The sequence below is a fragment of the Sciurus vulgaris genome, assembly GCF_902686455.1.
Source record: "Sciurus vulgaris genome assembly, chromosome: 6".
Taxonomy (NCBI): Eukaryota; Metazoa; Chordata; class Mammalia; order Rodentia; family Sciuridae; genus Sciurus; species Sciurus vulgaris.
In genome coordinates, this window is record NC_136466.1 from 22,123,040 (window position 1) to 22,195,128 (window position 72,089).

Genomic DNA, 72,089 nt, shown 5'->3' on the forward strand with positions numbered 1-72,089 from the left:
TCTACAGAAACGAAAAGTATTATAAAGGAATATTATAAACAACCTTAAATCAACAATTTGACAACTAAGATGAGACAGGCAAATTTGAAGACAGAAATGATAAAGTGGATTAATGGAGAAATATAAAATCAGAATAGATCTATGTGAAGTAAAGGTACTAATATTTAATTAAGTTATTTAAAAACTCTTTCTACAAAGGAAAATATAGGTCTAGAAGACTTCCCTGGTAAAGTCTATTAACATTTAAGAAATTAACAATATCAATCCAACAAGTCTTTTTAAAAGTAGAATGGGACATGTTATGTTCTTGCTCATTTTATGTTGATGCCAAAAGACTTAGACAAAGTTATAAGAAACTACAGATAAGTACCTTTCATAAATATAAATGCTAAAATTCTTTCAGTGAATAGAGAAAACAGGGAAGGGAAGAGGGGACAAAAAGAAGTACTGGAGAACAAGACTGACTGAATTATGTTATATGCATGTATGAATATGGCATATTCAGTAATATATAAAATGAATTAACGTATAATAATTTATAACCAAGTGGGTTATTTCCCCCCAGGATTTTAGGTTAGTTTATCATCTGAATAGTAATATAATTCATTTACTTACTAATAGCATAAAGCAGGAGTCAGCAAATTATGACTCAGACTAAATAATTAGGCATGGCTTTTGTAAAGTTTTATTGGAATACTGCCATGCCTATTCATTTACAGGTTGTCTATGATTGTTTTCATCCTACAAATGTAGAGTTGATTGGTTGCAACAGAGATCATATAATTTAATTCACAGAGTAAAGAATATTTAGTATACAGCCCTTTAGGAAAATTTTTGCTGACCCCTAGAACAAAGGAGAAAGCTATATTATCATCCTAGTAGATGTAAAAGAAGAATTTGATAAAATCAAGCAACACTTCATGAAAAAGCTCCCAATAAAGCAGGAATAGGAGGAAACTTCCTTAACCTGATGAAAGGCAACTACTCAGACCTACAACTAATAACAAGCTTAAAGGTGAATGACTGAATACTTTCTCCCTAAAACTGGGTACAAAGCAAGGATGTCTACTTTCATCAATTTTGCTTAATATTAGACTGGAGGTTCCAGCTAGTGTAATAAGGCAAGAAAATAATAACACAAAAGTCAATATATCCTAGCAATTCAGGAGGCTGAGGCAGGAGGATTGCAAAGTTTAAGGCCAGCCTCAACAATTCAGTGAGACCCTGTCTCAAAATTAAAAATAAAAAAGGCTGGGAATGTAGCTCAGTGGTAAAGTGCCCCTGGGTTCAATCCCCAATACCCAGTCCCCCTAATCAATATAAAATAAACAAGAAATGAAATTAAGAAAGCAATTACATTTGTAAAAGCATTCAAAAGAATTAAGAATTAAAGAATATATTTAATGAAAGTAAGTGTACAAATGTACACCAAAAATTACCAAACATTGTCAAAAAATTAAAGAACTACATAAATGGAGACATGATCCACTTTTGCAAATCAGGAAAGTCAATATTTTTCAGATGACAGCTTCCCTGAAATTGGTCCACAGAGTTAATGCAATTCCTATCTAAACACCAGATTTTTCTAAATTGATAAAATAATCCTAAAGTTTACATTTTAAATCTTAAGGACTGAGAAAAGCCAATGTAATCTGAAAAAGAACAAAGTTTAAGGACTTACATAACCTAATTTCAAAATTTACCACAAAGCTACAGTAATAAAGACTTGTGATACTAGAATAAAGATAGGCATATAGAATGAAGGGACAGAACAGAGTTCAGAAATAAATCCATGCATATGTTGTCAACCCATTTTCAGCAACTTAGATTTGAATATAAACTACAATATTGCAGAAAATCAAAAGTAATTTGATTTATTTGCCTCTCTTGTCAGCCTTTGCTTATGCCCACACCTGATTCTTTCATTTAAACTTCAGTTGGGTGGTTCTCAAAGTGCCACAGGGACTGACCCTTTCAGAGAGTTTGCTAGGTTAAGACTATCTGCATAATAGTGCTAAGACAGTATTTGTTATTTTGTCTTCATTATTTCATGAGTGTACAGTGAAGTCTTCCAAAGCCTAAATGATCTATGATGTGAATCACAGCAGAATGAATGTGGAAGATGTGAGAATCCAGCTATTTTTAGGTCATACATAGATCCACAATGCTATTCTGTGGAAAACATTGGACTTTTCCCCTCATGAAAATGTGTCATGTTAATATGCAATGGGTTTATTATTGATATTTTTAAAGACCTACTAACTTTAATAATTTTTTGCTTTTATTTATAATACAGTACATATTGACAGATAAAACCCACTCAAATAAAAAGCATTTGGGATCTTCGATAGTTTGTATGGGTGTAAAATATTCCTGAGATTAAAAAGTTCAAGGACCACTGCCTTTGTCTGCTTTCAGGTGTTAAGAACTTCTTTTCACCACATTTAACAGGGTTATAAAGAGAATTGGAGTTGGTCTTCTTTGAGAAATATCATGGTTGCAAAAATCATCTACATCAAAATAAATCTGTAGCTTTTAGTTGAGAAATGTAACAATGTTAATGCAGGATTTCTCTTTTCCTTGATGTTTAATGGAAACACAAACACAATCCTAAGAGGAGGCATAAACATGGAAATGACCTGAAATAGTGACCAGCATAATAGGAAGCCCTTAATAAAGGTAGTACTTATTCATTCATCAAGTATTTATTGAATACTTACTGTATGCCAGGCTCAATGGTAATCACTGAGGATTCAGTGCTGCACCAAAGACGAGCACTTCCGCCCTGAAGGAGGTTTATAGTCAAGTGGGGAAGGCAGCAGAGTCACATAAAGAAACATATAATTACCAATTGTGATAAGCCCTTTAAAGGAAGTGATGGAGGTATGAGTACATAAAGGAGATCCGACCTGATTTTCAGTCAGACAAGCTTTCTGGGAAGAAGTGCCAGTCGAATCGCCATTTGAAAAATGAGCAGCAGTTAAGGATAACCTAGGGAGGAACAGCATCCCAGGTATGTGAAAAGGACCTGTGGTAGGAAGGAATGATAAGGGGGCTGAGCGAGGACGAGGCCGAAGCACCCCGAGTCGGAGTGATGAACAGTTAACAGGAGGGGGAGCCCAAGCCATTTGGACACGTCAAAGGTTTTGCCAAGGATTTTGGACCTTTGTATAGCATGGCCAGTAGGAAGCCACGGATAGGAAAATGGAATGGGAAAATGGTGCGATCGACCAGATTTGTATTTTTTAAAAAATTCTGGCAGCTGAAACGGGATGAGAGTGAAAAGCAAGACTATTTATAGGACTACGGAAGGATCCAGGTGAAAGACGATGGAAGCTTGGAACAGGGTCACGGCGATGGAGCCCCAAAGAAGTGGATGACTTTGGTGTGAATTCGGGAAATAGGGCCCGGAGGCCCTGGCAATTTCAAGTTTCACGGCACAGTGACCACAGTAAACTGAACACCATCCCCAAGCTTTCGACAAATGGGGTTACTGAGAAGTTAGAAATCCCCCCACACCTCCTCGATGACAATCCGTGACAGTCCAGAGGCCCCAGGATGTTCAGGGTCGTCCTTGCAAAGCGCAGGCACAAGGCCTGGTTCCCAGCTCACTAGGAGGCTCCCGACCTTATCCCTGGAGGTCGGGGGCTTGGAACCGCTCCGTCTCCAGGGCAACGCCATTGTCGGTGCTCCGGGCGGGGGAGGGGTAACTAGGGACAACGGCCCGGAAGAGAACTCCGGAAGAGAGGGAGAGTCAGAGGGGAAAATGGGGAACACGTGCTGCTGCTCCGGCTATCTCGGGTGATTCGAGGCTTCGGCACGAGGCGCGAGTGAAGGGCGGGCGGAGCCGGAGAACGTGCCTGCGATTGGCGTGCCGGGCGCGGCGGGGCGCTTCCGATTGGACGAGGCTGGGACGGAGGCTGCATTTTGAACCGCGTAGGGTTCTGGGTAGCAAAGGCCTTGGAAGGGTCTTAACCGAAAGGGGGAGGGGGAAGGTCGCCAACAAACGGCTGAGCTCACAATCCCGGCCGGACCCAGGCCGGGCGTCCCCCTCCCCCCCATGGAGAGAGCCAGGCCGGAGCCGCCGCCGCAGCCGCGCCAACTGCCACGGGCGACCCCACCGCGCCGGTTGCGCCCCGCTCCGCCCCCGCTGCCGGTCGAGGGCAGTGCCTTCCGGGCGGCGGCCGCCGAGCCTCCTCCGTCGCCGCCGGCCCCGTGCGGGGCCGCCATTGCGACGGTGGCCTCGTCGTGCGGAGAGGCCCCGGCGTCGGGCGTCCCGTCCACCGCACGGCGGCTGCTTCAGGTGAAGCCGGAGCAGGTGTTGCTGCTGCCGCCGGGGCCTATACTGCCTCAGGCCCAGGACGAGGGCGCCGCCGTCTCGCCCGCGCAGGCGCGGCTGCTGCAGCTGAGGTCCGAGCTGCTGCTGTTGCCTCCGCCTCCCGCGTCCGAGGGCGCCCCCTGCAGGCCCGAGCTGCGCCCGGTGCAGCCGCGGGCGCTGCAGGTCAAGGCGGAGAAGCAGGAGCTGGGGCCCGCCTTGGACCCGTCGACCGGCCCTCGGAGGGCGGTCGAGGCGGGCCCTAGAGCCTGCAGGGCGGCCAAGGTGGAAGGCCCTGGGCCGGCCCTCGACAGCCGCCGAGGGGACGAGAAGAAGGGCAAGCTGGAGGCAGAGGAGGTCATGAGGGATGCGGCGAAAGGCAGGGAAGGCAAAAGCCTGGCGGCTGTCGGAGAAGGAGTCATCAAAACCGAGGAGCCGGAGAGACTCTCCGAGGACTGCAGGCTGGGCGCGGAGCCCCCCTCCAATGGCCTGGGCCATGGCAGCAAGGAGGTCATCCTGGCCCAGCCGTCCAGCGCTTTTGGGCCGCACCAGCCAGACCTCAGGATCCCTTTGACTCTCCACACCGTCCCTCCGGGGGCCCGGATCCAATTTCAGGGACCTCCACCTTCTGAGCTGATAAGGTTGACCAAGGTTCCCCTGACACCAGTGCCTATTAAAATGCAATCCTTACTGGAGCCTTCTGTAAAAATTGAAACCAAAGATGTCCCGCTCACCGTGCTGCCCTCAGACGCAGGTATTAGACGGCAGGGGAGTCTGGTTTTCAAACCTTCGCCTATGTTGCCCCATAGCAGACATGTCAGCAGTTCAGAAGCCTAAACTAGAAAAATAAAATCACGGAACTGATTCTTAGGCTGCACAGGTATCACTTCTGATTGACTTGTATGTATACCGGTAAAATACACTTAGCACGTTCGAGAGACCCACAGTCTTAAAGAATGTTTTAAGGACCCGTAAGCAATGAGGTTTAGCTAATTTTTGTACACCAAACTAGAAATAGTCTTGCTAGACAGTTTATATGCTACAAAAAACATTAACTATATCCTATTATAGTAGGTCATTACTCTGTGTAAGAAATAGAAGAAACAGTGATGTTTAATGAAAAAATAGTTATAATTAAACAGTAAAGTTTATCCCCACTCTGGAGGTTATTTTCTTTAAAAATGAACAGTAAACAGTTTTCTAGGAGAAAATGATAAATGATTAAATGTCACTTCTAAAAGCTTTTAGTACACTCCTATATTGTGTTTTTAAACACTTTTATTTATTTTTACTTTTGTTTTCCTAATTTCTCCTACTCACTTTATCTGCTTGCTTTTATCATCCCCAGTTTTTAGACTTTGCTTTCGTTATCTAAAGGAAATAATAGAGTAGTTGTCTTTACACTAACATTTTATCCTGTACATACTTTAATAAGAATTTTATAAATCAAGTAACCCTACAATAAAAAAAACAATATAGGAAGCTTACAGACAGTATTTTTATGAACTATGTAGAAATGTGAATTTAGCCACTTTTCTTTATTTCAACAAGCTGTGACTCTTGAAAGTCACTTTTATTATTTTTTTCTTATTTATCTTGTAGAACATGGTTTGCTTTAACAGGAACTTCACCATCACAGTGAAATACAATTAATATAGTATTATAATTACTTTTGCTTCAAAGGACATTACAGCACCCTGTAAATGAGTTCCTTTAAACAAATGTCTACTTAATGTTAGACTTATAGTCATGAATAAGTCATGGTTTCTCTCCTGGCTAATGATGGACTGTTTTTAGTGGGAAGTAAACAAAATGTTAATTATTGTTAGAGCTCTTAATAAAGCTCAAAGGAGTAATAAATCAGCAATTTACTGTGTCTTCAACATTATTATTTCCTGAAAAGAGTCCTTCTAAGCTATAGTTTAGAATTCTGAGTTCAGGGATTATAAGGCATTCTTTGTATTGAAGTGTATAATTTCTTCAGTTACTTAAAAAATAAGTTTAGATGAAGGTACACATCTGAAGGTTGTATGTGTGTCACATTAATTTAGTCTCTTAATTTTTGTCATGTAGGAATACCAGATACACCCTTCAGTAAGGACAGAAATGGTCACGTGAAGCGACCCATGAATGCATTTATGGTTTGGGCAAGGATCCACCGGCCAGCACTAGCCAAAGCTAACCCAGCGGCCAACAATGCAGAAATCAGTGTCCAGCTCGGGTTAGAGTGGAACAAACTTAGTGAAGAACAAAAGAAACCTTATTATGATGAAGCACAAAAGATTAAAGAAAAGCACAGAGAGGAATTTCCTGGTAATCAAATGAAATAAACAGTCTTTAACTTATTTTAAATTTATTTAGTTACAGGCTAAGTTAGGTTGAGATTGAAGGACAAAAGTGTGTAATTTTTTCCTAACCTGATAATGTGCAAGAAAGAGAATAATGACCATTATAGCAATGATTGAAATACAAAGCATAAATTTTCTTAAATAGAAATGGGGGACTATCTGACTGGCCTCATACTTGCCAACTGATGCAAACTAGAGGACATACAGTTTCACAGTAGTTTTGATTAAATTTAGACAGAAACATATAGATATGGGTATAAATTTAATGACAGTAAATTTCTAGATTTCTAGGGTATACTGGGCATATTAAAATCATGGCAACAGAAATAAATGTGCAGTGTTCACTTAAAAGATAATGAAAAAAGTAAGGACTAATACCATGTTATATTTTAACATGTGTTTGTTAGAACATAGTCCTGTCTTTGATTGACACATTTATTCCCTTCATGTTATAATTTTAAATGAATCTGATTCTTTCCCAGTAGCAAGGATGCTGAGATTAAGCTTGGGAAAATACACAGTATGTGGCTAACATAACTACATGGTGTGTGAAAGAATTACTTTTTTCCTGAAACATGAACAGAGAAGTCTTAGGAGGGAAGAGCAGAGGTAGTAACTACAGAGAAACAGGGATTCTTCTGGTTATGCAGTAGCTACAACTGCCCTAATGTTACTCTTCTGACTTTGGAAGGAAATTGAGTTGTTTATTATGGTTTTGGAGATTGCTAAGTCTAGGAGAGTGAATCTTCCTGAACTAGGCATAAAAATAGTGACTAGTTCTTAGTGACTATTATATTGTAAGATATAGACAATTTTATCTTATGGAAAGGGAGGAAACAGAAGGAGATGAATAAAGTCTTATGGAGGCCTTGCTTTATAAGTAGAGGAATGCTTTTGGGATTTAAACTAGATGACTTTGAGGTACATTCTGCTACAGATTCAATGTGTTAAGGGATATAAGACTTTTGACCCTCCTTTCAGCTATGGGTTACAAAATTGACAACTAGTTAGGAGCTGTATGGATATGTAGGTTAACTTGCCCAGCAAAGGAGTCATTCACCCAAATATTATCATAGAACTTGGAAAAATGCTTTTAAAAACTTTGAATTATATTACATTTTTAGAATGAAAAGAATTATTTTTAAAGGCTAAGTAGAGTCTGTTCATTTATATTAAAAACAGTCTATCTTCTTCTATAGGTTGGGTTTATCAACCTCGTCCTGGGAAGCGAAAACGCTTTCCTCTAAGTGTTTCCAATGTATTTTCTGGTACCACACAGAATATTATCTCTACAAATCCTACAACAATTTATCCTTATCGCTCACCTACCTACTCTGTGGTAATTCCCAGCCTACAGAACACCATCACTCATCCAGTTGGTGAGTTGGTTTTATTGTAGATTACTACTTTTAAAATAGCCGCATGAAAATTTTACCTCAAGTTGAAATTTTGTTTCTGAGAGGTTTAGATATTAGGCTCAGAATTTAGAACAATAATATTAAGGGGGTGGGGATCAAAGAACATTAAATAGGAGAAGGAGAAATTTCAGAAGCCCTCAAAATACTTGGTTTGCCAGAGTAGCAAATTCATGTGTAAAACCTCACCTTTTAAGCAAGTCAGAATGAGCCCCTGAATTAGTCAGATAATGCAGAAATGGCTGAGGTAATTCAGTAGGAAGTAGGAGTGTCTTTTTACTCTCAGCATAAAAGAATGTCTCACTAATGAGGCATCCTGTCCTGGAACTTAGTAATGACACTGATCTGTTAAAAACCTCTCTCTTGATGCTCTGGAAAAGCAATGGAAGTTATTCATTTTCTACCAAATATTTGTTTGGGTTATTCTCTCTCTCCAAATTTCTTCTCTATTATCAGTTACTTTTTTAAAATTTGTGGTATTGGGGATTGAACGCAGGAGTACTCTACTACTGAGCTATTCCCCAGTCCTTTTTTCTTTATTTTGAGACAAGGTCTCACTGAGTTGCTGAGACCTTCCTTGAACTTTCCATCCTCCTGCCTCAGACTCCTGAGTAGTTGGGATTACGGTTGTGTATCACTGTGCCTGGCTCAGAGGTTCTTTATAACATGTCTGTCTACTGATTGTAGGAACTCAAAATTGAGAACCTTGTACCTTGTTATTGGGCTATCCATCATTGGTTTGTTTTTCCTGCACCTATTTTAACCATCTCTTAGGAAGAGCTTTGTCCATTGACTATTGCTGTCACTTGTCATAAAACTACTGAAGACAAATTTCCTTGTTTACCTCTTCCTGATCTCATAGGCTACCCCTATGAGATGAGAGGAATAGCTATCTTGGAAATTGACTTCTTATAATTTTAAGCATTTTCAGTGTTTCTTTTACTGTATCATTTTAGCAGTCAGTAACAACAAAGCCATATCCAAGATGTCTACACCAAAGAAAAAGATTCAGAAAGCTGATCTCATAACCTTTTTCCCTTCCCAGTATAGTCAGGCATTCTTACCCTTTACTGTTTGGTACTATTGCCTTTAATCTTATATTTTAAAATAGGCTTGTTTATGTCTTTTCTACTTTGTTTCCATGCTATTTTTTTCTTTTTGTGATATTGGGGATTGAATTTGGGTGGTCTACAACTGTCCCAGGCATTCATCTATTTATTTATTTACTTTATTGGTGCATTATAATTATATGTAATATTGGGATTTATTGTCAAGTATTCTTACATGCATTAACATGATTTGGTCTTACCCTTTGCTCTTCCCTCCCTCTGGTCCCCTTTTTCTACTGGCTCCTTTCTGTTTTCATGGGATCTTCCCCTTCTTTTTCCCTTTCTTCTCTCTATAGTTTCCACAAGTGAGAGAAATTATATGATCCTTAACTTTCTGAGTCTCACTTATTTCACTTCCAGTCCTTTATTTTTTATTTTTGAGGACTTGCCACCTTCCTGCCTCAGCCTCTTATGTAGCTGGGATTATAGAAACCTGTCACTATGCCCAGTGTGCTACGTTATTTGTGATTTCTGTTTTCATAATACGTGTTTCTGCATTTTATTCCTCTTTTCTGACACTTCAGTTAGATCTCTTGCATCCACTGTTAAATATACTGTATGCTTTCTAAGAAACAGATTTATCAATATTCTTATTTGAAGTAGTAGGAATTTATAATATACTATCTTAATTTTATTCCATACAAAGATATGGGGTGGCTAGAAACTGGAAGGTTTTCTTCTAATGTTGATAGAGTTCTTGCACCTTTGATGTTGTATTTAAGTATGGCAGACAGAATTATAGGAAGCAATTTATAGTCATACACAATAATAACCAAACACAAGGTAATGATTTTTTTAACAATAGCCTTTGTTTCAGTAACTATTCCTTTCTTGGATCTCAAATAACAATTAGAGAACTTTATTTTATAATCATAATTGGAGAATTATTTTCCCAGATATCATCTTAATAATAAATGATTAAATTTTTCTGCTACAATGCTATCTAATCATACAGATTTTAAACATGTTATCTGAAGGTTATTCTCATCAGGATGTTATATTACTTAGAGAAGTTAGTATCACTTGCAGATTTGGAATACTTGCATTGTATATTTCATATTCTAAGTAATTTATAAAACTGATAATAATGAATTATAGCACAGATCTCCTGAGGAATCAATTTTAATCTCTTGTTATCTGCAGATGTTAATTTTTATACCTTTTTTGTTGTTTCTTTCAACTACTTTTATATTCTAAACATAAAGTCATGGTAATTTTATTATTCAAGCATATTTGTTTTAATACTATGAAAGAGAGATGTCAAGGTAGTGAAATGTGACTTTTCTCTTACAGAAACAACTTATTCTCTTTTTTTTTTTCTAGCAAGTTTTGCATTCTAACATGATACTGTATAGATTTGATCAGCTTTCAGGTATAAAAATAGATTCACCAAGCTAGAGTACTCAGGTTACCATTTCCAATAGCTAAAAATTATGTTGACTTTTCCAAAAATGCTCTTGTAAGAGGCCATTTGTATTTATTTTATCTAATATTTTCTCAATTTTGCCTTTGAATTTCACTATAATTCTCAGGTGAATGCTACCTTAAGATCTATTTTTATTCATTCTGTCCATTTGGATTAAAACATTATGTGAATTTACCATCTTACTGTAGTTCATCTAATATTCTTGAACTATCTGCTGTAAAAGTTAATTAGAATTCAGAAATCTTTGAAAGGTCTTCAGTAAGAAGGAGTTTATGGAGTCTCTCTGTTGTCTTTTGTATTACAATGACTAAATGAGTCCACTGATTTTCTTCTTCCTGTTTAAAGTATTTAGAAAATCACTTAGTATTGACTTGGAGGTCTCTCAGACTTGGTTACTTCAGTTTTCCTTAATTCTGCCTTTTATTTGCATATAACTTAATTTAGATTTATTTGTTTTGCCCATTTGGACAAACTTTTAATTGGTTTACTTTGATTTTGGCCAGTTAGCCATAGAAGATTTTTGGGGAGCACATATTTTTTTTCTTCTGTGTTTTTAGCATTTATTATATAAAATAACATCCACTTTTCTTTAACCTTTCATTTTAGTTATCCTTATCAACTTTATTATCATATTAGATATTGGGGTTCCAAAAGGAAATAATCCCAGAGTGGATTTTGTTTTGTCTTTTCTCATTACTGAGGAATTTAAATTTAGAAATGCTAAGATTGTACTGCATGATATTTAACACACTGAATTCATTAGCTGTCTAGGGTCTTTCTCTAATATTGACTCTCAGTCAAGCTTATTTCATTTTATTGTGTATTCTACTGCCTATTCTAATAAGCAATAATTTGTGCAGATCTTCCTAGCATATTTTTATCCCATTAAGCTATTCAATCTATTTGAAAACTGGAAGTATAATTTGATATTCTCCCTATTTTGGCAATTTTTGCTATCTCAGATGTCTTCTGAATAAATTCTAAAACCATATTTGTTTGCCTGCCTACCTGCCCATTGTGCTGCCTTATATTTTTTACGTACTTATTGTAGGTCTGTGCTGTGGACAAAATATAAAGATGATTTTATAGTTTCTGGTATCAGAGTGTTCATAATGTAGTTGTGGAAAAGGTAGATGCAAATAAAACTAATTTTACTATATCTTTGATATAATCTATAGTTCTCATCTGGTATTATTTTTATATCCAATGCATTATTTACTCTGCCTCTCACATTTAATGCCATATTCCAAGATCATCTTCAGTTTTTAATATCTGAAGGTGCTTATAGCATGATAGTCCAGAATTCTCTTTAGGTGTATTTTTTCAGGTGTCTTTGATGCTAGTTATGCCAGCATCTTCATTTTATATTAGTATTAGTGTTCAAATTTAGTTAAAGGTTTTGGAACTTCTGTAGAAACTATATTTTAGCATGCCTTTTAAATGTCACTTTGCACATGTATGAATTTTCTGATTATATTATTTATTATTTCATTTGTCAAGCCTGAAATTGTTTTTCTGTACAAAATCTTAACTAATTGACATTTTCCTTTTTTAGAATTCATAATTTTCTCTAAATTTTTAATTTAGAAGTCTACTACATTTAATTTTTTCATAGTAAATACATGGCATTTTTAGTTTACCTACTTCTTGCTTAAACAAAACACAAAAGAAAACAAATTTTTATGATTCTGATGCTGTTATGATTATATTGTGGTATAATTATATTCTGATTCATTTTTTTAAAAAGATGGTTTACTTGTTGAGGTCTTAAGGTCCATTCCAGAAAAGTGTTACATCCATAAGAAATTCAAGTATGGCTAAAAATATTCCTTGAAAAGTGATGTAATTGTTATAAATTTTCTTGAAAAGGCAAGGAAGGAGGAATCACATAGTTCAAAGCAAAGTCTTTTTTATTTGATACCAGGGACTGAACTCCGGCAGGGTTTAACCACTGAGCCACATCCCCAGCCATTTTTATATTTTATTTAGAGACAGTTTTTCACTGAGCTGCTTAGGGTCTTGCTAAATTACTGAGGCTGGCTTATGAACTCTCAATCCTCCTGCCTCAGCCTTCCAAGCCACTGGGATTACAGGCATGCACCACCTGCAAAGTCGTCTTTTTGCTACTTATTACCTTTGTCTTTTCCTAAGTTCTACTTTTCTTAGCATTGTCTTAACTACTCTCCATCTGTCTCTCCCCAACTACCTACCAGTTCTCTTCTCCTTATTATCTCTTGTAAGGAATGGTCTGTGGCAGTTTCTGGCATGCTCTGCTGCTTCCATACAACAAAAACCTGGTTGCACCTTTTTTTCATTGAGCACGTGCAGTAGTTTCTTCCTCTTTGGAAGTGGGTGGTAAACGATCTGCAGGAATTGTCTACAATTACAATTTTTTTTTGTTTTTTCTTTTGTCCTTACACTATATTACAGATCTAAAATTCTGCTCTTCATTCAATCATTAGATCATGCTAGCTGCATTAACACCTAAAATAAAATAGTTTAGATACAAAGCTTATTTTTTTTATCCATGTAAAGTCCAAAAAGAGTTTTTTTTGGTTGGTAGATGGCTCTCTTCCAAAATGTAATTTATAGACTTAGGTTGATCCTGCTCTGTGGTTCTCCCATCTTTTAATATATGGCATCCGAGGCCTCTGTACTGGTGTGCCTGGACCTGCAGAAGGGAAAAGAGCATGGAGGATCATGGGTGAGAGTCTTTTATGGGCCAGTCCCAGAAGAGATGGACATTGCTTCTGTTTGTATTCTACTGGTTGGCCTTTATCTACATGGCCACTCCTAACTGCAAGGGAGGCTGGCAAATATAACCTAACTCTGTGCTAGGAGAAGAGAAAACAAGGGACTGATTAGTTTCTGACTGATTAGTTTCTACCATATGTTATCTACAGTTCAAGGTCTGCCTTTTTCACAAACCTTCCTTGTCCACAGACAATTTTATCAGTGGTCACTCGATGTTATGGTCTTTACCCTCCTGTTTTGCAACCATATTTTTTATTTTTTATTTTTTTGGTACCCATGATTGACCCTGGGGCAATTAACCAGTGAGATTCTTCCCAGCTCTTTTTATTTTTTATTTTGAGACAGGGTCTGGCCAGGTTGCTTATAGCCTCACTAAGTTTCTGAGGCTGACTCTGAACTTGTAATCCTCCAGTCTCAACCTCCCTGTTGCTGGGATTAAAGGCATGCACGACCACACACTACTTGAATTTTGACAGAATCTATGCTTTCATATAACTATATTTACCTAATTTATGACCTTAGAGTAAAAAAGTGCCTGGAACATCTTAGTTGCTTAATGAATACTTGAATTGAATGAATGCATGATTATCATGGCATGTCTCATTTTCATCTCCTTTTATAGAAATATCTTTGGTAAAGAATGCATCCCTCCCTTCCTCAGTGACTGAAACTTTTATTAATAGTTCTGTACAGCTCTTATAATTTACTTTTCATTTGCTTAGAAAGACCATATTTCTTTACCAAAAACGAAGAGCTTCTTGTACTGGGTATAGGAAAAAGAAATCTGCACCAGAGGTAGATTTAGGGTGGTAAATGTTTTTGAGTACAAAAATAATCCAATTTATAAAATTTCGAGAGATTTTGCAAGTTAGTCTGACTTTATAGGAGGTTTAGATTTCCTTAAACCAGCATAGAGGCAGAAGTAATGTCAGCTGTAGGCTGATTTGTTAGTTTGTTCTTTCATCTATTCCAACCTTTATTTTTTTATTGACCAGATTCTGGGGCTATAAACATGAATAAAACAGTTCCCACTCTCAAGTGCCCAGCTTGGTGATTGTGACAGACATGAAAATATTTACATTATTTTGTGGTAGTGATAGATTTACAAGGCTTGGAGGGCACATGAAGGAGGGGATTGTGCTTGACAAATCAGGAAAGGCCTGACTAGGACTTATGCCTCACAGGTGAGAAGGCTAATCCATGTTACTTCATCAACTGAGCATCAGAACAGCTTTATTTACACCTTATTGCTACTTCATTGGGTCAGACGCCATCCTGAAACAGATGCACGTGTCCCTTCATTCCCTATTTCCAGGATGAGGAGAGGCATCATCTGTATTAACCGAAAGAAAGAAGGGTGATCTTACCTGGATATGGTTGCAAGGCCATCTGTAATTCTTTTGACCTTTGACAGAGCCATTTCTAACTGCAGTCTGTTCTTGAATGACACCTCTTTTTTTCTTTCTAATGCAGACAGCTAGCTGCACTGGAATAAATTGAATATTACTTTATTGCTATGACTTCTATCAGTGTTTCATTAGGAAAGTTTACTTATATTTAGGCCACATATGTCATTTGGAATACAGGGCAACTCAATCAGCATCCTGTCTTCAGGAACAGAAAGATAAAACACAAAATTGGCTCACCTGACTTTAAAGATTGTGCCTAATCCCCATCATGTCCTGCTATAAATAGCTTTCCTTTAACATCCATCACAAATGGTTCATCTATAATGTTTTCTTTCATTTGGAAATTTCCTTGTGGATTCATGTTGACTGCAATAGAGTGAAACAATTTTGTTGATCTCTTTTTTTTCAACAAAATGGACATTTATAATTTAGTTTAATATACATAAATATATAAAATAAAAGAAAAAATGACCCATACTGTTAATTTGAAACTCCATTGATATTAAAAATAAAATTAATATATTTAGATTTATAAAAATTCACATAATATCCAATCAAAGTCTAACTTTTCCTACTGTTCAACTGCCCTGTCCCCTTTCCTGGATGATCATTCCTTAAAGGTAGTTATTGTCAATAGTTAAATTACTTGCTAGAAAAAATTATATATGCACACCAGCATTTGTATATATTCCTTCTTCCAACTTATGAATCAGTAGTCTTATTCATTTATTTATTCATACAAAACAATTTGTTGGGGCTTAATCTGTGCCCACCAGAACTCTGCCTCAGTAGTGCAGTAATCAACAAAATAGAAAAGATTTCTCGTCTCATGGGACTTAGAGTTTGTTTGGGAAAGAGAGATTTTCTAAAAATGTTAATAAACAAATCATGATGTCTTCAGTTCATTCAAAATGCTATAAATGAAATACAGTGATTTGGTATGATACTGTTTTACTGGAAAAGGAGAAACATGCCATGACCCAATTAATGCTTGACCTATGCTCTTTTTATTTCTAAAGGTGAAGCCCCACCTGCCATCCAACTGCCCACACCTGCAGTCCAGCGCCCAAGCCCCATCACACTTTTCCAACCAAGTGTCTCCAGTACTGCCCAGGTGGCTGTTCAGGCTCCAAGTCTGCCGCTCCGCCCAGCACTCCCACCTCAGCGCTTTGCTGGGCCTTCCCAAACTGACACTCATCGGCTGCCTTCCGGAGCCAATCGCTCTGTGAAGAGACCCACTCCCGTCTCTCTGGAGAGCACCAGCAGAATTCCAACTAGTGCAAGTACAGCCCATGCCAGATTTGCAACCTCAACCATCCAGCCTTCCAAGGAGTATTCCAGCGTTTCCACTTGTCCCAGAGGTGCTCCAATCCCCCAGGCTCCTCCCCTTCCACACTCACACGTCTACCAGCCTCCTCCCCTTGGCCATCCAGCCACACTGTTTGGGACACCACCACGATTCTCTTTCCATCACCCTTACTTCCTTCCTGGACCTCACTACTTCCCATCAAGGTAAATGAACAGTTTTTTTTTTTTTTTTCTTTCACTTAAAAATATAGTTAATGAATTTTACTTCTGAAGACATATCTTTTTGGTTAAAAAGAACTCAATTCTGCTTGGAATCTAATTTAGAAATCACATTAGGAGCCAAGAAATTAGCATAAATGGATGAAGGGGGGCAGTTGAGGATTGGGGGAGCTAGAAAGAGTGCACCTGCCTTGCCTAACAGAGTAGCTCTTACTTAGCCCTTTCCAGGTCTTTTCACACGAAAATATAGGTTCCAATATTGTCAGATGATTTTTTTTCCCCCGTAAGAAACAACTGTAAGGACCTTAAGCTCGTTTAGTCAAAGCCCCTTACTGTATGCTTCTCAGACTTTAATGTGTACATAAATTATGGGGCATCTTGTTAAAATGCCAATCCTGATGTGATAGATCTGGGATATAGTAGGGTCCTGCTGAAGCATAGTATGTGTGACATTGTGTTTATTTATTTATTTATTTACTTATTTATTTACTGTGGTATTGGGGGTTGAACCCAGGAGCATTCCATCATTGAGCCATATCTCCAGCCCTTTTTATTTTTAGACTTGATTTTGAGACAGGATCTCATTAAGTTACTGAGGCTGACCTTGAACTTGCAGTCCTCCTACCTCAGTCTCCAAAGTAGCTGAGCATTATGGGCATGTGCATTGCACCCAGTGATACTCTGCATTTTTAATAAGTTCCCAAATGATGCCAGTTCTGCTGGTTTTTTAATCACATTTTGAATAGCAAGGTATAGAGGAAGACTTTCTAAGAAAGTTTAAATGACTAGATTAAAGTTATATTTCTTCTTAGTGTCCTTTTAATCAAATCAGAAAATTTCCCTTGTAAATTAACAAGGAAGGAATTGACTTTCATATGGAAGTGTCTAGGGAAAGCAAATTTATAACTTTCCATTTGGGAGTAATAGAATTTAACTCCCTTGAAAGTATTCTGATAGACTGGTAACAACCTCTGAGTTTTGGGGTTTTTTTTGTTTGTTTCTTTTGTTTTGTTTGTTTTTGTACTGGGGATTGAACTCAGGGGTGCTTGACCACTGAGCCACATCCCTAGCCCTGTTTTGTATTTTTATTTAGAGACAGGATCTCACTGAGTTGCTACTTTCTGTTTTTTTAATTACTGTTATATGTATAGACAGAGCTTTTTTAAAAAATCAGGGATTGAACCCAGGGGTGCTTAACCACTAAACCACATCCCCAGTCCTTTTTATTTTTTATTTTGAGACAGTCTCACTAAGTTGCTTAGGGTCTTGCTAAGTTGCTGAGGCTAGCTTTGAAATTGTGATTCACCTGCCTCAGCCTCCCCAGCTGCTGGGATTACAGGCATGTGCCACCATGCCCGATCAGAGATGGGTTTTATTGAGATTGGAGTGTTAGACATTTAACATCAATCATATATTGTTAATTAGAAAGCAAAGCTACTCCCAACTTGGGTATACCCACTACTCAAAAGAAACAACTTTTGGGGATATATTATATTGCTTCAATTCATAATAGGATTACTTGCTTTCAAATACTTAGCTTAGGACTGGAAGAAAGTGGAACAAAGGGGATTAAAACAAGAGAAAGGAGATTTTGCTATCTGAGGTTTGCTTTTTATTCCTTGTGTATGCTCTTTTCATCTTTTAGCAACTTTCAGGAGTATTTTAGTTTAAGGGATCAAGCCTCAAGAGACTACTAAAGCAGGGGTTGATAATCTTCTCTTTCTACTATCTGCCAGGATCTGGGATTTTATAGGACTTTTGGAGAATTTTATAAAATGTTTCCTAGAGGGGATTGGGGGCAGTTTATATCTCTGGGGTTTGATTCCCATAATTGCAAAACAAAACAAAACAAAAACAGAAACAGAAGAAAAAGAGAAATTATTTTAAATGTTTCCTAGATATAGGAAAAGTATTAAGGACATAATGGAATTTAACAAATGAGTATATTTGGGGATACTTGGCCTTAGTTAGAACCTTGAGGGATCATAACTCAAGTTGAAGAAATTTTATTTATTACATAATTTGTTTTATAAAACAGAAAAGTCTTGGGTGATTTATTCACAGGAAAGTAGAAAAAGAATCAGAAAGTGCTACAGTCTCACTCTAGCTGCTATTGTTTTTTGTTTGCTTGTATTTTTCTTCTTCTTTGTGTTTTGAGAGATAGACTTTTTGTGTAATTCTCACAACAATCTTGTGACTTGGACATAACACCTCAATTTATCTAATAAATAAATCGATCATATGTCAAATAGCTTTCCAAAACAGAAGGCTAGTCTTATAAATTATTACTTATAATACTTTCTGACTTTCATTTGTACGTGTCTGATGATAATTTTCACCAGGAAATGGATAATCTAATTTTTTATGCTTGCCTAGCTAGTATATTTCAGTAAAATAGAGTACGAGTAAATGACAAAATTGATTCTGTTTTTCTCTTTTCTGAATTGACAATGAAGTCTTCTATAAATTATATTTATTTCACAATCTATGTGTGGAATTATTCAACTATTTGAATACTATAATTATAATGGATATTTGAGACATAGTTACAAACATTTTGGGTGTATGTTTATTTTATATATTATTTAATATTTTTTGCCGAACAGGCCATTTGTCCCTTTGTGTATCTAGGATAAAAATCAAGTAGGTTAGGTGCTTTAATCAAGAAGTCATTTGGAAAACAGATGAACTCACAGAAGGAGGTGATCCCTCTCTGAGGGCTAGCATCTTCCTGGTTAAATCTTAACCATCTTCATTTTGTGCTTTTTGAAACCCTCTTTTTTTGTGTACTACATTGATTCCATAGACTAGTTCTTCTTTCTCTCTACCCCTCCTTTTTCCTCCTCTTGCAGCACATTATTATATTCTTTTTATATTTTTATGTCTCTCTTTCATATTCCAAGAGAGACATGTAGAATTCTTATTCTGTTGATCATTGAGTAAAAAAAAGTGCTTCAAACATATTGCAATTAGAGATATCAAAAAGGTATGAAAGACAAATGGGGAGTTATTAACTTGAAATATATAGAAAATATACTCAGATATGTACATATGGTGGAGAAGGTGAGTCCAAAGAATTCCTGGACTTGTAGGAATAGATAGCATCCTAATTGTTAAATTTTAGGCAAAAGAAATGCAGGTTAAAAACAGTTCTCTTTAAGCTTTGCTTAGGTCAAAGACTCATCTAAGAATCTAATTGAAATTTTGGACTCTCCCTATAATAATCGACATATACATCCATGTACAAACTTTTACCTGAAACTTTACAGGAGGGGGAAATTTGTGGTCCCCAAATATGGTTGATTTAGCCTACAATTCCTTCTGTTGTACTTACCTAGGAATCAACATTGAATTTAAATATAAACAATTTGATGCCTAGGTAAACCCAGCAGAAAGGAAAATAAATCCCTATGAGCCAAAGTGACCAACAAGCTGAAACTATTTATAGTGGTCCTAAAGATGTTTTCAAATTCAGAATTGATCTCAGTTGTTTTAAACTTGAATTTTACTACTTGAGTAAGAAGAGGTGCAGTATTGAATCTGTTCAAGGTAGAGTCTAGTACTAAAACTTATTTGTAAGCCAGAACCCTGGAAGGGCTTTTCAGCCTTGATAAAGGAAATAGAATAGTTTTATTGCTGATTCAGATAGAGTACAAAGATAAACTTGATTTTACCCAGGGATCTATGTGATTTTCATTAGAAATCAAAACCCCATGGTGCCTTTCACACTGGTTGAGAATCTAAAATCACCCTATCTACTTGATACAGAAATGTCTAAGTTGAGAAATTATCATACAAACTAGATCTGGGCTGGCAATTACCTGGACAGTTGCTTTAGAAGAACACTTGCATCATTCAGGCCATTTGAACTTTCAAAGGGGGAAAATTGTCAGAACATTGTGAAAGGATTCATTATTTGTAGATCTTATGAATAGGAAGATTACTAGCCCAAGAATTTGAGATAATTGAAAACCAGAAACAAAATCAATATGTCAAATCATTAAAGAAGACTTCGGTTCCAGCTGAAATGTAGAAATATGAATTGGATTCACTTCTCTCTAAAACAACTAAAAGCTACACAAAATGTGTGAAGATGCAAACATCAGGAAATGAAGGGAAATGACTCCCTTGGATCAAGCCCTAGAGAGAGGGAGGGAATCATTATCCAGAGTTGTCACCATATATTAATCAAAATTTGTAGTTTTCTTTTCTTCCTTTTGTACTGGAGATTGAATCCAGGGACACTCTACCTCTGAGCTACATGGCCCCACCTTTTTTCAGTTTTTGAGACAGTGTCTAAGTTACCCAAGCAGACCTCGAACTTGTGATCTCTTGCTTCAGCTTCCTGAGTCACACACTTGGCAAAAAAGATACATTTCAGTAAAAAATTGAGACATACAAAGAAACAAGAAAATGTGACCCATTTAAAGTGTTGGGGGAGGCGACAGAAACTTTTTGGGTGGGTTCAGTATTGAATTTGACAAAGACTTCAAGACCATTATAAATATGTTCAAATAGCTAATGGGACTCATGCTAAATGGCAAAGGAAATGATGATGATGTTTCAACAAATAGAGAATATTTACAAGGACATAGCGATTGTAAAAAAGAAGCCAATAGAAATTCTGGAGTTGATCTGAACAGAAACGAAAATGAAAAATCCAATAGAGAGGGGCTTAAGAGTAGAATTCAACTGGTAGAATTAAATTTGAAAGTAGTCTAATAGGTATTGTGCAAACTAAAGAACACAGCAAAAAAAAAAAAAAAAAAAAAAAAAAAAAAAAAAAAAGACTGAAGAAAAATTAGCAGAGCCTCAAAACCACTTCAGAATGGAGTCACTATTAAACACACTAATGTATGCATAATAGGAGTAACTGAAAGAAAGAAGTATAGAAAAAAAGGCTGAAAACTTTCTAAATTTGTTGAAAAACAGTCTACATATTCAAGAAGCTTATTGAACTCTAAGTAGGTAAATGCAAAGAGGTTATACCTAAACACATCACAGTGAAATGCTGAAAAACAAAGACAAGGGAAATCTTAAAACCAGCAAGAGAAAGCAATCATTACAAGTTGGGCCCAATGGCACAGTTCTGTAATTACAGTATCTCAGAAGGCTGAGACAGGAAGATTGAAAGTTTGAAGACAACCCCCAAAGCAGAAAGACCCTGTCTCAAAATAGAAAAATAAAAAGTGCTGGGATGTAGCTCTGTGATAATGTGTCCTTGCGTTCAATCCCTAGTGCTCGAACATACACACACACACACACACACACACACACACACACACATACACAAATCATCATATACAAAGTAACCCCAATAAAATTAACAACTCACTACAATGGAGGTCAAAATCCATTTCCTTTTTTTTTTGTTTTTGTTTTTTTTTTTGCGGTGCTGGGGATCGAACAAACCCCAGGCCTTGTGCTTGCAAGGCAAGCACTCTACTGACTGAGCTCTCTCCCCAGCCCTCAAAATCCATTTTCAAAGTGTGGGAAAAGACCTTCCCTCCAAGAATCTTATATTCACTGAAGCTATCTTTCAAAAATGAAGAAAAAATAAAGACATTCTCAGTTCATCAAAAATGGAGATAAACCTTTGCTATTAAATTTGCATTTCAAGAAGTATGAAAGGAAGTTCTTTAGACTGAAACCAAGTGACAGCTAATGGTACCTGGAATCCAAACAAGAAAACAAAAAATACCAGTAAATTAATCATGTAATTAGAAAAAAATTGTATAAATATATATTTTTTCCTCTGGCTTTCAATTGATTTTAAAAGTAATTACACAAAACAACATGTAATGATTGTTGTAGGGAATAATAATAATAACAATTCTGTTGAGAATAACAGAACAAAATAATAAATAGAATCAAAGTTGTTTTGGAGTAAAGACATAATGCCATAACTTGAAACCTTAGAAAAAAGGAAGAGAACCAGAATGGTAAATAAGAAGATTAATATGCATACTCTATAAGTATATACTCCTTGTATTTTCTGTTTATTTAATGGACATACAATTATATAAATAATTATAATAACATATTGTTGGGTTTGTGACATATATAGATGTGTTTTGTGTAACAGTAATAGTACATAAAGTGGGGAAGGAGGCATACAACATACAGAAGCAACACTTCTATATTTTAATGGAATTATTAGCATACATCCAAATTGCTAAGTTCAGAAAGATATGACAAGTCATAGAGCCAACTTCTAAGAAAACAACTAAAAATCATAGTGAAAACAATTGTTAAAGGAACTAAAATGTTACACTAGAAAGTATTCACTTAAAGCAAAAGAAAATAGTAAGAAATCAATAGAAGAACAAAAGGAAACCATGAGATACATAGAAAACAAAAAAATTAAAATGGCAGATATGGACCTAACTACAGGGGCTGTGAATATAGCTCAGTGGTAGAGCATGCCCATGTGCAAGGTCCCAGCACCATACATACACAAAATCTTAAATCAACTATATCAATAATTATCATTAATTGGTTAAAGGTAGATATTGTCATCTTGGATTAAAAAAATCAAAACCCAATTATATGCTCTCTGTAGGAGACATTCTTTAGATTCAAACTCTTTCAAAAAACAGAAGAGGAGAAAACACTTTCTAATTCATTCTGCAAGATCAGTAATGTCCTGGTAACAAAACCAGACACAACAAGAAGAAATTATAGGCCAATATTTCTTAGGAATATGGACACAAATATCCTCAAAAAATAGCAAACTGAATTCAACAGCATATTCAAAAATCATATGTCACAACCAACTTAGATTTATCTCAGTACTACAGGATTGGCTTAACATCTGTATATCAATTATTGTATTATATCACATCAATAGAATCACATGATCTTCTGAATAGATGCAGAATAAGCATTTGACATGAAGTGTTCTAACAAAATAAAAATAAAGGAAAATTTGACAAAGAACATCTACAAAAAAGCCAGAGCTAACATATTTAGTGGTGAAGGACTGAATACTTTCTAAGATCAGGACAAGACAAAGTTGTCTGTTTCTGTCACTTCTATCCAACATTTTATTAGAGGTTTAGTCCAGGACAATTTAGACTTGAAAAATAAATAAAAGGCATATAGATTATAAAAGAAGAAATTTTAAAAATCTCTGTTTTCAGATGATATGACCTGATATAAAATCTTAAGGAATTCACCAAAAAACCTATTATTTTATTAAAAAGCATTAAGTTTATAATGCCAATATACAAAATCAATTGCATTTCTACATACTAGTAATGAAAAAACAGAAAATGAAGTTGAGAAAGCAATTCCTTTTATAATAGCATCAAAAAGAGAATGGAAAAAATCCTAGAAGTGAATTTAGCAGAAATGTGAAACTTATACTCTGAAAATTACAAAACTCTGCTGAGAAAGTATGTCATTGAGAATTGTAGAATAAGGTAAATTCCAACAATCTCTTTCCAACAAAGTAACAAGCTGGTAAAAACAAAATTAACTTTTTTTGAACTCTGGAATTTAACCCAGAACAGAACTAGAGAAATGCTTAATGAAGGATAGAGCTTTTACATTTTGACAAGAGGGAGTTCTGGCATTTTTATTTATCTACCTACAGTTCTCTACTTTCCAGTTCAGCAAAAGCAAAAGGGGACAGTGGCCCAATTTCCACATGTAGCTTGTTGCTACAAGGTAACAGACCTTGTTCTCAAAGAACTTTGGTTATGCATTTTGATCTATCAGTCTGCTCTTTGAGGTGTGGCTTAGGGGCTTGCCTTTTGTTTTACCATACCCACTCAAAATTCTCTCAGAGTTGGAGTTGTCTCCCAGGGTGATGGTAGAAAACATTTAAAGGTATTAATTACCTGCTTCTGCCCAGAGCAAGGGACAACAGACAGAACAAGTAGCAGACAGATAAAAAACTTATAACAGACTGGGAAAGGAGGTACATGGGAGAGTAAGAGCTTTGTGAAGCACCCACATATACTAGGAAATCCAAAATGCCCCACACATGTCCAGAACTAGATAGATGCCCAGAGATCATCTGAAAAAGACCTTGAAATTTCACCTCTAACTGATCATTAGGCTCTGTTTAAGCAGGAAGTGAAGGCTAAGTCAGAGTTGAAAGGAGTGTCTGAACTTGGATATAATCTCCAAAGATCAAGGGGAATATTTATGCTTTGATTTTGTGTCTAGGTAATAAAGGAAATCTCTGTCATATCACCAAATGACCACTAAGCTAATAGAACAAACATTTCAATGACCATGCTTCATAAAAAATACATGTTTTACAAAAGTAGTTTTAAAAAGTCACCAACTATTTACCACCCCCAAACAAACAGCAACACCAAATTCTGGGTGGGGGGAAATTTTGTTTCTAAAAGCATCACATTCAGTATTCATAATATAAATATTAACATATGGATATACTATTAAAATGTCCAGTTTAAAAAAATCAGAAGATATAAAAGGAGAGTATGACATTCAGAGGAAAAAAAATAACAGCAGTCATCCCTCAGAAAATCAAATTCGGACTTACTTAAATCAACAGCCTTAAATATGCTCCATGGACAAAGAACTAAAAAGGGGGAAGGAGGTGGGGAAAGAAAGGGGAAATAACTTGGGAATGATAGTGGCCAAATTATATTATATTGATATATGGTGTGTATGTGTATCTGTAACAACAAATCTCACCATTATGTAAAACTATATTGTACCAATAGTAAAATGAGAAAAAAAAAAGAAAGAACTAAAGAAAGCAAAGAGAACAATGTTTCACCAAACAGAATATGAATGAAGAGGTGAAAATAAAATGGAATCAGATACAAATTAAAATAACTGAAATGAAAAATTCATTAGGACTGTGTACAGTTCAATAGTAGAGCACTTGCCTAGCATGTGTGAGGTCCTGGGTTCCATCCCCAGCACTACCCATAAAAAAAAAGTATTCATTAGAAGGTTTCAGAAGCATATTTGAGAAGGCAGAAGAAAGAATCGGTGAACCTAAATATAGGTCAATGAAAATATTTATTCTGAGAAATAGGAAAAAAAATAAAAAAAGTAAATATAACATAAGGTACCTTTAGGATATTATTAAGTGTACCAAAAGAAGAGGAAGGTACTGAAAGAATGTTGGAAGAAATGATGGCCAAAAACTTCTCCAAATTTGAAGAAAGATGTGAATCTTCATGTTATGTGGGATATGAGATGTCCCCCCAAATCTTCTGTTTTAATGCGGAAATATTCAGAGCTGAAACCATTGAATTGAGAGAGCTATAACCTAATCAAACCCATTGTAGTTTGAATGGATTACCAGGGTGATCACTGTAGGCAGGGGAGGTGTTGCTGGGGGAGGTGGGACACTGGGGGCATGCTCTGGAGGAATTCATTTAATCTGTAGCTTCTTCTCCTTTCCTCTTTACTTCTTTACTTCTGCCATGAGGTGAGCAGCATTTTTGCCGTGATGTTCTCCCTCACCTTAGGCCCAAGCAGTGATGTTGGTCCACCATAGACCAAATTTCTAAAATTGAGCCAAAATAAACTTTCCCTCCTTTAAGTTGTCCATGTGAGGAATTTTGGTCATAGCTACAAAAAGCTAACTAACACACTACATATGCAAGAAGTTCAATGAACACAAAATAGAATAATCTTCAAAATCCATACTGAGATACATATAATCAAACTACCAAAAGACAGATATAAAAAGAGAATTTGAAAGCAACAAGACAGAAGTGTCTCATCACGTACAGGGAATCCTCAATAAGGCCAGTAGTCAAATTCTCTTTAGAAACCATGGAAGCCAGAAAGTAATGAAGGAGAAAAAATCAGACAATGCCTTAGTCTGGTTTGTACAGTTATAACAGAGTACCCAAGACTGGGTAATTTATGAAGGACAGAATATTACCTCAGTTTCAGTGACTGGGAGGAACCCGATCATGATGCCAGCACCTGGTGAGGGCCTTCTTGCTGTGTCCTTACATTTTGTAAGGAAAAAGGGCAAGAAGAACCAACTCCTTCCATCAAGTCCCTTTATGAGGGCCCCTAATCCCATTCATGGGGGTGGGGGGGGGCAGGGAGAAGCCCATTTATGGCTTCCATTAATCACTTCCTGAAGGCCTCACTTCTTTTTTTTTTTTTAAACTTAATTCCTTTTATTTTCACAAATCTCTACATTCTTTTTTTTTTTATTGTAAACAAATGGGATACATGTTGTTTCTGTTTGTACGTGGCGTAAGGGCATACCATTTGTGTAATCATAAATTTACATAGGGTAATGTTTGATTCATTCTGTTATTTTTTCCCTTCCCCCCACCCCTCCCACCCCTCTTTTCCCTCTATACAGTCCTTCCTTCCTCCATTCTTGCTCCCCTCCCTAACCCTAACTCTAACCCTAACACTAACCCCTCCCACCCCCCATTATGTGTCATCATCCACTTATTAGTGATATCAGTCGTCCTTTGGTTTTTTGAGATTGGCTTATCTCACTTAGCATGATATTCTCCAATTTCATCCATTTGCCTGCAAATGCCATAATTTATCATTCTTTATGGCTGAGTAATATTCCATTGTATATATATATACCACAGTTTCTTTATCCATTCATCAATTGAAGGACATCTAGGTTGGTTCCACAATCTGGCTATTGTGAATTGAGCAGCTATGAACATTGATGTGGCTGTATCTCTGTAGTATGCTGATTTTAAGTCCTTTGGGTATAGGCCAAGGAGTGGGAGAGCTGGGTCAAATGGTGGTTCCATTCCAAGTTTTCTAAGGAATCTCCACACTGCTTTCCAGAGTGGCTGCACTAATTTGCAGCCCCACCAGCAATGTATGAGTGTACCTTTCTCCCCACATCCTCGCCAACACCTGTTGTTGCTCGTATTCTTGATAATCGCCATTCTAATTGGGGTGAGATGGAAACTTAGGGTGGTTTTGATTTGCATTTATCTTATTACTAGAGATGTTGAACATTTTTCCATATGTTTGTTGATTGCTTGTAGATCTTCTTCTGTGAAGTGTCTATCCATTTCCTTAGCCCATTTGTCAATTGGATTATTTGCATTCTTGGTGTAGAGTTTTTTGAGTTCTTTATAGATTCTGGAGGTTAGTGCTCTATCTGAAGTATGATTGGCAAAGATTTTCTCCCACTCTGTAGGCTCTTTCTTCGCATTGCTGATAGTTTCCTTTGCTGAGAGAAAGCTTTTTAGTTTGAATCTATCCCAGTTATTGATTCTTGCTTTCATTTCTTGTGCTATGGGAGTCCTGTTGAGGAAGTCTGGTCCTAAGCTGACGTGTTGAAGATCTGGACCTACTTTTTCTTCTATAATCTGCAGGGTCTCTGGTCTGATTCTGAGGTCCTTAATCCATTTTGAGTTTAGTTTTGTGCATGGTGAGAAATATGGGTTTAGTTTCATTCTGTTGCATATGGATTTCCAATTCTCCCAGCACCATTTATTGAAGAGGCTATCTTTTCTCCATTGCATATTTTTGGCTCCTTTGTCTAGTATGAGAAAATTGTATTTATTTGGGTTTGTGTCGTGTCCTCTATTCTGTACCATTGATCTACCTTTCTATTTTGGTGCCAATACCATGCCGTTTTTGTTACTATTGCTTTGTAGTAGAGTTGAAGATCTGGTATTGCGATACCCCCTGCTTCACTCTTTCTGCTAAGGATTGCTTTAGCTATTCTGGGTTTCTTATTCTTCCAGATGAATTTCATAATTGCTTGCTCTATTTCTGTAAGGTACATCATTGGGATTTTAATTGGAATTGCATTGAATCTGTATAGCACTTTTGGTAGTATGGCCAAGAACATGGGAGATCTTTCCATCTTCTAAGGTTTTAATTTCTTTCTTTAGTGTTCTGTAGTTCTCATTGTAGAGGTCTTTCACCTCTTTTGTGAGATTGATTCCCAAGTATTTTATTTTTTTCGAGGCTATTGTGAATGGGGTAGTTTTCCTAATTATTCTTTCCAAAGATTCATCACTTATGTATAAAAATGCATTAGATTTATGTGCATTGATCTTATATCCCACTACTTTACTGAATTCACTTATGAGTTCTAAAAGTTTTCTGTTGGAATTTCCTGGTTCCTCTAAGTATATAATCATATCATCAGCAAATAGGGATAGTTTGAGTTCTTCTTTTCCTATCCGTATCCCTTTAATTTCTTTGGTCTGTCTAATTGCTCTGGCTAGAGTTTCAAGGACGATATTGAATAGAAGTGGTGAAAGAGGGCATCCCTGCCGTGTTCCAGTTTTTAGGGGGAATGCTTTCAGTTTTTCACCATTTAGAATGATATTGGCCATGGGCTTAGCATAGATGGCCTTTATAATGTTAAGGAATGTTCCCACTATCCCTATTTTTTCTAGTGTTTTGAGCATGAAGGGGTGCTGTATTTTATCAAATGCTTTTTCTGCATCTATTGAAATAATCATGGCCTCACTTCTTAATACTACTCTATTGGCAATACCTGAATTTGGAAAGGAAGACATTCAAACCATGGCAACTAAGAATTCTATAACAAAACTGTGTTCAAAAATGAGGAAGAAACTAAGATAGTCCTGGATAAAAGTTGGGAAAGTTTGCTACTAGTAGACCTGCCCTATAATACTTTGAGGTAGAGTCTTGTGATGTTGCCCTGAACTCACAGTTGTCCTACAGCAGTCTCCTTCATTACCTTGTCTAGCTCCTACAATAAATCCTAAAAGGGAGTACTTTTGGTTGGCATGATATGACTTTAGAAAGTGTATAAAAACCATATAAAGAAATAGAGAACACTGGTAAAGATCTTATAGAGGCAGATGTAAATGACATTATTATTGTATTTTTGGTTAATAATGCTTTATTTGCCAAATTTTTAAAAGGACAATGTATAAAATAATTATTAGAAATTTGTGTTAATGGACACAAAATGTTTAAAGAAGTAATTAATGAGAATAACAATATACGGGGGTAGAGCTATTTATGAGCAGAGATTTTGTATGCTACTAAAGGTAAGTTAGTGTCAATTACAATTAGATTTTTATAAATTTAAGATGTTAATTATAATCTCTATGGTAACCATTAAGAAAATAATTTAAAATATATGAAAAGGAAATGATGGAATCAAAATGGTATATGATAAAAGTTCATTAAACAAAAAATAAGGCAATAATAGAGGAATTAAGGAATAAGACATAAGATATGTAGAAAACAAATAATAAAACATCAGAGTAAGACTTTCCTTATCAGTAATCACTATAAATATAAGTGAATTAAAATCAATTAAAAGACAGAGATTGGCAGAATGGACAAAAAATTTCAAGCTATATTTTGTTTGCAAGAGGCTAGTTTTGAAATAGGTGGTTATACAAATAGGTAGAAAGTGAAATAATTGCAAAAGATATTCCATGTAAATAGTAACTGCTGCAGTTTGGCTCTTGAAGGTCCTGAAGAGCCTGTGTGTTGAAGACTTGGAATCCAACCTGTAGTGCTCTTAGGAGATGGTCCAGTCTATAGGAGGTGAGACCTAGTGCAAGAAAGTTGTGGTTGGGATCATGCCCCTTTAAGAGGATATTAGGATATTAGCTTCTACCTGTCCTTGATTTTTGGCTGCTATGAGGTGAACAGGCTTTCTCCTCCATCTGCCACACAACACAAACTCTTAACTGTGATGTATTGTGCCATTACAGACCAATAGCAACAGGGCCCATCAACCATGAACTGAAACCTCTGAAATGACAGGCTAAAATAAACCTTTCCTCTTTGTAAGTTTATTTATCTCAGGTGTTTGTACAGCAATGGAAAGCTGACTCACACAATAACTGAAAGAGAGCTAAGGTGTCTATAATAATATCAGACAAAATAGACTAAGTAAAAAATTATTACAAGAAACAAGGACTGTTATGATTATGATATGAGGTGTCTCCCCAAAGCTCCTGAGTTAACACAAGAATATTCAGAGGTGAAATGATTAGATTATGAGAACTATTACCTAATCAGTACATACTAATTTGAATGAACTAATTGAGTGATAACTGTAGGCAGGTGGGATGTGGGCTGGAGGAGGTAGGTCTCTGGAGGCATGCTCAGGAAGGATTAATCTTCTCTACAGGCCCTTCCCCTTCCACTCTGTCTGCTTCCTGGCTGCCATAATGTGAACAGTTTCCCTCCCCCATGCCCTTTTGCCATGCTGTTCTGCCTTGCCTTAGGCTCAGAGCAGCGGTGTTGGCCCACCATGGACTGAACCTCTGAAACTGTGAACCAAAATAAACTTTCCCTCCTCTAAATATTAGGTGTTTTGCTCCTGGCAATGAGAAGTTGACTAACACAAGGATGTTGCATATTGGTAAAAGCATAAAAATATTTAGAAAATAAAGCAATCATGTGTGTATGCAACAACAGGATCCCAAAATATAAGAAGCAAAAATGACAGAATGGACGAGAGAAATAGGCAGTATTACAAGACTTCCATATTCCACTTTAATAGACAGGTGATCCAGAGTCCATCCAATAATGGAGACCAATAAGGAAATAAAGGACTGAACAACACTGTAAACTGTAGGCCTAAGATACACACACACACACACACAAACACCCATTCTACCCAGCAACCGTACACAGTCTTCCCACATGCGCATGGAACATTCTAAAGTAGATCCGCTTTAGATTGCAAAAATGTCTCAATAAATTTTAAAAAACTGAAATCATATAAGGTGTCTTCTCTAACTACAATGGAATGGTATTAAAAATCAATAACAAAAGGAAAACTGAAAAAAATCACAAATATGTGGAAATTAACACTCTTTTAAAAAACCAATCTGTCAAAGAAGACATTATAAAAGAAATAAGAAAAATACTTTGAGCCACGTGTGATAACTCAAACCTGTACTTCCAACAACTCAGAAAGCTGAGTCAGGAAGATTATGTGTTTGAGCCAGTCTCTGTAACTTAGTAAGACCCTGTCTCAAAAATAAAAAATAAAAAATAAAAAGGACTGGAGAATTTATTTAGTTCATTGGTAAAGCACCTGTGTTCAATCCCTAGAAACACACACACACACACACACACCAAAAAAAAAAAAAAAAAAAAAAAAAAAAAAGGAAGAAAAAGAAAAAAGACAAATACTTTGAGATGAAGGAAAATGAAAATACAACATGCCAAAACATATGGGATTCAGTATTGAAAGCAGTGTTCAGATTTAAATTTATAAACTTAATGGTCTATACTTAAAAAGAAAAATCTCAAATCAAAAATTCAACTCTACATTTTAAGAACTATAAAAATAAGAGCAAACAATAGCTAAAGTATAAGAGAAAAATAGAGATCAAAGTACATATAAATGAAATAGTAGAAAATCAATAAAATTGAAAAACTTGTAGCTACACTAAGAAAACATACAAGACACAAATCAGTAAAATCAGAAATGAAATTGAGGATATTACCACCATCCTTACAGAATTAACAATGATCATTAGAGAAATACTATGCATGATTGTACTCTAAAAATTAGATAACCTGGATGAAATGGAAAAATTCCTAGAAATACACAAATTACCAAAACTGACTCAAGAAGCAAGAAAATTCTGAACAGAACAATCAATAATTTAGACCCTCCCCCCCAAAATAAAAGCTGTGAACCAGATAGGGTCACAGGTGAATTCTACCAAACACTGAAAGAGGTATTAACACCAGACCTTCTCAAACTCTTCTACAAAATAGGAGAGAAGGGAATAAATACTTCTAAGGTCATGTTATCCTGTTACCAAAGGCAGATGTCGAGGGAAAACAAAACTACATAAACTTTATGAATGTAGGTACAAAATATATTCAGTAAAATAGTAGCAGCCAGTTACAGTGACATACACCTATATCCTAGCCTCTTGAGAGCCTGAGGCAGGAGGACCAAAAGTTCAAGGCCAACCTCAGCATTTAGTGAGACACTGGAAGTTCAAGCCAGATCAATTAGGCAGGAAACAAAAATAATAAAAAGATTCCAAAATGAAAAGTAAGTAAAACTACCTCTATTCTCATTTGACATAATCCTATATGTAGAAAATCTTAAGTATTCACAAAAAAGACATTATAGTTAATAAATAAATGAAATTGTTTCAGGGAATAATAACAATACAAAAAATCAGTTATATTTTTATACACTACCAATGAACAATTTCTAAGTGGAAATTAGGAAAGCAATTTCATTTATAATAGCATCAAAAGGAATGAAATAGGAATAAATTTAATCAAGGAGATACAAGAATTATAAACTGAAAACTGCAAAATATCACTAAAGGAAATTAGAGAAGATGTAAATAAATCAAAAGACATCTGTTTATGGATTGGAAGATTTAATATTGCAATAGTTCCCAAAGCAATTTACAGAATCCCAATTTTTTTCCAGAAATGGAAAATATGATTCTAAAATTAATGTGAAATTGCAACTGATCTTAAATAGCCAAAACAATCTTGAAAAGAACAAAGCTTTGAAAGGCTCACAATTCCTGATCTCAAAACTTACTGTAAAACAATATCAAAATAGTGTGGTACAAGAGAATGAGAAGATAAACCACACACGGGGTTAAAATATTTGCAAAACACATATCTGATAAAGAACTTATTCAAAATGAGCAAAAAACTCTTAAGATTCAACAATAAGAAAACAAGCAGCTTAATTTAAAAATGAGCAAAAGACCTGAATAGATATCTCACTAAAGAAACTATTTTGATGGAAACGAGAAACATCACGTCTTTAGGGAATCGCAAGTTAAAACAGCAAGATACTACTACACACGTATTAGAATGGCCAAGTACAAAACATCGATGACACCAAATGCTGGGTGAGTATATGGAGCATCAGGATCTCTCATTCATTGATGGTGGAAATGCAAAATGATACAGCTAGCTCGGAAGACAGGTTGGCAGTTTTTTACAAAACTAAACATGATCCAATAATCATGTTGCTTGGTATTTACTCAAAGGAATTGAATTTTATGTCCACTCAAAAACCTGCAGATGAATATTTACAGAGACTTTATTCATAATTTCTAAAATTGGAAGCGATCAAGAATGTCCTTCAGTAGGTGAATGGACAAACTGTGGGACATCCAAACAATGAGTATTACTCAGTGCTAGGAAGAAATGAAGTATTAAGCCATGAAAAGATATGGAGGAACCTTAAATGTATCTTACTAAGAGAAAAAAGCCAAGATGAAAAGACTATATACTGTAGGATTGCAACTATGTTACCTTCTGGTAACATGGACATGGTAGAAAAATTGCCAGGGTTCCATGTGAGGGAGGGTTGCATCTAAGCCCAGATTTTCAAGCCAGTGAAACTTTTCTGTATGACACTTTAATGGTAGATTCATGTCATTATACGTTTGTTAAAACCTATAGAATTTACACCACCAAGAGTGAGCCCTAATATAAACTGTGGACGTTGGGTGATAATGATGTGTCAATGAAAGTTCATCAGTTATAATAAATGTACCATTCTGGTATGGTATATGCTGATAGAGAGGATGTTGTCCATGGGGAATGGATGATATGAGAGATCACTATACTTCTGCTCAATTTTGTTATGCACCTAACATTTCTCCAAGAGATAAAGTTTATTTTTAAAAAACTTATACCATATTTAAAAAAAAAAAAAAACCTATGGTACTGGCATGGGGATAGATATGTTTAGATCAGTCGAATAGGATTGAGAGGTCTATAAATAAATACATGTCTGTGGTCAATTGATTTTAAACAGGGGTGCCAAGACCATTAATGAGGGAAGAATAATCTCTTCAACAACTGGATATCCACATGCAAGAGAATGACGTTGGATTCTTATTGCACACTTCATACAAAAATTAAATGAATTGAAAGAAACTTTGTGACTCTGGGTTTGAGAATGGTTTTTTAGATATTACGTTAGAAACAAAAGCAACATACTGCTTTCCAGAGTGGTTGCACTAATTTGCAGTCCCACCATCAATGTATGAGTGTACCTCTTCCCCACATCCTTGCCAACACCTATTGTTGCTTGTATTCTTGATCATTGCCATTCTGACTGGAGTGAGATATTTTTTGTTTTTGATTTGCATTTCTCTAATTACTAGAGATGTTGAACATTTTTAAATATATTTGTTGATGTATTGTATATCTTCTGTGAAGTGTCTGCTCAGCTCCTCAGCCCATTTGTTGACTAGCTTACTTGTTTTTTTGGTGTTAAGTTTTTTGAGTCCTTTATATATCCTGGAGATTAGTGCTCTATCTGATGTGTGTGTGGTAAAGATTTTCTCCCACTTTGTAGGCTCTTCATGTTATTGATTGTTTCCTTTTCTGAGAAGAAGCTTTTTAGTTTGAATCTATCCCATTTGTTGATTCTTGATTTTATTTATTTATTTTTTTTTTGCTTTTTTTTTATTGTAAACAAATGGGATACATGTTGTTTCTCTGTTTGTACGTGGCGTAAGGGCATACCATTTGTGTAATCATAAATTTACATAGGGTAATGTTTGATTCATTCTGTTATTTTTTCCCTTCCCCCCACCCCTCCCACCCCTCTTTTCCCTCTATACAGTCCTTCCTTCCTCCATTCTTGCTCCCCTCCCTAACCCTAACCCTAACACTAACCCCTCCCACCCCCCATTATGTGTCATCATCCACTTATTAGTGATATCAGTCGTCCTTTGGTTTTTTGAGATTGGCTTATCTCACTTAGCATGATATTCTCCAATTTCATCCATTTGCCTGCAAATGCCATAATTTATCATTCTTTATGGCTGAGTAATATTCCATTGTATATATATACCACAGTTTCTTTATCCATTCATCAATTGAAGGACATCTAGGTTGGTTCCACAATCTGGCTATTGTGAATTGAGCAGCTATGAACATTGATGTGGCTGTATCTCTGTAGTATGCTGATTTTAAGTCCTTTGGGTATAGACCAAGGAGTGGGAGAGCTGGGTCAAATGGTGGTTCCATTCCAAGTTTTCTAAGGAATCTCCACACTGCTTTCCAGAGTGGCTGCACTAATTTGCAGCCCCACCAGCAATGTATGAGTGTACCTTTCTCCCCACATCCTCGCCAACACCTGTTGTTGCTCGTATTCTTGATAATCGCCATTCTAATTGGGGTGAGATGGAAACTTAGGGTGGTTTTGATTTGCATTTATCTTATTACTAGAGATGTTGAACATTTTTCCATATGTTTGTTGATTGCTTGTAGATCTTCTTCTGTGAAGTGTCTATCCATTTCCTTAGCCCATTTGTCAATTGGATTATTTGCATTCTTGGTGTAGAGTTTTTTGAGTTCTTTATAGATTATGGAGATTAGTGCTCTATCTGAAGTATGATTGGCAAAGATTTTCTCCCACTCTGTAGGCTCTTTCTTCGCATTGCTGATAGTTTCCTTTGCTGAGAGAAAGCTTTTTAGTTTGAATCTATCCCAGTGGTTGATTCTAGCTTTTATTTCTTGTGCTATGGGAGTCCTGTTAAGGAAGTCTGGTCCTAGACCAACAAGGTGAAGATTTGGACCTACTTTTTCTTCTATAATCTGCAGGGTCTCTGGTCTGATTCCGAGGTCCTTAATCCATTTTGAGTTTAGTTTCGTGCATGGTGAGAGATATGGGTTTAGTTTCATTCTGTTGCATATGGATTTCCAATTCTCCCAGCACCATTTGTTGAAGAGGCTATCTTTTCTCCATTGCATATTTTTGGCTCCTTTGTCTAGTATGAGAACATTGTATTTATTTGGGTTTGTGTCGTGTCCTCTATTCTGTACCATTGATCTACCTTTCTATTTTGGTACCAATACCATGCCGTTTTTGTTACTATTGCTTTGTAGTAGAGTTGAAGATCTGGTATTGCAATACCCCCTGTTTCACTCTTCCTGCTAAGGATTGCTTTAGCTATTCTGGGTTTTTTATTCTTCCAGATGAATTTCATAATTGCTTGCTCTATTTCTGTAAGGTACATCATTGAGATTTTAATTGGAACTGCATTGAATTTGTATAGCACTTTAGGTAGTATGGCCATTTTGACAATATTAATTCTTCCTATCCAAGAACATGGAAGATCTTTCCATCTTCTAAGGTGTTCTTTAATTTCTTTCTTTAGTGTTGTATAGTTCTCATTGTAGAGGTCTTTCACCTCTTTTGTGCTTCATGCTCAAAACACTAGAAAAAATAGGGATAGTGGGAACATTCCTTAACATTGTAAAGGCCATTTATTCTAAGCCCATGGCTAATATCATTCTAAATGGTGAAAAACTGAAAGCATTCCCCCTAAAAACTGGAACAAGGCAGGGATGCCCTCTTTCACCACTTCTATTCAACATCATTCTTGATTTTATTTCTTGTGCTTTAGGAGTCTTGTTGAGGAAGTCTGGTCCTAAGCCAATGTGATGAAGATTTGGGCCTGCTTTTTCTTCTATTAGGCACAGGGTCTCTGATCTAATTCCTAAGTCCTTGATCCACTTTGAGTTTTGTGCAGAGTGAGAGATAAGGATTTACTTTTATCGTGCTGCATATGGATCTCCAGTTTTCCCAGCACTATTTGTTGAATAGGCTATCTTTTCTCCATTGTATGTTTTTGGCACTTTTGTCTAGAATGAGATAACTGAATTTGTGTGGGTTTGTGTCTGTATCTTCTATTCTGTACCATTTGTCTGTTTTGGTACCAATATCATGCTGTTTTTGTTACTGTAGTTCTGTAGTGTAGTTTAAGGTCTGGTATTGTGATGCCTCCTGCTTTACTCTTCTTGCTAATGATTGCTTTGACTATTCTAGGTCTCTTATTTTTCCAAATGAATTTCATAATTGCTTTCTCTATTTCCATGAGGAAAGACATGGGGATTTTAATTGAAATTGCATTGAATCTGTATAACACATTTGGTAGTATGGCCATTTTGACAATATTAATTCTGTCTATCCAAGAACATGGGAGATCTTTTCATCTTCTAAGGTCTTCTTTAAGGAACCACCATTTGGCCCAGCTATCCCACTCTTCAGGCTATACCCAAAAGACTTAAAATCTGCATACTACAGTGATACAGCCACATCAATGTTTATAGCAGCTTAATTCATAATAGTTGAGCTATGGAACCAACCTAGATGCCCTTCAATAGATGAATGGATCAATAAACTGGCATATATACACAAAGGAGAATAAAATTATGTCATTTGCAGGTAAATGGATGGAGTTGGAGAATATCATGCTAAGTGAAATGAGCCAATCCCAAAAAACCAAAGTCCAAATGTTTTCTTTGATATGTGAATGCGGATCCATAATGCGGGGAGGGGTGAATGAAGGAACTTTGGATTGGGCAGAGGAGAGGGAAGGGCATAGGGGGTGGGAAAGATGGTGGAATGAGATTGATACTATAAACGTAAGTACTTGTGATTGTGTGAATGGTATGAACATCATGTACAACCAGAGAAATGAATAGTTGTGCTCCATTTGTGTACAAGGGATCAAAAGGCATTCTGCTGTCATGTATAACAAAATTAGAACAAATGAAAAATTTTAAAAAGAGATGGGGCTGTAGCTCAGTGGTATAGCACCCCTGGGTTCAATCCCCAGTACCCCTCACTAGAGAAAAAAATAGACCTCCTTCCAAACCAGAATTAAAACTCCTTAAAGGCAAAAACAAAAACAAAACAAAACAAAAGAAAAAAACAAACAAACCACAAGCAACAAAAGAAAAATAGATAACTGGACTGGACTTTTTCAAAATTAAAAACATTTTTGCATCAAAAGAGACTATCAGAATGTAAATAGATAACCTAAAGAATAAAAATATTTGCAAATCATGCATGATAAGGAACTTTTATCCAGAATATACAAAGAACTCACAACCATATAAAAAGACTGAAAAAAAAAGGGCAGAAAATCTGAATAGACATTTCTTCAGAGAAGCTATCCTTATGACCAAAAAGTCCTTGTAAAGATGTGCAGTGGCCCCAGTGGCTCAGAAGGCTGAGACAGGAGGATTGCAAGTTCAAAGCCAGCCTCAACCACTTAGCAAGACCCTGTCTGTAAATAAAATATAAAACAGGCTGGGGATGTGGCTCAGGGGTTAAGTGTCCCTGTGTTCAATCCTTGGTACCAAAACAAAAAAGATTTTCAGTGGGAGTCATTAGGGAAGAGCAAATCAAAAGCACAATGATTTACCACTTCACACCATTAGTATGGCTGGAATTTTTAAAATAATAGCATTTGGGATGAGTATGTGGAGAATTAAAATGCACATATATTGCTGGTGGGGATGAAAAATGGTGTAGACATTTTAAAAAATGGCAGTTTCTCAAAAATAGCAGGGATTCTACATCTAGGTATATACCAAAGAGAACTGCACACTCAAACACTTGTTATTATGGAAACCATCTGCCAGCCACGGTAAGGCACAGTAGAGTGGTTTTCTCCAGGGCAGTAAGCACAGAGATTGAATCCTTAAGAGAATGTAGCTAAAGAAAGGAAGAAACTCTTGTCTCCTTCAGTAACAGAGGGAAAGCTTGCTTTCAATTCCTTGTGAATAGTATGTTTTATTTTATTTATCAGCTTTTATAAAACAGAGAGAATAGTAATCCAACAAATCTCCATGTACCCATCACCTAGCTTCAACAACTAACATTTTCTCTTTTCTTGTTTCTCCTATTTCCCATGACTTTTTTTGGAAAGAAGAGATCTTAAATATTTTAAAGCAAATCACGTACATATAATTTTGTCTGCAAATACATCAATACAGGTTGAAATTCCTAATTCCAAAATCCATAATGCTCCAAAATCCAAAACCTCATGTATCTTATCAGTGCTCAGAAAGTTTCAGATTTTGGAGCATTTCAGATTTCAGGTTTTAGAATTAGAGATGCTCAGTTGGCATTGTTTCTGTAAATATAACAAAATTTAAAAAACTCTGAAATCAGAAACATTTCTGGTCTCAAGCATTTTGGATAAAAGGTTTTCAAGCTGCCTGTCTCATCCTCTAGTGACCACTATTCCATTCCATTCTTCTACAAGATCAACTTTTTAGTTTCCACAAATGAGTTGAGAGCATTTGATATTTGTCTTTGTATGTCTGGTTTATTTTGGTCAACATAATGACCTCCAGTTCCTGCAAATAATGGGATTTCATTCTTTTTATGGTTGAATAATATTCTGTTATGTAGATATATGATATATTCTTTATCGATTCATCCACTGGAGGCATCTGGGTCAACTCTTTATTTTGCCTATTGTGAATACTACTGCAATAAATATGGGAGTGAGAGTATAATGATTGGATATATATACCCACTAGTGGAGTTGCTAGATCATATGGTATTTCTAGTTTTAGTTTTTTGAAGAATCTCCGTACTGTTTTCCATAATGATAGAACTAATTTATATTACCACCAACAGTGTATAGAATCCTTGCCAGAATTTGTTATTTTTTGTCTTTTTGATGGTAGTCATTCTAACTTGGGGGAGATGATATCTCATTGTGGTTTGGATTTGTATTTCCTGATGACTAGTGATGTTGAGCATTTTTTTCTTATACCATTCAAAGATTTTAGCACTTTGGCACAGCATTTCCCAGATTCATCTTGTATGTTATTCATCTCAGACCTGGAACCAGCCATTTCACCCAGAAGCCATAGTTCCTTTTAGTGAAAGTGACATTTAGATATTACAATTTCGGCAATAGGGCTGCTTTTTGCTACTGAATTAACAAAGTGTGCAGGCCTTCTCAGTGGAAATTATTAGAATATTTTTAATGAGAAAAAAAATCACATGTTTATTGCTATTTTCCAAATAGAATATTGCAGTTTTAATTTCTTTGATTTTTATATGATATATCTTTTCAGCCAAGCTTAAAATTTTAGTTCCCAATGAAAATTACATAATAATTTGCTTTATCATACTAAACATGTTTTTTTCTGAGTATAATTTTAAAATGATGGCAATAGTTTCAAATCAGTTTAAGATTCATTTGTGATTCACTTTCTCTTTATGATATGTATTATCAAGAAGGTACAATAAAAATACTAGATTTAAATTACTGGGGATTGAGCCCAGGGTGCTTTACAACACCTAAGGTACATTCCCAGTCCTTTTTATTTTATTTTGAAACAGGGTCTCGCTAACTTGGTGAGGGTCTTTCTAAAGACTGCGGCTGGCCTCAAACTCTTGTGATCCTCCTGCCTCAGTCTCCCAAGTCGCTGGGATTACAGGTGCACCACCTTGCCTGGCTAGTGATTGACGTTTTAAAAATTAAGTTTATTTAAAAATTATGTAACATATTCATGTGGTTTCAAAGTCCAAATCATAATTCAAGTTATATTTACAAAGATCTAGTTTCTATCCCTATCTCCTCTCTCCTTTCTTTTTTCCCCCATGGATAACCATTTTGATTTACGTTTCTTTCTTTCTTTCTTTCTTTATTTCATTTTTATTTATTTCTTTTTGAAAATAAAAGTAAAATGTACATTTATGTGTGTGTGAACACATTATTAAATATAACTTCTGTGGGACTTACCAGTCACACATCGAAATAGTATTTCCAGTTTCCAAAGTACTTATACATATCCTCTTGTTTTTCATAACAGACCTTTTAAATTGACAAAACAGGCAATGATATCCCCACTTTATTAAGGACCTAAGGTTCAGATTAGTGAAGAGTTACCTAAGTTTATCAGGTTTGTATGTGGCACACCTAGAACTAGTGCCCAGATAGTGTGGTGTGGTATTTAAGAAAAACAAGCTCTGGAGTCAGAATGCCCTGTATTGTTCTGCCACTTACTAATTAACTTTATTAACTTCTGTAAGGCTCAGTTTCCTCAACTGTAAAGTGGAGATATTCATATTATCTATCTCAGAGGGTTGTTCTGAGGAATAATTGAAACAACAATTGAGCCAATCCCTAGAAAATATTATTCTAATCATTTTAACTGATGTTTTCCCCACTACCGTCACAATGCTTTGTCATTCATTTTCATCCATGTAATCTGGGATTACCTTTGTCTTAATTGAATTTTTTGTTCTCTGAGTATAACACTAACCTGTCTTTGCTGCACCAATGTAGTCACTGTGACGCTGGCATTACAAACTTTAGCACATCTAGTATATGTCAAGATATTAGGTTGTTAAAAAAAATTTCTCCTTCAGGGCTTGCGTAGTGTCTTGCTTACATTGAATCTCGAAAAAGACAGCTACTGGGTGAATTATTTCTACCTGAGGTGAAGACTTTGTGGAGGAGGCAGATTTTTTATTCCTTCTGAAGAACCCATAAAATTCAAAGGCCAAAGATACCCGAAGCTGGGAAACTGCTTGAGCAAAATCACGGTAGCTGAAAGCACAGTGTATCCAGGGCACGCATATTACATTCAAAAAGTCAGAACTAGGATGTGGCAGTAGGAATGGAAAGCTGAAAATTTTTGGAAGCTTTGCCTCATATTTGTGATATTTAACATGAACAAGGTACCTAGCATTTGAAGATTTAAAAGTGGGAATTAGTTTCAGAATTTGAGATAGTAATCTGTCAGTCATATTTATGTTCTTAAAAGTAAACGAAATTGACCTTCCTTTCCTCTCCTTTCCGTTCCTCTCCTCTCCTCTTCTCTTCAATGTGGGAGTGTGCATGAAATGAGATACCCAGCTCATCACAGGTTTCGCTAATGCATATGGTTATTAAGTTTAAATTGTGTGACTAGATGGAGTCCACGAGTCCAGGGAGGTAGAACTTTCTATACTTCTTCCTATAATTCCTATTCTGTGCTTTTGAAGAAGAGAATAATACTTTTTTTAAAATGACAGCATTATTTGGTTTGCAAAAGCCTTTTTTTTTTTTCACATTCTTCTTTTCCAAAAAATGTTTGCAAAAGACCTTAAAGACCACAGTTAAATATCAGTTCTAAATCTTTATGGTATATGGTTTTAGGAGTGTTTCTAATTTACTCTATTATTGAATGTTAATTAAAAAATACAGCTGTCATCCTCTGTTCCAGGACTTCAGTGTTCAGGAGCTCTTGATTTCATCCCTGAACTTATGTATTCCTCACCCCCATGAGCTTTCTTTCAAACCTGAGTAAGAACAATTGTTGAATTTACCGTCATTTCTTAGCTTGACAAAACACATACCTGCATTTCCAAAACCTTTCATGATGTGAAGTACCCTAAGAGGCCAGGATAAGCAGTTTTTCTTTATCAAGGTCATCAAAAGGTAAGAAGGCAGGAGCAAGTAATAGATAATAAATGCTGGTGATTATTCCTTTGCTGTTTATTTTGGGTGGAGACTTTGGCGATGGGGAAAGAGCAAATGAATATAAGAAATGATTTCTTAAAGGATCTTGGGAACTTTCCAGGCTCCAAAGAGAATGCAGTTAATTTGCTCAATTAGTTGCTATGCAAGGAAAAGATGTGGGCAAGATCTAATCTAATTCCTTTTTTGTATTTTTCTGCCACAGCACATGTCCTTACAGTCGGCCTCCCTTTGGCTATGGGAATTTTCCAAGTTCAATGCCAGAATGCCTTGGTTATTATGAAGACAGGTACCAAAAACACGAGGCTATGTTTTCAGCTTTAAATAGAGACTATCCTTTCAGAGACTACCCGGACGAACGCACACACAGCGAAGACTCTCGGGGCTGTGAGAGCATGGATGGGACCTCTTACTATAACAGCCACGGCCACAGTGGGGAAGAGTACCTAAACCCCATGCCCCAGCTGGACATCGGGGCTTTGGAGAACGTCTTCACAGCTCCCACCTCGACGCCCTCGAGTATCCAGCAAGTCAACGTGACTGACAGTGATGAGGAGGAAGAAGAGAAAGTGCTCAGGAATTTATAATTTTAAAACAAATATGCACAGAAAATAAACATTTCTTAAAATATACCCTGGGTCAGTTGGTGTGAGAAAAAAAGCCTCGAATCCTTTGCTGGGAGTTTGCAGCCATGATTTGAGGAGTCAAAACCAAATTCTATTCATGTCTTCATAAAATTTTGATTAATGAAACTGGAGTCCTGATGTTTCATCGTAGGAATATTTAAGATGTGAATTAGATTACTTTTGTGGCTGAAATTTGCACCAACATGTGTTATCATTACTTTCTGTTGGCACATACAAAATACAGAAACCTCACAATTGTATGTGAGGAGAAAGGTAGCATATATCTGGCATAAGAGTGTGATTTGCATTTTATCTCAGGATACATATATATTTCTTAAATAATTTTCGTTTGGTGTTTATATAATACTTATGTTGTCAGTTTTTATGTAACATTTTGAAAATATTTTGAAAATTTTAGAAGTGAACTGGGACTCAGTTACTAATTCACACCAATAACTAATTACAAGTTGCAAATGTGTTTTAATGGCACCTTGGTAATTCTTTCAACTATATTTAGTCATTGCTGTCCCTAAACATTTTTATCATCATTTTTAAGTATCTTTTTCCATTTGATATGCATTGTTGTATTTTTGTTATAATTAAATAAACATAGATAAAATTGTTCTTGATGGATGTTTTCTGTTTGGATGATAGAGATAAGTACAATGAATATTGTTCATTTAAGATTATTTTTCATACCACATAGAGATATTTATTTTTGCTTAATGGCTTCCAGAATTGTACAGAATCCCATTAGCTTGCATGAGACTTGATATTGTATTAACAAAGATTTGCACATATTCTTGTTTCAAAACTCTTTACACATGTGTATGTGTAACTTAAACACTCCTATGAAGGGGCAGTGCGTCCAGATTTGGTTTCAAGCAGCTGTCTTGAGCACCATGGAGTTTACTTAAAAGCGTGTGGAATTTATTTAATCCACAGTAAACAAAAAGCCCCTACTTACTAAGTCCTGCTCTGGGCAAATGCGCACTTATGAATAGCAAAGACCTTTTTGGAATGGGATCAGGACCACCAGAGTTGGGATCATGGTAAAAGACAGATTTAGAAGGCACAAAGTGAGTTGATGATGGATAACTGCCACAAATCAGTATGTTTTTCCCTCAATGATCTGTATAATTTGTGTAAATTGAGGTCTTGTTATTTAAACTGGTTGGAAATTGTGTATAGAAAACTGTTTTAAGCTTCCAACTTCTTCCTTTACTAAACCTGCATTTGTTTCTTAAACAAAGGTTGTTAAACATTTCATCAACCCTATACTTACTGTACGTAGCGTTTTCACTCCCAATAAAATTTTTTATTTTCATGTTTTATATTATTTATTACTTGGCACAATGCCATTTTGATGTAGTTAAAGAGAAAACCTGAATTGCTTGCTTGGTAGAGACTGAACATTATGTCATTTTACAACTGAACTACAGCAACATTTGGTCATATACACATTTAATGTATGTTGAAGGAGAGATGTGTGCAACAATTTGACACATTTTACCCAATATCATTTTAATAACACCTATGTGACTAAATTAGGTCTCCATCATAGACCTTATTTTTCCAGACAAATTGGTTGGGGTAATCACTGTGTAAAGTAGTGGAATGATAATAGAGCATAGTTCAGTACTTATTCCTGCCTGTCTTCAGGGTAGTCTTCCCCAGTCTTTTCTCTTAATGGCTATGGCTGGACAATTCTTTTAATCTTCTTCTCCTTTTTCTTTAATGCTGTGATCAGAAGTCAGGAATTTAGATTGTTTATAATGTTATAATGGTATAATGTGGGTTGGGAAATATGCTTACCTCTTATTTAGAAAAGTGCCCAATTGCAGATAAGCATACCTAACTACAAATGCCCATACCTGCTCCTTATAGCTCTTCAAGTCACTGACTAAAGATCCACAGACTAAACAAAGCCCTGGCCCATTGGCAATGATTCATCTGCCTCTCCAAGTCATCAAAGGGAAAATGCTCTGAGCTGGAAGCCACAAGTATGTTGTAAGAGATCTCATTTGCTTTGTTTGTTCTTATTATGAATTGGTGTTCATGATATTTGTTATAAGAATAGTTTCCCTTTCAAAGTATGTTGCAATGTCAATATGTTTAGAATGTCACTCAAAGTGTTCCATACTTTTGACATAACTGTTCTGGTCATTTTGCAGAGAAAACTAATTTGATGGCAAATGGATTGAACCTATGTTTAGTTCCAACTTTGAAGGAGCTGAGTTATCAGATTTAGAAGGGGAAGAGCAGGGTTTCTCCATGTGTGTTAATTAGAACCCAAGCCATTCAGATACTTTGACAAAAGCTGGTCAAGTACATTTGGAAAATGCGTGCCATACCCCTATCTTGGAGAATGTTAACATCCATTACCATTGTAATATCTCAAAAGCAGAGCAGTAAAGAACTCTGCTTGTCTCCATACTTACCAATGCATGAAACCACCCCTTTTATTTGTTTTTGTTTTAACAATGCCTACTAACATCTCATGGAATACACTTTGGAAAATGCTAATACAGTAAGTAATATTTGGTGGCTTATTTTTAAAATTGTTGACTTCACGTATGGTTTTCTGCATGGGTTTCCTCAAATCCTTTACAGAAAGAAAACTGTAGCTAAATAAACGTTTTTGAATTTAGTGTCTAATAGTATTAAAAGATTAAAGAAGTGAAATTAAAAATTGTTGTCAGTTGCCATTGGCTATTACACTGGCTTTTTAATGAAAGTTGATATTGCACCCAAGAATTCAAGTAGGCAAATGTGCTAAATATGTACACAGTATATTCTTCACTGTGCCAACCAGCTGTCAGTGGGTTTATTTCTGAGCCAAAGAAAGTATGAGCTGCTTTTGAAAGTTGTAGCTTGGAACTGATTTTGAAGTGAATTTCTGGGGATTCTGTGAACTGCTTGCAGTATTTTCAAGTAGTCTAATATTGATGTAGGCAGAGGGATTCTGAAATGGTTTAGTCCTGCATTTTAAACAGATTCTGCTGAAACACATCCTTTTTTAGCTTTCTGAATGATCTTAACTCTTTTGGATTTAAGAGAAATTCCAAAGGCATACCAGTACTTATCTAAAAATAATTATAGAAGAAGATACCTTTAATCTAATTCTACTTACAGAAAAAATTTCACACTTTTTATGTTTTGCATTCTGACTGCTTGATCCAACCTTACCTCTCTGCTTTCTGATGAGTTTAACATATGAAGCTTAATAAAAATTCCACTACTGAATGGTTATTGGAAAAGAGGGCTGTTGAATGGGGGAGGGTTGCTTACTACACCCTTATAATTCTGTCTCCTTTTTGAAAAGCACTTTTTTCTAAAAAGAATGTCCTGCATCTGACATGGATTCTTTTCCAAAGGAAGAGCTTTAGAAAGCTGGTTTTCACTATGTTTCCTGGAACACTACAGTGCTGACAATCCCTTCTGGAAAAGTTCTTTTCTTTTTAGCAATAAGTAGTTACCCAGGTTAGAGGACACAGGCAAGTAGAAGATGACCAATCATCTTGGTCCCACTATGGCAGGGACTGAAGAGCAGAGGGTTCCTGGACAAGGGACTTTCGGTGCTAACATTGGGAAACTCATGCGACAACTAGGGTGAGTTGGTCCCCCTAATGCGTAAAATGAATCTTGAATCACCTACAGAGCTGGCATTTGTAATCATGCCACCCATGCATGGAGTTTGAAATGATCAAAGCTGTGCATTTGAGTGACATTTCACTGTACAAACCAGGGGGAGAGTGTATTTTTATTAACATGGAGTCTTTGTTTTAAGGTTTTTTAGTTTCCCAATAATCAATAGAGGAATCTGAGTCTAGAGTCTTCAGCCCAACATAAAAATGAGTTACTTTGGCACAGATATTGTTGCAATTTCAGGTGTCTGTGAAACATCACGTCAGTGTTTTTTAATGCACTACCTCCAACAAGTTGAGCCCAGGTACTTATGTAAAAAGTGGATGGGTAGCTTGAATCTTTTGAACTGGAACCTGGTAGTTGTATCCTTTCTTTAGTAGTAAACTCCTTTTTTTTTTTTTCTTTTGGTACTGGGGATTTAACCCAGGGGGGTTCTACCACTGAGCCACATCCCCAACCCTTTTTTGTATTTTTTAAAATTTAGAGAAGGTCTCACTGAGTTGCTTAGGGCCTTGCTAAGTTGCTGAGACTGACTTTGAACTCGAAATCCTCCTGCCTCAGCCTCCCAAGTCACTGGGATTACAGGCATGTAAACTGTATTTTTTAAAAATAAGCTCTTCATGTGATTCTTGTGCACCTCTATCACTGACATTATGTAATGTTTGCAAGACTTATTTTCAAATTTTATTATGAAAGCAATGTAGCTACACTAAGGAGAATTTTCAGAGGAGAAAAAAAAGGCTTTAAAATCCACCAGTAATTATTTTTTGATGTTCTTTCTAATATTTGTCCACACACATACACATTTTCATGAGATTATAATCACAACAGAAGCACAAGTTGGCATTTTATCTATTTCATTACAAGTTGTTTATCCTACTTCATGCCTTCATAGATGATCACCTTTCATGTTTACATGTTATTGCTTCTGGTGGATGTGCCATAATTGTTTGAAAGAGTTGAGATTACAGGGGCTTCTAAACTGGCCTCAGGAATGTGTCTTAACAAACTTCAACGCTGAGCTCTGAGTGAGCTCTCATATTGACAGACCAAAAGGAGGGGTTTTCTCTAAGCAGCCATCATTCTGGGGATTATGATGCATTTTGGTGTTAAGAATGGGGCTGAAGGCTTTCTGGATCTGAGCACTGCATAGCTAGGGCAGGCAAGCTCATGCCAGGTGGCTCTGGACCACACAATAAGGGTGATGAGCAGAGCGGGTGGAAAGACAAGTGTCACAGTGTGCCTCTCTGATCCTGGACCACACCAGTTCTTTCTGGATTGTCTGCTTCTGACGTCTTTTGCCTAATTTCCAATCATTCTTCAAATCTGAGAGATTTTCTAGCTGTCTCCCAATTTTTCCTTTTTGTTAACAGAACCCTGTATTTTCAGTTACATATTTTGAATAAAGACTTGTGCTCATCTCTTAAAGCTAGGTGTGGCCAAATACTTAAACTCTGGACTGCAAGATAACAATGGAAGTTTCATGTTCAACTTTCAAATAATATCTTTAAGGGGAGTGGTTAGGCTCTTCTTTGCTACTTTATCTTTTCTACTGGCAGAAATATGAAAGTGTTGATGAATCTGAGCAACTATCTTGGCCCACATAGACTTTTCACTGAAGATGGTGCAAAAGAAGGGAGCCCCATAGCAGGCCTGCATTGCTTTTCTGAAGACTGTACAAGATAAAAAAATTAAATTTCTATCTACAGTAATTCACAATAATTTTGTGTTCTCCATCATATACAGTGGAATCTAATTCTAATTCATCTAGATTCTTCTCCTCCAGAATGTGTTATCTAACCCTCAAAGACTGGGTTAATTGCTCCTGCTTCTTGTTCCCACAGCGCCCTTATTTTTATTTCCTGCTAGATTCTAAGCCCTTTGGTGACCAGTCAAGATCAATGTCTTATCCTACAAACTAGAAAAAGAAATATGTTGGTCAACGGAATAACAGACAGCTTGTATTCTCATCCTCACTCATTCATAGGCTGGAGGGCAATCAAGGCTTCCTAGGTCTGATTGCCTGAGAATAACCAGGAAAGTTAAAAAAAAAAAAAAAGAAAGAAAGAAAGAGAGAATAAAGGATAGAGAAACAAAAGAAGGAAAAAAGGAAAGACAGACAAACTCTGGACCACTGGAACTTAATATTTGAAGATGGGACCTGGGAATCTAAATCTTAAAGACTTCCTGAGTGATCTGAAGCCCACCAGGCGGTGATTCTGAAAATGGCCCTGGGAGATTGCATGGGATAGCATCGGATTTTCCTCCTGCCGACATTCGTTTTCCTTTCCTCTTTCTTCTCCATGGCACCCTAAGGAACAATGGTTCAATGTCTTTCTACACTCAAGTTTGAGGTAACTGCTCATCTCTCTTGAGAACAGTTCGCATCCCATAGATAGAGGTGGAGAGAGATTGAACAGGAGGGTTCAAAATTCCTCGCAGAAGGGATTTTTACACTGATAATAAATATAACATAGAATTAATTTTTCATTTTTTCCAAAGCACTTATTACATTCTTTAATTATGTAGTTAGTTTCCTTGTTTTCTTCCTACAAACCTCATGCCAGAACCTCCAAGAGAACAGAAATGTTGCATTTCTTGCTTGATGTATTATCTCTAGTACCTCATACTGCTCCTACCAGTGTATTATATGCTCGATAAATATTTGTTGAATTAATTGATAGAAGCTGTCCTTTGCTGAGCACCTACTATGTTCCACCATAGTGGGCTGGGTCTGGTGCACATGCATGTAATCCCAGTGACTTGGGGGTCTGAGATAGAAGGATTGCAAATTGAAGGCTAGTCTCAGCAACTGTGTGTTACCATTATCTGCTAGTTAATGTGATAATCTCACTCAGCCTCACAACAAGCTTCTAAATAAGTATTATGTTTAACAAATGAAAAAAAAAAAAAAAACCTGAAGACTTAAAGGGGTAAATTGACTTATCCAGGGCCACCCAACAAAATGAAAGAAACATCTATCTACCTCCAAACCTGCACTCTTTCTGCTCTACCATGTTGCTAGGTCTGAAAAACAATCCCAGAGTAAAATCCACTTCAACTGGATCAGATTAAGTCCTTCCTTCCATCAGGTATGGACATCCTGACCAGAGCCTGAGCTAGCCTAGGACAGAGGAAAGCACAAAGGCTAGCTGCAAGTCTAAAGGAGCATCCCCAGTTTCAGCCACATCTGCCAGGGCCCTCCTACATTTTCAATCTACTGTGATTACCACCTTCACCCCACCTGCTCGTTTGGGGGATCCTTTGCAGTCAGGTAGTTCTGGTGTAGCTGATCACAACAGTGCCCCTGGTCACACTGATTCAGGGTTGGGCGTGCTACCCAGCGGGCCAGTCGGAGCCTTCACGAAGGATTTTCCTAAGTGGATACGCTGGGGCAACTTTGCTTTCCTCATGAAAAATGACTCTCTTTTTGGTCAGTTTTTCCTGGTGCATTATTGTTGTACACAGTTGTGGGACTCGTTACATATTTATACAGGCACAAAATATACAGTTTGGCCAATGTCATTCCCTAGTATTTCCTTTTTCCTTCACCTCCTCCCTCCTCCTGGCCCCCTTCCTCTCCTCTACTAATTTGCCTCCAATTTTCATGAAGCCACCCCCTTTCCTTTCCTTTTTCTCTCTAGCATCCACATATGAGAGAAAACATGACTCTTGACCTTCTCAGTCTGACTTATTTCACTTAAGATATTAGTCTCAAGTTCCATTTTCCTGCAAATGGCATAATTTCTTTTTTGTTTATGGCTGAATATAGCTACATTATATATGTATACAAATATATATGACATATATATTATATATATGTCTCATATATAAATATATGAGACACATTTTCTTTATCCATTCATTTGTTGATTGACACCTAGGCTGGATTCATAGTTTGGTTATTGTGACTTGTGCTGTTACAAACATATTTATGTATGTATTGCCATAGTATGCTGACTTTAGTTCTTGAGGATAAATACTGAGGAGTACTGTTAACAGAGTCATATAATGGTTCTGTTCCTAGTCTTTTGAGGAACCTCCATACTGATTTCTATAGTGATTTTACTAATTTATGATCTCACCAAAAGAGTTAAAGTGTTTCCTTCTCTCCAGAACTTATTATTGTTTGTATATCTTCATCTTCATAATTTTTATTATAGATAGTAGAAAATTGAGATCCTTCTTTTCCACCTGAGGGTCTATAAAGGAGTTCAACCCACTGATGTTTATTGTCACAATTGATATTTTGAGCTTCTATTGTGTTTTTGTATTTATGTTTCCTTGCTATATCCTGTATTTTCCATCTTTTTCTTTTTTCTTTTTAAATTATTTTTAAAATTTGTTCTAGTTATACATGACAGTAGAATGCATTTATGCATTTTGATAAATCATACATAAATGGAGTGTAATCTCTCATTTTTCTGATTGTACATATTGTGGAATCACATTGGTCATGCAGCCATACATGTACATGAGGTAATAATGTCTGTTTCACTCTACTATCCTTCCTACCCCCGTACTCCTTCCTCTCTCTTCACTCCCCTCCACCTAATATAAAGTAACTCTGTTCCTCCCTATTATTTGTATTTTTGATGACTGCCCTTCTACTGGTGTGAGAGGAAATCTCAGTGGGTGTTGATTTGCATTTCCCTAATAGTTAATGATGTTGAACATTTTTTCATATATTTGTTGACTATTTGTATTTATTCTTTTGAGATGTGTCTGTTTAGTTCATTTACCCATTTATCATTTTTTGTTAAGTTTTTTGAGTTTTTTACTTATTTTAGATATTAAGCCTCTGTCAGAAGAGTAGCTAGCAAAGATTTTCTCCCATTCTGTAGGTTCTCTTCACATTCTCAATGGCTTCCTTTGCTGTGCCTAACTTTTTAATTTTATACTATCTCATTTGTAATTCTTGACTTTATTTCCAAGCCAAGTCCTATTCAGAAAATTGTTGCCTATGCCTATATGCTGGAGTGTTGGCTTTTCTAGGAGTTGACTCTTCTAGGAGTTGCATGACTTCTGGTCTAATTCCTACATCTCTGATCTAGTTTGAGTTGATTTTAATGAGGGTGAGAGATGAGCATCTAGTCTTATTCTTCTACATATGAATAACCAGTTTTTCCATCACTATTTGTTAATAAGTCTGTCCCTTTTCTCCAATGCATGTTTTTGGTGCCTTTGTCAAGGATCAGGTGACTGTATCTGTGTGTCTTTGTCCCTGTGTCTTCTATTCTCTACCATTGGTCTATGTATCTGTTTTTATGCCAGTACCATGCAGTTTTTGTTACAATACCTCTCTAGTATAATTTGAAGTCTCTGGCATTGCTTTTTTGGATTAGAATTGCTTTGCCTACTCTGGGTCTTTTATTATTACAAATTAATTTTAGAACTTATTTTCTAGTTCTGTGAAGAATGTCATTGGTATTTTGATGGGGGTTGCATTGAATCTGTATATTGCTTTTGGTAGTATGACCATTTCAGCAATATTAATTCTGTCTATCCATGAATATGGAAGATCTTTCCATCTTCTTCTTTTTAAAAATTTGTTGTTATTAGTGATACATGATAGTAGAATGTATTTTGGAATATTATACATATATGAAATATAACTTCTCAATCTTCTGATTATACACGATGTAGAATTGACATTGGTTATGTAATCATATATGCACATAGGATAGTAATGTCTGATTCATTCTACTATTTTTCCTCTTCTCATTCTCCCTCCCTCCCCTTTATTCCCCTTTGTCTAATCCAAACTACTTCTATTCTTCCCTAACCTCCATCCCATTATTGTGAATTAGTATCCACATATCAGAGAGAACATTTGACTTTTGGTTTTTTGGGATTGGCTTATTTCTCTTAGCATAATATCCTCCAGTTTCGTCCATTTACTGGCAAATGCCATCTTTCCATCTTCTTGTGTCTTTTTCAGTTTCTTTCTTTGGTGTTCTATAGTTCTCATGGTAGAGATATTTCACCTCTTTGGTTAGGTTTATTCCTAAGGTTCTTCCTTCCTCCCTTCCTCCCTTCCTTCTTTCCTTCCCTACTTTTTTTCTTTCTTCTTTCCCAAGGCTATTGTGAATGGGGTTGTTGTCCTGATTTCTTTCTCAACAGTTTCATTGTTGGTATATAGGAAAACTTTTGATTGCTAAATATTGATTTTGCAATCTACTTTGCTGAATTTGATTATTAGACCTATAAGACTTTTTGGACCTTGTTAAGTATGGGATTATATGGTCTGTTAATAGTGAGAGTTAACTTCTTCCTTTCCTACTTTTATCCCTTTTACTTTCTTCTCTTATTGCTCTGGTAAGAATTTCTACTACTATATTAAATATTATTGTTGAAAATAGACATCCTTTCTTGTTCCATATTTTAAAGAAAACATTTTCATATTTTCCCCATTCACTATGATGTTGGCTTTGGATGTTTTGCATATAACCTTTATGAAGTTGAAATGGGTTCCTTTTATCCCTAGTTTTTCTGTGTGTTTTTCTTGAATGGGTGCTGAATTTTATCAAATGCTTTCTCTGCATCTATTGTGATAACTAAGCAATTTTTGTCCTTAATTCTATGTATGTGATGAATTACATTTATTGATTTGCATATGTTAAACCATCCTTGCAACCCTGGGATAAAACCAAGTTGGCCATGATGTATAATCTTCTTAATATGTTGTTGAATATGATTTCATAATATTTTATTAGGATTTTTGTATCTAAGTTCATTAAGGATATTGGTCTGTAGTTTTATTTCCTTGATGTATCCTTAGCTGGTTTAGGTATGAGTGTATACTGGCTTCATAGAGTAAACCTGGAAGTATTCCAACCTTTTCTATTTCGTGAAATAATTTGGTAGAATTCAACTTAGAATCCAACTGGTCCAGGAATTTTCTTTGTTGGAAGGCTTTTTATTACTGCTCATATCTCAGTGCTACTTATTGATCTGTTTAAGTTTTCTCTGTCCTCTTGATTCAATTTTGGCAGGTTTTTTGTGTCCAGAAACATATCCATTTCTTCTAGGCTTTCCAATCTTTTGGAGCATAGGTTTTTAAAATAGTCCTTAACATTCCTCTATTTCTGTGTTGTCTGTGGTGATTTCCCTTTTTTCATCATTTTTGTTTTATTAGTTTCGGACTTCTTTTTCTTTTGGTTAGTTTGGCTTTCAATCCTGCCTATCTTTTCCAAGTACAAACATTTCATTTTATTGATCCTTTGTATTTTTTTTAATTTTCAATTTCAATGATTTAAGCTCTGATCTTATTTTCTTCCTTTGACTGGATTTGGAATTGGTTTCCAAAATGCATTAATAGATTGTTTATTTGGGATCTTTCTGATTTTCTCATATAGACACTTACAATTATAAACTTTCCCCTTAGGACTGCCTTCATAGTGTCCCAAAGGTTCTGGCAAGTTGAATCACTATTCTCATTTGATTCTAAGAATTTTTAAATTTCTCCTCTGATTTCTCCTATTACACATTCATCATTCAAAAACATAGTTTAATCTCCATGTGCCTATATAGTTTCTGTAAGGTTTTTAATTTATTTCTAATTTCATTCCTTTATGATCTGGTAAGGTGAGAGAATTATATAAATTATTTTGATATAATTTTTTAAAGAGTCTCTTTGTGGCCTAAAAGGTGGTCTCTTTTGGAGAAGTTTCCATGATCTGCTGAGAAGAAAGTGTATTGATTTATAATATTTTTCAGGCTCAGAAAGTCTTTGCTGAGTTTTTGTCTGGATGTACTATCTATTGGTGAAAGTGGGGTGCTGAAGTTACCTAGTATTATTGTACTGGTGTCTCTCTGAGTCTTTAATTTCAGGACTTTTACAGAATTAGGTACACCAATGTTTGGGGCATAAATATTTACTATCGCATCTTTTGTTGGATTTTTCTCCTTAACCAGTATGAAACAAATTTCTTTTCTCTTATTATTAATTTTGGCTTGAAATTTGTTTTGTTGGCTGTGAGATTAGCTACTCCTTCTTGTTTTGGGACTCCATTCTCATGGTATATCAATTTCCATCCTTTTACTTTCAGCCTATGTCTGTCTTTGCCTGTAAGGTGAGTCTTTTATAAACCTATAGTTGGGTCTCATTTCTTAGTTCAGTCTGTCAGCCTATGTCTCTTAATTGGAGAGTTGAGATCATTTACATTCATGTTGCTATTGAGAGATGTTTACTAGTTTCTGTCATTTGCTTTATTTCTAATTTTTAATTTGGTCCTGTGTCTCATTTGCTTACCTATTCTTCAAATGAGATTTGTTCATTTGTGAGCTCTAGAGGTTTTGATTTCTTCTCTGTGGAGTATTTCTTTAAGTAAGTTCTGTAGTGTTAGTTCAGTAGTCATTAATTCTTTTAGCTTCTGCTTGTCTCGTAAGGTTTTTACTTCTTTGGTTTTGAAAGGTAATTTCACAGGATATAGCAGTCTTGTTATTTTCTCTCAGGATTTTGAACACATTATTCAAAGCCCTCCTGGCTTTTAGTTTGTACTGAGAAATCAGAAGTAATTCTAATCAACTTGCCTCTAAATGTGACCTGATGCTTTTCTCTTGAGGCTTTTAAGACTCTATATCCTTGTTCTGTATGTTAAGCATTTTATTTAATGTGTCATGGAGAGGTTCTTTTTTGATCTTGTCTATTTGTGATTCTGAATGCTTCCTGTATGTGGATGTTCATCTCATTCTCAAGGTTTGGAGTTTTTTTTTGTTATTGTTTCCCTGAAGAGGTTATCAATTCCATTAGCTTGCCATCTCTCAACCTTTTTCAATTCCAATGATTCTTAAATTTACTCTTTTAGTGTCCCAGAGTTCTTGTGTGTTCTGATTATGGTTAGATATTTTCTTTTAATACTAGCTGAATGTTCAAAGCTGTCCTCTTTGTCTTCCAGCTCTGAGCATGATCTACTTGGAGATGTTCAACTGAAACTATTACTTGATTTATTGTGTGTTTCATTTCTAAGACTTCTGTTCAGCTCTTCTTCAATATCTCTATTTTCTTATTGAATTTCTCATTCAAATCCTGTACTGACTTTCTTAATCATTCAGTTGTTTTTCTGTGTTTTTTTTTTGAACCATTATAGTCAGTTTTATCATCATTCTTTTGAACTCTTTTGTATCTCATTCACTTCAATATCTTTGGAGTCAGTTGCTGGTGAATTGTAAACTTTCAGAGGCATCTTGTTACCTTGCATTAAAATTTTGAGACAGTAACTCACTAAGTTTCTAAGTTGCCTTGCTAAACTGCTCAGGTTGTCCTCAATCTTGCAATCCTCTTGCCTCAGCTTCCAGCATTTCTGGAAATAAAGGCATGAACTACTGTGCTAAGCCATGTTACCTTGTATTTTTATATTCTGTGTATTCCTGTGTTGGGTTTTATGCATATGTTGGAATAGATTTCTCTTCTACTCTTTTATGTGGGCCTTTTTAGGGCATGGACTTCTCTTGCCAAAGTTTTCTAAAGTGATCTAAATTGAGACAGTCTCATAGGTGTGGTATCCACAGGCTTTGTGTTAATCATCTCTGTTTTTGGTGTAGGAGTGGATGTCTGTGTGTGGGACTCTAGACATTCCTACTTGGGGTCTATTCATTAGTTTGGCTTTTTGTACCCTCTGTTCTTTGTATTAAAGTGTAGTTGAAGTTTGAGTATTGTTAGTTTGTGTGTGTAGCAGAGTGTGCTGTCCTGTGACTGAATTTAGTTCAGCAGCAGAATCTCTTCTCTGTGAACTTGTAATGTCCCAGTAGATTCCCAGCACCTAGCAGAAAGGGGAAAATGAACAATAGCAACAACCACTGCAAACAATATATAGAATTAAAATAAATACCCAGTGCCTATGATATTTGCAATACCAATTACCACAAAAATAGGAATGGTGGTGTCAGAAATCGCCAACAGTGAAACCAATAAATAACTGTGAACTAGGTCTACCATTAACTCAATAGCAGGTGTCAACTATGTCATCCCCAGCAATAATGATTTCAACAACATGAATGGTGGGGGTAGTAGTTACATAAAGCAAATAGTTCTAAAAAGTGGTAAAAATACAGTTCATTAAGAGAAAATAAAATGTGATGGAAAGGTAAAAGAGAGTTTAGAATGTTCAAAAAGTACACAGAGAGAATCTAGAAGAAATGTAGCAAGTGATGGTTATAAAGGAGGAGAAAAAATAGGAAGAACAAAGTAAAGGCAGAGAGAACAAGAGGATTTGGCTATTAGCAGGAGAATAAAGTAGAGAAAAAGAAACAAATAAGCAATCACAAAACAAAAATAACAAACCCAAAACCTTCATCCTTAAAAGACAAAGCAAAGAAGTATAACAATGTTGAAAAAATGCTAAAAATTAGAAAAAAGAAAGGCGTGCATGTGTGTGTGTGTGTGTGTGTGTGTGTATACATATATATCTGTAAATTGATTAGCACAGCAAGAACACACACATGCATGCACACACACACACACAGAGGAAAATATTTTTAATGAAAAAAAAAATCAAAGAATCATCCTCACGGAGGGGTTCAAAACAGTCTATGAGAATGATGGTCTCTGCCTGTATCAAGGTGTCCTTTCCATTTCTTCTTGAGCTATGTACTGACAGAGAAAGAGAAAGAGAGAGAGAGAGAGAGAGGGAACACCAGGGGAGGGTGGGGGGGTTGTTAACCCTCTTTCTTTTTGTGTTGTCCACTAAGCTGCCAGTTGGAATGGCCTAAAACCAGAGCTGGTTGAAGTAGCTCTCAGCTTCCCCTCTCACAAGTATGAGATAGGATAGAATTGGAGTTTTGCCTGAACAGACCAGACCCATGCACTCCCAGGGTGAGAGGGTTGCAGAGTTCTCTGAGGGGAGTTCTGACAGCTGTGACTTAGGTCTAATAAGGCCGAAGGGGATGAGTTGGGTGTTAACATCTCTAGAGAAATTAGATCAACCCACCCTTAGGGCCGGGCCGTTGCTGATCTCTGTCAGGAGTCTGGATCTCAGGAGCCTCCCAAGAATTCTACTGGCAGGCAGGGGAGCCAGTCCTGCTCACGCTCTGCTCCCCTGTGCGCGACCTTCCCGGGCTTAGTCCCTGAGCATATCCACACCTGCCTGTTCAGACTCCTGACCCATGTCAGGTGGCCATGTGAGCCACCAGGCTGAAAGGGAAAGCAAGTTGGGCTCCCTGTTGTTTCTCTGACTTGAATTCCCGTGGTTACAAACCTTCCCTGTGCCTGTTTCACGCCCATTCTGCACAGTACACCCTAAGCCACATAGGAGGCACTTCCCAGGGTCTTATGGCAATGTTTGCTATGATTTCCAAACTCCAAGGTGGCAAACTACAGCGTGGCCACCTCGAGATGGCTTCTGCCTCAGATCTCCACTTGCTAGCTGAGAAATACAGAACCCCTTTCCAAACACCAGCTCCCAGTGTAGCCTCTGGATAAATGAAGTTCAGGCTGCTTTTCTGATCTGCAGGTTTTTTCACACAAACCTGTCTGCTATGTTTCTCTGTTATTACTCCCCTCTGTGCTGAACCAGTACCACTGTCACTGCTACAGCTGGCGTGGCTCCAGTGGATTCTTTCTTGTTCATTGTTGGATGAACTTGAATTTCTGAGTCTTTAAGACCCTCTCGACTGTCCACTTTTGAATTCTAATCAATTCCTCTTTCACCCACCTCACTGAGAAGCAGTACTCCTGCTACTCAAAACTCAAGCCTTGGAGTAACTGGAAACGTGGCCTTCTCAAATCCGCCTTTTCTCTTGGGAAGGGTTCTCTGAGGGTGCATTTGGCCACGTCCCCTGTGATTTGGGTAAAATTCATGTTTGTTAGGAGCAAATTATGCCAACAGAGAAAGAGAGACAGGAAAATAGAGAATACTAACAGTGTTTGAGTCCCTGGTTCTTTCCACTAAAGGGCTCAGCTTTACATCCACACTGGTCCTTGAGCCAGTTGGCAAGCTCAAGAATTTTTATTGCGGTAATGGTAGGGTTTCTTCTTTCTTACAAATTAGTCTGGAAAAAAACAGGGACATATTAAGAGGCCCCTTCATGTGGTGCAAGGAGCTAGCCAACAACTTGAAGTCCATTTTTAACCACTAGTGGGGTTGTACAGTATAGTGTTTCAGAATGTCAGTTTTGGAATCAGGCATATGTGGTAAAGTCTCCTGGCTCCATAATTTGGGGAACTGTGCAACACTGAGCTAGTAACTTTAGTTCTTTATATAGCAGCATTCTTTTCTATATAATAAGACTGATAATTGTACCTACCTTATAGGGTGGAGAGTGAATGATCATCTGCAGTGTTGGGTGCAGCATAGAGTCAATCATGTTTGCCAGTGTTGGTGGCAGTAGTTGGGCCTTGATGTCTTCCTCTTCTCACAGCATCCTCTCTGCTTTATTTTATATGTCTCTGGGATGTCTATTTGGAATCCTGCCAGCTCCCTGAAAAAGGCCAACCTTGACAAAATGATCGGGGAGGGAACAAATTGGTCTTACTCAGGTGTTTATCTGCCCTGTGTTTAGCTTCTCTCTCCTTAAAATGTGATGGTACAATTTTTAGGAGGGGACTAGTCAATGCCACAATACTCAACGGTGTTGAGAAAATGAAACCCTTCAGAACACTCTGCCTTCTCCTTTAAGTCTCATCAAAAGCAGAAAAAAGGTGAAGAAACTTTCTCAATGTCAAACAATTCCCTCTTGATGATAGGTCTACCAGAAGAGGGTCCAACTTTGGATAATGATAAAATGCATTTACTGGTAGTTTTGAGGTATGTGGACATTTTTTTAAAATGCCTTAGAATAAAGCCAAGATTTCTTATTTTGGGAGTGGGGATACCAGGGTTGAGCTCAGGGGCATTTGACCACTGAGCCACATCCCCAGCCCTATTTTATATTTTATTTAAAGACAGGATCTCACTGAGTTGCTTAGCACCTTGCTTTTGCTGCGGCTTGCTTTGAATTCATGATTCTCCTGCCTCAGCCTCCTGAGCTGCTGGGATTATAGGTGTGCGCTGCTGCACCCAGCTAAAGCCAAGATTTCTTAATTTAATTTTTTGTACAATAAACTGTAGTCTTTGCAATAAATTAGGAACAGACAGAAAAGCTGCAAATATGTTCCCACAGCCACTACCTTTTCAGGTGTAATTCAGTTTATTGCTATTTTTTTCTTATGAGAGTAATAATGACTATTGTAGAAGAAAAAAATCTAGTAATGAGTGCCATTTTAAAAAGTATAAATCTCTGAAATCCAGTCATTCAGAATTAGCCATTGTTCACCAATCATTTTGGTTGATATATTTTTGTAGGCTTTTGCAGACATCCACAGGTAGCTACAAAAAACGGGCTCATAATGGTACTGAAAGTGGAATCCCCTTGGAGAATCTCTTTTTATGTTAATATATGTAATAGATGTTTTGTCTTTTTCAATTTCATCAACAGTTTGCAATTTTCATCGTAGAGGTCTTTAATGTCTTAGCTAAGTTTATTTCTAGGGTTTTCTTTTTTGTAGCTATTGTAAAAGAGATTGCTTTCTTAATTTCTTTCTCAGCAAATTTATTATGGATGTTGAGAAAAACTACTGATTTTTGAATGTTGATTTTGTATCCCATTACTTTACTGAATTTCTTTATCTGTTCCTGTAAATACCACATGTCGACTGATTGCACCCAGGGAGATCCTGCTCATCAGTTCTAATAGTCTTGGTAGAGTCTCAGGGTTTTCCATCTACAGAATCGAATCATCTCAAACAAGGATAGATTGATTTCCTCCCTCCATGTTTGTATGCTTTTATTTCTTCCTCTTGCCATATTGCTCAACTTTCATTACTACATTTGTATTACTCAGGGTTCTCTAGAGGAATGAGTATGAAGATATATATAAAATGTGTAATATATATGTTATATATATATACTACACAGAAGCACACATACATACATACTCAGAACCATACTCATATATATATATATGGTTATAGTTATAAAAGGGGATTTATTAGTGGCTTACATGATCAGATGCTGGAGAGTACCACATGGCTTTCTGGAAGCTGGAGAATCACAGAAACTAGCAGGTACTCGGTCCCAGAAGCTAGAATCCTAAGAATAAGAGGGACCAATGGTGAAGCCCCAGTCCAAGAATGAAGGACTGTAAGATCTCTGAAGAACTGCTTGTGAGTCCATGTTAAAGGCTGAAGAAACTGGAGTCTGATCAGTCCATAGGTAAAGGCAGCAGTAAAGATGCATAGACTCAGAAGATTCGAGCTTGCACGTACTGGCCAGTTTCCTCTTCCTTCCACTTGTGTTCTGCCTGAGGTTCCAGACTATTATTTAGCTAAAGGTTTGTTGATTTTTTTTTTTCTTTTCAAAAGAACAAGTTTCCAGCACATACCTGTAATCCCAGGGACTCAGGAGGTTGATGCAGGAGAATCACAAGTTCAAGACCAGCCTCAGTTACTTAGCAAGACCCTATCTTGAGGAAAAAAACAAAGAAGTCAGGGAATGTAGATGAGTGCCTCTGGGTTCTATCCTAAGTACCAAAACCAAAACAAACAAACAAAAAACCAGGAGTCATACAAAGAAACCAATAACTTTTCTTTCCATTGCTCTTTTACATTATTTTTAAAGTATTTTGTTTATTTTCCCTCTGATCTTTGTTGTTTCTCCTCCTCCTCCTCCTCCTCCTCCTCCTGCTCCTTCTCCTCCTCCTCCTCCTCCTCTGAAATCTTGTTTGTTTTTGATGTAGACACATTGCTATAAACTTCCCTCTTAATACTGTTTTTGCTGTATTACAGAAGTTTTAGTAGTTTCCATTTTCATTTGTTTCAAGAAATTATTTAAATTTCCCTTTTGATTTCCTTGGTGAATTGTTCAAAACTATTGTTTGGTCTCCATGTATTTGTATAATTTCTAAAATTGTGTTTGTTTTTGGCTTTCTAACATTATTAGACTGTGATCAGAAATGATGCAAGTTAGGATTTCAATTTTTTTTAATTTATCAAGATTTATTTTGTAGATGAATATACATTTATTTCAGAGAAATTACCATACTCTGGTGAAAAGAATGTATGCTACAGCTGTTGGATGAAATGGTCTGTAAAAGTTTGTTAAGTTTATTTGATCTATACTATAATTTAACTCTGATATTTCTTTGTTGATTTTTTTTGTCTGAATTATCTGCTCATTGATGAAAGTAGAGTGTTAAAGTCCCTCGCTATTATTGTATTGAAGTCAAACTTTAGTTGGGTGTTTTGACATTAGGTACATATAGATTTATAATCATTATATCTTCTTGTTGAAGGAATTCCTTGATAATTTCGTAGTGACCTTCTTTGTCTCATCTTATAGTTTTTGTCTTAAAGTCTATTTGACTGAATATAAGTATAGCTACTCCTGCTAACTTTAGGTTTCCATTTACTTGCAGTTTCCTTTTCTATCCACTTACTTTTCAGTCTTTTGTGTCTTTACTGCTCAGGTATATTTCTTTTAGGCAGCATATTTCTATGTTTTGGTTTTCTATCCATGCAGCCAGTCTGTATTTTTTAATTGGAGGAGTTAATTGATTTACATTAAAGATTATTATTGATAGGCAGGGATTTACTCCTGTCATTTAATTGATTTTCTTCTAGCTCTTTTGAATATTTTTTGTTCTTTTCCTCATCTCTTGTTCATCTTTAGAATTTGATTATTTATTGTATTGATTTTCTTATTATTTTCTATTTCTCTTTGTGTTTTATCTACTCTTCTAGTGGGCTTATACTTTCACATACTTCCATTGGCCTCTGAATATAAGACTAACTTACAGATCTTTTGCACGGCTGATCTGGTGTCATGAATTCCTTTACTTTCTGCTTGTCTTAGAAAGTCTTTAAATTCTTTCATTTCTGAAGGATAGTAAGTATTTTTAGTTGGTAGTTATTTTGTTTCAGTCTTGGAACACATATTCCATTCCCTTTGGCTTCTCAGGTTTCTGCTAAGAAATCTTCTGTTAGTCTACTAAGGCCACCCTTCGATGTGATGTGCCACTTTTCTCACATGGGTTTTAGAATTTTTTTCTTTGGCTCATACTTTTGAGTGTTTGACTATAATATACTGTGGTGAAGATATTTTCTTATTATGTGTATTTGGGAGTCTATAAGCCTTCTATATACTAATGTATACATTTTACCCAAGATTAGGGTAATTTTCTGCTATTAATTAACTGAGTAGGCTTTGTTTCTCTACCTTTTTTTCTCTTCACCTTCAAGTATTAAAAAAAAATGTGAATATTAGTTCATTTAATGGTGTCCCAAAAGTCTTGAATGCTCTCTTCATTCTTTCATGCTTTTTTCCCTTTGTCTGAATGGTATATTTCAAAAGACCTGAGTTCAAGTGCAGATAATCTTTCTTCCAGGTGATCTATTGTTGAGGCTTTCAACTGTATATTTTTGATCTATTAAGCTCTCCATAACATGATTACTGTTTGATTCTTTAAAAAAATCTTTATCTCTTTGCTGAATTTCTCATTCACATCTTGCATTGTCTTCCTAATTTTCTTCAACTTTTTATCTGTATTTTCTTGAATCTCATTGAGCTTTTAAACTAAGCATTCTTTTAAATTCCTTATCAGGCACTTCATCCATATTAGTTTCATTGGGATATCTTGCTAGAGAATTATTATGCTTTTTTGGAGGCATAATATTACCTTCCTGTTAAAATACTTCTTGTACTCCTATGCTGAGATGTGCCCTTCTGGTGGATAAGATATATCTACCACTTTGTGGGGTAAACTTCTTAGTAAGTACCTTTCTCATGAAGATGTCTTGGGGTATTGGTTTGTTATGCAACGTTGGCTTTACTTCCAACTAGGCACTGTAGTATAGTTTTGCAGTGGCTTCTTTGACTATTATGACTTTGGATATAGTGTGTACTATGGTGGAGCCCTCTGATCTCCTGGTTCTCTATGGCAATGTCCTCCATTACTCTCCATGTTGCAATACCTACTCCCCACAGTGCAGGGTACCCTGCAGGCTTAGGTTACAGTCATTCTGCTGGGCCAAGTTTGGTTACCAAGGCAGCTACTCCTCGAGTCTGTGCAGTGGAATGTTTGCCGAGTCCCAGAGATGGTAATGTGCAGGGGTTTCTGACCCCTTGAGGAGTCCAAACTAAGATAATCACTCAGTTCTGAAGATAACTTATGACTTCAGCACTCTGAGTGTTTGTTGAGAGATGGTGTGAGATACTTTCACAAAGCAAGGCTACTATGAAGATTCCAGGTTTTTTATCTAAGTGGGTTGCAAGCCTGTGAGGATTGTGAAACTTTCCAGTAGCTGTGATTGCCAACAACTGCTGTGACAGTTTTGTGGGACTCTCTTTCTTTACCACTTACCCCTGCAAAGGAGAGACTTGCCCTTGTCTCCCTGTGGAGCTGATCTGCCAGGCCAAAGGAACCCACCTGGCATCATTCCCTCAGATCCTTTGTTAGGGTTATAAGGCCTGGATTCTGTGTTCATAACTACTTATGACATCCCAGGTTTTCATTTAGCTCCTCCCCTGATATCTTCCTTGCCGACTTAAGCAGTCAGGCTGAGCTGAGTCTCCACCACAAGCTTTTGTCAGAATTAAGACTTTTAGATCATTCTTTCAAATCTTAACTCTTCAGCAGAAGTTGAAGCATCCCCTTCTCCACTCTGGTTTAAAAAAGAAGGAAAGGTTGGGGCTGGAGAGATAGCTCAGTCGGTAGGGTGCTTGCCTTGTAAGCACAAGGCCCTGGGTTCGATCCCCAGCACACACACACACACACACACACACACACAAAAAAAAAAAAAAAAAAAGAAAACAAGAAGGAAAGATTTAGTCAAAACCCCACCTAGCTTCATTTTGGGAATGTTGAGCACTCTTGCTTAATAGTGCTAGCCAGTGACAAGCATTGGTACAGCAGGTCAACTTCTGAGGCTATAGGCTGGAGCACCAGTGAGTCCAGAATCAGGCCTCCCTTGCAAAGCATCTCACTGAGAAGGCAACAGGACCAAGCAAGTGACTCTCAGGAGCTTGGTATGATTTTCTTGATATCCCAGTCTTGGGCAGGACCATAACTTGCAAGAGATGGGCAGAGGTCAACATAGACCCTGAAGTAGAAAAAGAGGTTGGCTATAAACAAAGATGATAACAGCAGTTACTGATTCAGGACACTGAATTCTGTGCCCTCTCCACCCCCATCCGGGAACCCTGAAGTCAGCCTTTATAACAGTCCAGCCTTGTTCAGCTTATCAAAGCTGGGTAGAGCAAAAGTCCTCATATCCATCAACTCCATCAAAAACAAGTCTGAACAAGCCAGACACTCTCATCAGATACCCAGGCATTTTGATGACTCTGTTCTGACCACCAGCCAAATGTAAATCGAAAACCCTAAGTCATCCATCATGCTTTAGCCACGTGTGAGGTTAATGCCCGGTCTTTTAAAAGCACAAAGGGCTTTTGAATGGGAAAGTCCCATCAAATCCCACTGAAACACACAGCCCACATTTGAATTGTCTCTCTGAACAGTGTCTTGATTTGGAAGGCACAGCTGTTGCCCAGATCTCTGAATACAGCCCGCTATTCTCTCTGGAAGCTATGGTAGATTAGTGCAGTGAACTTGAGATGCAGTAAAATCCTTCAGACTGCCCCTTCCTCCAAATAGTTGAGCTGGGTTTTGCCAAAGAATCCTTGCTTGTTTGCTAGTGGGAAAAGTTGGGTATTAGTTAAACTTATGACTTTAGGGACATCATCAGCTCTCTGTGAGTTTTGGTCCCACTGAATCAGGACAGAAGTAGGCCCACTTCATGCTGGAAAGTCCCCTAGGGGTGTGTACTTAGCACTTCTGCTTCTGGGAGGATAAAAATTATAATTCACTTTCTCTGAATCAACCCTCAGAAGTGTGGCTTTTAGAGAATTCCATGAAACACGAGACATGGACCAAGGACAAAGCCAAGATCAACTTTATGGCTCTAACAGCTGTGGCTTTCAAATTGTTTCAGGTTGAAGAAGTTGAAACAACAGCTGCAGATTTATTTCTTGTTCTCGGGATGAGAGGTGATGGCTGAAAATACGGTTGAGACACATGCCCTGGCCATTTCCTCTGCTAATAAATTACAAGTTATATGTATTTGGTTCTTTCATTTTTTCTTCGTTTTTTATTTTTCAGTACTGGGAATTGAAGCAGGGGTACTTTACCACTGAGTTAAATTTCTTTTTTTTAATTTTTTTATTTTTTTTTCTCTATTTTTTTTTTATTGTAAACAAATGGGATACATGTTGTTTCTCTGTTTGTACATGGCGTAAAGGCATACCATTTGTGTAATCATAAATTTACATAGAGTAATGTTGTTTGATTCATTCTGTTATTTTTTCCCTTCCCCCTACCCCTCTATACAGTACTTCCTTCCTCCATACTTGCCCCCCTCCCTAACCCTAACACTAACCCTAACACTAACCCTTCCCTCCCCCCCATTATGTGTCATCCTCCACTTATTAGCGATATCATTCGTCCTTTGGCTTTTTGAGATTGGCTTATCTCACTTAGCATGATGTTCTCCAATTTCATCCATTTGCCTGCAAATGCCATAATTTTATCATTCTTTATGGCTGAGTATTATTCCATTGTATATATATACCACAGTTTCTTTATCCACTCATCAATTGAAGGGCATCTAGGTTGGTTCCACAGTCTGGCTATTGTGAATTGAGCAGCTATGAACATTGATGTGGCTGTATCTCTGTAGTATGCTGATTTTAAGACCTTTGGGTATAGGCCAAGGAGTGGGATAGCTGGGTCAAATGGAGGGTCCATTCCAAGTTTTCTAAGGAATCTCCACACTGCTTTCCAGAGTGGCTGCACTAATTTGCAGCCCCACCAGCAATGTATGAATGTACCTTTCTCCCCACATCCTCGCCAACACCTGTTGTTGCTCGTATTCTTGATAATCGCCATTCTAATTGGGGTGAGATGGAATCTTAGGGTGGTTTTGATTTGCATTTCTCTTATTACTAGAGATGTTGAACATTTTTCCATATGTTTGTTGATTGCTTGTAGATCTTCTTCTGTGAAGTGTCTATTCATTTCCTTAGCCCATTTGTCGACTGGATTATTTGAATTCTTGGAGTAGAGTTTTTTGAGTTCTTTATAGATTCTGGAGATTAGTGCTCTATCTGAAGTATGATTGGCAAAGATATTCTCCCATTCTGTAGGCTCTTTCTTCGCATTGCTGATAGTTTCCTTTGCTGAGAGAAAGCTTTTTAGTTTGAATCTATCCCAGTGGTTGATTCTAGCTTTTATTTCTTGTGCTATGGGAGTCCCGTTAAGGAAGTCTGGTCCTAGACCAACAAGGTGAAGATTTGGACCTACTTTTTCTTCTATAATCTGCAGGGTCTCTGGTCTGATTCCGAGGTCCTTAATCCATTTTGAGTTTAGTTTCGTGCATGGTGAGAGATATGGGTTTAGTTTCATTCTGTTGCATATGGATTTCCAATTCTCCCAGCACCATTTGTTGAAGAGGCTGTCTTTTCTCCATTGCATATTTTTGGCACCTTTGTCTAGTATGAGAAAATTGTATTTATTTGGGTTTGTGTCCGTGTCCTCTATTCTATACCATTGATCTACCTTTCTATTTTGGTACCAATACCATGCCGTTTTTGTTACTATTGCTTTGTAGTAGAGTTGAAGATCTGGTATTGCAATACCCCCTGTTTCACTCTTCCTGCTAAGGATTGCTTTAGCTATTCTGGGTTTCTTATTCTTCCAGATGAATTTCATAATTGCTTGCTCTATTTCTGTAAGGTACATCATTGGGATTTTAATTGGAATTGCATTGAATTTGTATAGCACTTTAGGTAGTATGGCCATTTTGACAATATTAATTCTTCCTATCCAAGAACATGGAAGGAAGATCTTTCCATCTTCTAAGGTGTTCTTTAATTTCTTTCTTTAGTGTTGTATAGTTCTCATTGTAGAGGGCTTTCACCTCTTTTGTGAGATTGATTCCCAAGTATTTTATTTTTTTCGAGGCTATTTTGAATGGGGTAGTTTTCCTAATTTCTCTTTCTGAAGATTCATCACTTATGTATAAAAATGCGTTGGATTTATGGGCATTGATCTTGTAACCTGCTACTTTACTGAATTCACTTATGAGTTCTAAGAGTTTTCTGGTGGAATTTCTAGGTTCCTCTAAATATATAATCATGTCATCAGCGAACAGGGATAGTTTGAGTTCTTCTTTCCCAATTCGTATCCCTTTAATTTCTTTGGTTTGTCTAATTGCTCTGGCCAGAGTCTCAAGAACGATGTTGAATAGAAGTGGTGAAAGAGGGCATCCCTGTCTTGTTCCAGTTTTTAGGGGGAATGCTTTCAGTTTTTCACCATTTAGAATGATATTAGCCATGGGCTTAGCATAAATGGCCTTTACAATGTTAAGGAATGTTCCCACTATCCCTATTTTTTCTAGTGTTTTGAGCATGAAGGGGTGCTGTATTTTATCAAATGCTTTTTCTGCATCTATTGAAATAATCATGTGATTCTTGACTTTAAGTCTATTAATGTGGTGAATTACGTTTATTGATTTCCTGAAGTTGAACCAACCTTGCATCCCTGGGATGAAACCAACTTGATCATGGTGCACTATCTTTTTAATATGTTTTTGTATGCGATTTGCTAAAATTTTGTTGAGAATTTTTGCATCGATGTTCATTAAGGATATTGGTCTGAAATTTTCTTTCCTTGATGAGTGTCTGTCTGGTTTAGGTATCAGGGTGATATTGGCTTCATAGAATGAGTTTGGGAGGGTTCCCTCCTCTTCTATTTTATGGAATACTTTGAGAAATATTGGAATGAGCTCTTCTTTAAAGGTTTTGTAGAACTCGGCTGAGAACCCATCTGGTCCCGGACTTTTCTTTGTTGGTAGGCTTTTGATGACTTCTTCTATTTCAGTACTTGAAATTGGTCTATTTAAATTGTTTATGTCCTCCTTGTTCAGTTTAGGCAATTCATATGTCTCTAGAAACCTGTTGATGCCTTCAAAATTTTCTATTTTGTTGGAGTATAGATTTTCAAAATAGCTTCTAATTATGTTTTGTATTTCAATCCTGTCTGTTGTGATATTTCCTTGTTCATTCCGAATTTTAGTGATTTGGGTTTTCTCTCGTCTTCTCTTTGTTAGTGTGGCTAAAGGTTTATCAATTTTGTTTATTTTTTCGAAGAACCAACTATTTATTTTGTCAATTTTTTGTATTGTTTCTCTTGTTTCAATTTCATTGATTTCAGCTCTGAGTTTAACTATTTCCTGTCTTCTACTACTTTTGGTGCTGTTCTGTTCTTCTTTTTCTAGGGCTTTGAGCTGTAGTGTTAGGTCGTTTATTTGTTGAGTTTTACTTCTTTTATTAAATGCGCTCCATGAAATAAATTTCCCTCTAAGTACTGCTTTCATAGTGTCCCAGAGATTTTGATATGATGTTTCTTTGTTCTCATTTACCTCTAAGAATTTTTTAATTTCCTTCCTAATATCTTCTGTTATCCATTCATCATATAATAGCATATTGTTTAATCTCCAGATGTTGGAATAGTTTCTGTGTTTTACTCTTTCATTTATTTCTAACTTCAATCCATTATGATCTGATAGAATACATGCTAGTGTCTCTATCTTCTTGTATTTGCTAACATTAGCTTTGTGGCATAATATATGGTCTATTTTAGAGAAGGATTCATGTGCTGCTGAGAAGAAAGTGTATTCGCTCTTGGTTGGATGGTATATTCTATAAATGTCCGTTAAGTCTAAATTATTGATTGTGTTATTGAGATCTATGGTTTCTTTGTTCAATTTTTGTCTGGAAGATCTGTCGAGTGGTGAGAGAGGCGTGTTAAAATCACCTAGTATTATTGTGTTATGGTCTATTTGGTTTCTGAAATTGAGAAGGATTTGTTTGACATACATGGATGAGCCACTGTTTGGGGCATAGATGTTTATGATTGTTATATCTTGCTGATTTATGCTTCCCTTAAGCAGTATGAAATGACCTTCTTTATCCCTTCTGACTAACTTTGGCTTGAAGTCCACATTATCGGAAATGAGGATGGATACTCCAGCTTTTTTGCTGAGTCCATGTGCATGGTATGTTTTTCCCCATCCTTTCACCTTTAGTCTATGGGTATCTTTTTCTATGAGATGAGTCTCTTGCAGGCAACATATTGTTGGATCTTTCTTTTTAATCCAATCTGCCAGTCTATGTCTTTTGATTGATGAATTCAGGCCATTAACATTCAAGGTTATTATAGAGATATGATTTGGTTTCCCGGTCATTTGGTTCATTTTTTAAATTTTATTTATTTATTTGTTTGACACAACTTGTTTCCTCCTTTATTTGACAATTCCTTTAGGATAATTCCTCCCTTTGCTGATTTGCTTCTTTGTTTTTCATCTCTTCCTCATGGAATATTTTGCTGAGAATGTTCTGTAATGCTGGCTTTCTTTTTGTAAATTCTTTTAGCTTTTGTTTATCATGGAAGGATTTTATTTCATCGTCAAATTTGAAGGTAAGTTTTGCTGGGTATAAGATTTTTGGTTGGCATCCATTTTCTTTCAGGGCTTGAAAAATGTTGTTCCAGGCCCTTCTAGCTTTTAGGGTCTGGATTGAAAAATCTGCTGATATCCGTATTGGTTTCCCCCTGAATGTAATTTGGTTCTTTTCTCTCACAGCCTTTACAATTCTGTCTTTATTTTGTCTGTTAGGTATTTTCATTATAATGTGCCTTGGTGTGGGTCTGTTGTAATTTTGTGTATTTGGAGTCCTATAAGCCTCTTGAACTTGATTTTCCATTTCATTCTTCAGATTTGGGAAATTTTCTGATATTTCATTGAATAAATTGTTCATTCCTTTGGCTTGTTTCTCTAGGCCTTCCTCAATCCCAATAATTCTTAAATTTGGCCTTTTCATGATATCCCATAGTTCTTGTAGATTCTGTTCATGATTTCTTACCATCTTCTCTGTTTGTTCAACTTTGTTTTCAAGGTTAAATATTTTGTCTTCAATGTCTGAGGTTCTGTCTTCCAGGTGTTCTATCCTACTGGATATGCTTTCTATGGAGTTCTTAATTTGGTTTATTGTTTCCTTCATGTCAAGGATTTCTGTTTGGTTTTTTTTCAATATCTCTAACTCTTTATTGAAATGATCTTTTGCTTCCTGTATTTGCTCTTTTAACTGTCGATTGGTGCGATCAATCAATGCTTGCATTTGCTCTTTCATCTCATCGTTTGCTTCTCTGATCATTTTAATTATGTACATTCTGAACTCCTTTTCTGTCATTTCTTCTGCCATGCTGTCACTGGGTTTTATTGATGTAACATTTAGATTTGTTTGCAGCATTTTCTTTCCTTGTTTTCTCATATTGTTCAGGTATCAGAGGACTGCTGAGATATTGCAGATTTCCTCTATTGACTTACAATGTCCCTGAAGATTTCTATATATATCCCCCCTTAGCCTTCAGTAGGCTGAAGTCTTGGAGGAAGTTGATAATGCGGTGCTCCACAAGGAAGCTGCCTCTCTAGGAGTGGTGGCCTTCAGGTGGGGTATAATCCCTGCTAGTGGGCAGAGGTGCCTCCACTTGTTGACCAATGGTCATCCAAAGGGGACTTAGGCTGCGGGCTGAGGCAAGGCCTGTTTGGGCCTGAGTCTCTGGTTTTACCGTCCTTGTGGGGAAACCTCACCCAGCAGGGAAGACTCACCCGGTGGGGAGGTCTCGCTGGTCAGTTCCCTCCTAGAGGTTCCCCTCAATTTACAGCTACCGCCTGGGCTGGGCTGCCTTCCTCTGCAAAGTTCCCAGGGGCCCGGCCCTACCTCCTGGGCCTGGGAGCCTCACCCTTTGCAGATGACTCTCCTTAGGCTGCCCTTCCTCAGAGAATCTGCCTGCAGGCCTGGATCCTTCGCTCCGCCCTAAGCCTGTCTCTGTGCGGCTCTTCCTCCAAGAAGCCTCCTAGATCCTGGGACCCTGCTGTGCACCTAATCGCCTGGCTATGCGGCCCCTCCTCTGAGCAGCCACCTGGGGCCCTGTACAATCGCTCTGAATCCCAGAGACCCGCCACACGCCTCTTCCTCCAGACAGCCGCCCAGTATTCCGGTGCGGTCACTAGGAGTCCAAGAAACTCACTGCGTGCCTCCACCTCCACCAACCACCCGTAGTCCTGGGCAATCAATCATTCCGAGTCGAAGTGACCCTCCCCGTTCCTCCTCCTTCTCCAGATAACCCCCCCCCCCCCGGGTGTTCAGGAGCGGTCGCTCTGAGTGGCTCTGAATCCACGTGACCCGCTTCACGGGTCCTCTGGGCAGCCGCCCGGAGCTCTGGTGCGGC

At 36.8% G+C, this 72,089-nt stretch overlaps 1 protein-coding gene across 2 annotated transcripts; it reads left to right on the plus strand.

The window, feature by feature from the left end:
• The first annotated feature begins 2,344 nt into the window (after positions 1 to 2,344).
• Positions 2,345 to 43,094, plus strand: SOX30 (SRY-box transcription factor 30). 2 transcript variants are annotated; one of them, XM_079144328.1, is made up of 5 exons: positions 2,345 to 5,069; positions 6,389 to 6,628; positions 7,863 to 8,042; positions 15,796 to 16,288; positions 42,698 to 43,094. In XM_079144328.1, the coding sequence occupies exons 1-5, from the start codon at positions 4,061 to 4,063 to the stop codon at positions 43,077 to 43,079; spliced, it is 2,304 nt and encodes a 767-aa protein (XP_079000454.1). In that variant the 5' UTR covers positions 2,345 to 4,060; the 3' UTR covers positions 43,080 to 43,094. The 2 variants fall into 2 exon arrangements, with proteins under 2 accessions (XP_079000454.1, XP_079000455.1); XM_079144329.1 differs by lacking the exon at positions 15,796 to 16,288 and having other exon boundaries at positions 42,698 to 42,932.
• Positions 43,095 to 72,089: the final 28,995 nt, after the last annotated feature.

What these genes read in the sequence shown, in the direction of transcription:
- SOX30 (XM_079144328.1), top strand. Translation starts at nt 4,061, where the DNA reads ATGGAGAGAGCCAGGCCGGAGCCGCCGCCGCAGCCGCGCCAACTGCCA. An exon ending in CGTGCTGCCCTCAGACGCAG is followed by an intron (nt 5,070 to 6,388) that starts GTATTAGACGGC and finishes TTTGTCATGTAG; the next exon opens with GAATACCAGATACACCCTTC. An exon ending in CACCATCACTCATCCAGTTG is followed by an intron (nt 8,043 to 15,795) that starts GTGAGTTGGTTT and finishes TTATTTCTAAAG; the next exon opens with GTGAAGCCCCACCTGCCATC.